At 40.9% G+C, this 72,089-nt stretch overlaps 1 protein-coding gene across 1 annotated transcript; it reads right to left on the bottom strand.

Annotated features, from left to right (window-relative positions):
- Positions 1-32,550: 32,550 nt before the first annotated feature.
- On the bottom strand, positions 32,551-54,853 carry Osi12 (DUF1676 domain-containing protein Osi12). The gene is made up of 2 exons (XM_067152006.2): positions 54,382-54,853; positions 32,551-32,855 (listed from the first exon to the last, which is right to left on the bottom strand). Exons 1-2 carry the CDS (start codon positions 54,851-54,853, stop codon positions 32,551-32,553), a joined length of 777 nt encoding a protein of 258 aa, XP_067008107.2.
- Positions 54,854-72,089: the final 17,236 nt, after the last annotated feature.

The following is a 72,089-nucleotide window of genomic DNA, read 5'->3' as shown; positions in this document are numbered from 1 at the left end:
GTATTTCAAATTGTATGAAAATACATCTTTAATTACATAACGCCATAGTACAGCACGATGAATACAATAACGCTGATTCTTCTCTGTTCAGTTTTTTCTGAGCTTCTTAATATTACATCTACCGAGCTCGATAGCTTAAGTGCGGCCAATATCCAGTAATCGGGAGATAGTGGGTTCGAGCCTCACTGTCGGCAGCCCTGAATATGGTTTCCCGTGGTTTCCCATTTTCACACCAGGCAAATGCCGGGGCTGTGCCTTAATTAATGCCACGGCCGCTTCCTTCCAATTCCTAGGAAGGAAAAAATTATTACATCTCCCACGTAACCATCCCTCTACACACCACAAAGTATATCACTCACTAGCATACGAACGACACAAATCTGAAACATTCAGTATTCAAGTAATGTAGGAGACCAATCTTTCATGCACCGCAACAAGTTAATCGCAAGAGGAATTCCATTTTAACAAAATTATAATGACGTATTTAAAATGGAATGTAAGAATCTTACGATATATGTCAGCAAAAACTACAGTAAATTACATATTTACAAACATGTTTGGAATAATAGAAATCAACTTTCAAACTATTAGGTCTTATTCCATACATGTAGTACGTGTTGAAGATATGTTAAATTCAGAACAAAACAAAACAAAACAACCGGACACCAGTGGGATCTGGTACACGACCTAATAAGTTGAAAGTTGATTTCGATTACAATTCCGTCTTGAAATTTCAATATTCAATGCTTGGAACAACATTCTAGTCAACCTAAGAATCGTTTTAAAATTACGCCCACAGTTAGAGGACTGCCGCAAAATCAAAATAAATTTGAACTTCAGAACAATAGTAGACTACTAATAAAAATTCTAACAATATTTTTTAAACCATACATATTATTATTATTATTATTATTATTATTATTATTATTATTATTATTATGGTGCTTTAGATGTCTGTCATATGGGCATCAAGCACGAAACTGTCAAGGATTGGACAGAAGTAAACTCTGCTTTAAGTGCGGAGAAGCTGGTCACAAGGCAGTAGGATGCAAAACGAATCCACGATGCATAATTTGCACAGATATGGGCGTTGAAGAGCCAGAACGACATCATGCTCTTGGCTCAGGCAAGTGTATTGTGTTTCGTGAAGCACTAGAAAAGGCCAAAAAGCAGTGGTGAATGGTACAGATCCTTCAAGCCAATATACACAGGAGTCTAACTGCCAATGATCTATTGACGCAGATAATCTATGAGATAGGAGCAGACATCTTGATTCTCAGCGAACAATATCAAGACAGAGAACAACCAGGCTGGTTCTCAGACAATCTAGGGACAGCTGCGATATGGGTACCAGACCTTGGAAAATACTCAGTTACAAATCAAGGATGCGGAGATGGGTTCGTCTGGGTCCAAGTTGAGAAGGTAATTTTTGTCAGCTGTTATTTTACCCCGAACGAGGCTATTTCTGACTTCCAGACAAAACTAGATGGGCTTGAAGATACTCTGCAAGGGATGAACACTAACCTAGTTGTTGCTGGTGATTTTAATGCTCAAGCAGTTGAATGGAACATGCCTCAAAGAGATTCTAGAGGGCGGCGTACAATGGAGATGGTCGCGAGATTGGGATTAATGGTTATCAACGTTGGTAATGTGACAACCTTTCGGCGACCAGGGTGTCAGGGAACCATACCAGATGTAACCTTTGCTTCTGAAGACATTGCGTCTAGGATAACTGAATGGCGAGTAATTGAAGAATATACTGGAAGCGATCATCAGTATATCACTTTTCGTGTACTTCAAGAGACTCCGAATCTAAGGATTACCACGCCCAAGTCAGAAAGATGGAACATAGCCACTATGGACAGAGAAAAATTTCATGAAGTAATACAGAATGGAATGGATTGTATGACGGATACATGTCACGGAGGCAAAAGAAGCATTATTGCTAATAAATGCGTGGAACACACCATGAGACTCCTTCAGCAAGCATGCGACGCATCAATGACCAGAATCAAACAACGGAGAGGCAAGCGTCCAGCATATTGGTGGAATGAAGAAATAGCTGAGTTGAGGAAACAATGCCTGCGACTCAGACGAAGGACACAAAGAGCACGACATAACGACGCAGCTCTCTCAGTAGAGTATAAGACTATGAAGAAAAGACTGCGAAATACAATTAAAAAGAGTAAAGCCGACAAGTGGTGGGAAATGTCCAAGGAAGTGGATGAAAATCCATGGGGATTAGGGTGTAAAATTGTCATGAAGAAATTCGGTATGCTACCAAGCCCTATCATGGATCCACGCACCATGGAAGAAATAGTACACACACTATTCCCTGATCATGCAGAGAGGATTGATGATGAGGCCGAGAAAGAACTAGACAACGTACCACCTTTTACAATTGAAGAATTGATAACAGCAATTAATTCCCTTAGAAACAAGAAAGCCCCTGGTCCAGATGGTATTCCAGCAGAAGTACTAAAGGTGGCAGCCAAATTATGTCCTCAACTGCTGTTGAGAATGTATAATCATTGTTTGAAAGCGGGAATTTTTAGCTTTCGTTGGAAGATAGATTGGTTCTGATCAGTAAAGGGAAAACTGGGGGTTACAGACCTCTATGTATGCTGGACACTGCCGGGAAAGGTTTAGAGAAGCTCCTACAACCGAGAATACTAGCAGCAGTCCGATTAGCTGGTGACCTATCCGACCAACAACATGGATTTCGCAGAGGTCACTCAACGCTAGATGCTGTGAAGGAAGTGGTGAAGACAGCAGAACGAGCTCAAACGGGTAATCATTATTCTAGTAAACTGACGCTTCTTGTGACTCTAGATGTTAAAAATGCCTTCAACTCGGCAAGATGGAGTGATATTTTGGAAGCTACCAGAATATCTCATGTGTATACTGCGAGACTATTTGAAAGACCGTACATTGTTATACGACACGGAAGACGGTCAGAGAAGAAAACGGCTCACAGCTGGTGCAGCGCAAGGCTCAATTCTCGGACCACACCTTTGGAACATCATGTATGATGATTTATTACGGCTGGAGATGCCAGAAGATGTAAAACTTGTGGGTTATGCTGATGATGTGGCTGCTGTGATAGTAACCCGTAACCTAGAGCTGGCTCAATTTAAATTGAATCAGGTGATGCGACGTGTCAAAGAATGGATGATAAATCACAAGTTAGAACTCGCAGATCACAAAACGGAAATTGTCCTCCTGACGAGGAAAAGGATTAATACTGTTGTACCGATGCAGATCGGACAGATAGCCATCGAAACAACTAGGAGCACAAAATATCTTGGTGTAACGCTTGATACTAAGCTTACATATTGGGACCACATCCAACGGGTAACAGATAAGGCAGCGAAAACCATGACTGCACTGAGCAGACTCATGGGAAATATCACGGGACCGATATCTAGTAAAAGGCGGCTTCTCATGTCGATTGTTCAATCGATACTGCTATACGGTTCGGAAATTTGGGCTGAATCGTTAAAAATTGTGAAATATCGGAGAAGAATTGCGGCTGTACAACGGAGAGCAGCTTTACGAATTGCTTGCGCATATCGCACAGTATCAGAACCCGCGATTCTAGTAGTAGCAGCAGTAGCTCCCATTGACTTGTTGGCCTTCGAAAGACAAGAAATTTGGCTCACACAAGAAGAGCTAGGAAGGAAAAGGGCAAAGGCTTTGGCTCATAGTCGCAGAATGCAACGATGGCAGACAAGATGGGAAGATGATTCTAGAGGGAAATGGACGAAAAGACTGATACCTTCTCTGGGCGTATGGGTTGCCCGAAATCATGGTGAAGTGAACTACTATCTCACACAGTTCTTGACAGGTCATGGATACTTCCGAAAATTTCTTCATAGGCTAGGGCTAGCAACTAGTCCGGTGTGCATATACTGCGGCGATATCGATGACGTATCACATACTTTCTTTGTGTGTGTTCATTGGCTGCCACAAAGAAGATGCTTAGAAGTTATGCACGGAGAATTGACACCAGAAGGGATCGTGTCAGTAATGCTACGAAGTCGAGAATCTTGGGACCAGGTGGCAGTCTACGTAAAAAATATTCTGCGTCAGAAGAAGAAGGACCTGGACGATTACGACAGATAGTAAAGCAGAAGAAGGAAGATGAAGCACAAGATGCATTAAGCACGACATCCGCCCTGAAGTAATGCGAGAGCGGGTTCCGGGGCGGAGATAAACGTCGTGGGAAAAGGGAGTGTGGTTTTTAGTGGGTAAGAATCTCCACACACTTGTTGAGTGCGGACCCTCACAAGGGTCTTATGAAAGATTTTCCACACTCCCTCGCAAAAAAAAAAAAAATTATTATTATTATTATTATTTGTTAAACTCAATTTGGATGTGACTAGATAAATGAAAATAATTGCCATGTTATGTTGCAGAACATTGTTTTCGTATTAATTACTGTAAAATTATAATTGTATCTGTGAGTTTTCAAAGTAAGATTAAATCCTCAGCGTAATGACTGGCAAGATTCCACTATATTCTTAAGTTTATTTAGCATAATAATAATAATAATAATAATAATAATAATAATAATAATAATAATAATAATAATAATATATGTCTAACCCTTGTTCTGTTTCCTCTAACGAGCCCAGAAATGACTGGGATAATCTGAGGAAAGTTTTTATTTAATTAGCTAAGTTACATTAACTTTGCTTGAACCAACTTTAAAAGTATATTTAAATTGGGAATTTTAAAGTAAAGCATATGTTCGTATTTAAAACAATAATATGTAAGTAGGCTACAGAACCTCCGTGGCTCAGGCGACAGCGCGCCGGACTCTCACTACTGGCTTGCTTGGTTCAAATCCCTGTCACTCCATGTGAGATTTATGCTGGACAACGCGGAGGTGGGGTCGGGTTATTTTCCGGATATTCCGATTTCTCCTGTCATCCGGCATTCCAGCAATACCGATGACCTAGATGTTACAGGCCCCTTTAAACAACAAACATCACCTCGAATATTATATTTCACCTCTCAGTCATTTATCATTGTCTCAGATGTTTGCTTATTATCCATTTTGCTGCTTCATACATAAATATTCTGAACCACGGAACAGTAGATAAGTTTCCTTGTTTTGTTTAAAACGTTTCTGCTCCATAATGCTGAATTGTTCCCGTTGTTTCTGCCCTCACTTACAATCTCACATTTCCTCCTTTCTTATCTGCAACATTCTGTCAGCTTTTGTCCCCAAAGAGAAATACTCTGCTTTATTGTGAATCACATTCATTCCCTACATTTTGTATTCCTCAATTAATTTCCTCATCACTGACTACACCGCCGGCCAACAACAATGGCATCGAGTGCTAAAATCTTTGATCTCCCTTCAAGTCTCGATTACCTCATTGACATTGAACTCATAAATCTGAAATAGTGAATCGGACGCACCACCAACTGTTCCACCGAGGCAGCCACACAATCGACAATTGAAGGGTCAGGGGAAAAAACTAGGAGAGTCAATATTTGTACAACTTGAAGAAAAGCAAGTTTTGTGCTTGACTTCCCTAGTTTTTTCTCCTAATAGCGAAACTTTGAGTGCTAATTTCTCCTGACTCGCCTGCTTTTTTTCAATTTCCGACCTCTCAATAGATGCGCATGATCACTCTGAAGCGGACTGTAACAATATCTCAATTTCGATGAAAAAGTAACTTATCTGCTTTTTCCCCCCGACCCTTCAATTAACGTGGATTCTACCTTCATCTATCTATCGCGAATAATTCTATAGACAATAACATACGTATAGACACGATCCTTATGGATTTTTTTAAAAGCAATTAACAGTGTGTCACCGGGCGAGTTGGCCATGCGCGTAGAGGCGCGCCGCTGTGAGCTTGCATCCGGGAGATCGTGGGTTCGAGCCCCACTGTCGGCAGCCCTGAAAATGGTTTTTCGTGGTTTCCCATTTTCACACCAGGCAAATGCTGGGGCTGTACCTTAATTAAGGCCACGGCCGCTTCCTTCCAACTCCTAGGCCTTTGCCATCCCATCGTCGCCATAAGACCTATCTGTGTCGGTGCGACGTAAAGCAAATAGCAAAAAAAAAAAAAAAAAAAAAAACCAGTGTGTCACGGAATGTTTTTTTTAAACGTCTATTTTTGAGTTTTCGTCACAGTGGATATAAATTCTGCTCCCATTTTTCTTCTAGTGGAGAGTAATATGTAATGATAATAAGTTTTATATGTCATTTTGACCTCAAAGTTCACTGATTCGTGGACTTTAGTTTCGAAGTCATCCTCAGTTCTTCAATTTGGCCTCAATAGTCTTGTTAATCCTTAAACAAATTTCAACCACGCACAGCATTTAAATCTGAGTCCTCACACCACTAAGTCTGTCGCACAATGGTTCTATATTGCAACGTCTAGCTTCATTCCCTTCATCCCATGCAAACATATCACTGTAGTATCGTAGGCCGTAGATGTTGAGCAAGTCTACTACATTGAGCACCTTGTGGTGGAGGGAAAGCGTTAATGGTAAGAAACTCCGAGCAAGAAACACAGTCAGATCTGGTAGGAAAATACTTCCACGAGGCTTCTCGTATAGTGACAGAGAACTGGACTTGGAGAAAGCAAATCAGAACAGGAAAAACTTGGATGCCACCATGTCCTGTCAAGGGTAAAGGACTAAGGAGGAGCCGAAGTGTACACTCGCGAGCGGCCGTGTATGACGATATACCGTAATTTACCGTGAACACCGAAAAGTAGCCTTGTTAGTGCACTCAATCGACTGTGCGATCAAGACTTCCACGTGGCGGAAGGATTCTAGATTAATTGAAGTTCCCACAGTCGAAGTAACCTCATTGCTAAGATCCACTGAATTTACATAAACTATTTTATTCAATCTTGACAGTCCAGCCACTCTCCTGCTAAAATCCTCCTGCCGTGAGAAGTTCTGATGTCAACCCTAGCTACTGGCGTCCAAGCTTAAATAAATAAATAAATAAATAAATAAATAAATAAATAAATAAATAAATAAATGAAACTTTTATATTTCTCTAAATTTCCATTTTCTAGTTAGATTTGATCCATAATTACTACGGTATCTTTGTGCAAAATTCTAAGTTATTACTTGCGTTATTACTTCCTTCACTTTTAATCATCGTTTTGAAGTTCCTTTTGACGTTACGCCTTTTGTCCCGCGGTTCACTCTTTACAGCCTCGCCTTTCTGCTTGGCAAACACGTCTTCCTCACGTCATAATTATTTAATTTTCCTATTGATTGTCTCTTACCACGTCACACTGTTTCGTCAACGGAAACTTCATTTGCTATTGGTTCCGGATGACGTCGTGTATCCTTACGCGATGCCACTTCCTCACCTCCCGTCTTGATTGACTATATTTTCAATATTATTTATATTCATTTCTATGATTATTTATCTAAATTCTTATACACATATTCTCTTAAGGCCTACGATTGATTTTTATGAATTGTGTATGTTTTTCTTTCTACTTCTGTTAAGCAATTCTAGTCTCTAGTTGAAATGAAATGTCGTATGGCTTTTACTGCCGGGATATCCCAGGATGGGTTCGGTTCGCCAGGTGCAGGTCTTTCCTATTTAACTCCTGTAGGCGACCTGCGCGTCGTGATGAGGATAAATGATGATGAAGACAACACATACACCCTGCCCCCGTGCCATTGGAATTAACCAATTAAGGTTAAAATCCGCGAACCCGGGACCCTCTGAACCGAAGGCCAGTGCGCTGACCGTTCAGCCAACGAGTCGGACTAGTCTTTAGTTTCTTCCAGCTCTCTTTTCTTGTATGTTCTTCCACTCACCTTTTCGACGAAAGATCTTCTCAGTGGAGAATGTACATATACAACGAATAAACGACTTACCACAATTACGGGTTTTCACAATAGGCAAGGTATGGCCTATCAGGATAGAGAAATGTTTATCTTCATATAAATATAGCGGTAGTATGGTTTTTAAATTATGGTGGTCAGAACAAGTCAGGAAGTTTACAGATCCCTGTATGGTGGTGGCAACTGTGCATTCAAAGTTTTTCGTGGCCAGCTACAACTTTTTCGAGTATTTCATGAACAAGGCAGGTATAGTGCCACGGGGCTCGCTGTATCGATAATCTCCATTTCATTCTGCCGGTACATGATTTTGTTGAACGGTATGGTGGGGGCGCAAACTGATCTTAATCTGCTACAGCCATTAAATAATACGTAATTCTTGTTTCACGACATGAGAGCCACTACCAGAACGAGTAAGGACTAATGCCACTACTCTTCGAGTTTATGCCAGCCATCACTGCACGGTCCGGCTCCATGGCTAAATGGTTAGCGTTCTGGCCTTTGGTCACAGGGGTCCCGGGTTCGATTCCCGCCAGGGTCGGGAATTTTAGCCTTAATTGGTTAATTTCGCTGGCACGGGGGCTGGGTGTATGTGCCGTCTTCATCATCATTTCATCCTCATCACGACGCGCAGGTCGCCTATGGGAGTCAAATCAAAAAGACCTGCATCTGGCAAGCCGAACTTGTTCTCGGACACTCCCGGCACTAAACGCCATACTCCATTTCATTTCACTGCACGGTGCTACTGTAGACTTCAGCGACTAATCATACCACATCCCACCGTCAGCTGTTCTTGTATTTAACCAAACTAAATACTCTACTGTGTTTTACATGCTCAGATACCGAATTTACGAACTTCCCTATCAAGAAGGCATAATCAACATTTCCCATCACCCCTAATTTTCACTGAAAGCTTCCTAAAAATATTCTAGGAAATAGAAATTATGAACAGTGACTGGTTCAGAACAGAACAAGATATTCCGCTTCAAAATACGTTTACATTCCTGAGAACTTAATATTATGAGAATATGTTCTGTTTTGACAATATTGGTTTGCAGAGTAACAGAAAATCGAACGTGGTACTGTTTAATCAGCGGAATTTGTTGTCGCAACAGTTTGACCTACTGTACAAATTTTATTAAAGTCTGGAGAATAAATTCATCCTTGAGATTCTGAGGTAGGCCTATAGTTGGAACGGGCAAACGATCCTCACCCGACAGCAAACGAAACGTTACACCTTTGATCTCTTTGTCCCTCGCTTGCCCAGCAGCCGGTGATTTATGACCGTAGTGGGATTTAAAACGGAAGTTATCATTTCCCAACAGAAATCGCCAGAGCTCTGTTGCCAATGGACTTCTTAGAGAGAAGGGAAGTACTGTACATGAAACACGACGCGGATACCAACCAAGATAGATTTGTGATTCAGCTAACAGACAATGACGAGGAGTACGAATAGAGGTAAAGTAAATACTGCATTTTACTTTTTAAAATAGCTAAGTTTTTGACCATTTTATACCGAAACTGCACATCGCAACATTTATTCTTTTCTTTCTTAATCTGCTTACCCTCCAGGGTTGGATTTTCGCTCGGGCTCAGCGAGGGATCAAACCTATACCGCCTCAAGGGCAGTGTCCTGGAACTTCACACTCTGGGTCGGGGGATACAACTGGGGAGGATGACCAGCACCTCGCCCAGGCTGCCTCATCTGCTATGCTGAACAGGGGCCTTTCGGGGGGATGGGAAGATTGGAAGGGATAGACAAGGAAGAGGTAAGGAAGCGGCCGTGGCCTTAAGTTAGGTACCATCCCGGCATTTGCCTGGAGGAGAAGTGGGAAACTACGGAAAACCACTTCCAGGATGGCTGAGGTGGGAATCGAACCCATCTCTACTCACTTGACCTCCCGAGGCTGAGTGGACCCCGTTCCAGCCCTCGTACCACTTTTCAAATTTCGTGGCAGAGCCGGGAATCGAACCCGGTCCTCCGGGGGTGGCAGCTAATCACACTAACCACTACACCACAGAGGTGGACCCAACATTTATTATTATTATTATTATTATTATTATTATTATTATTATTATTATTATTATTACAGTATTATTATTATTATTCCAGTCCCTATTTCGTGATTTTACTTTTACATGCTTTACTGAAAGCAAGACATTGACATTAACAGCATAAATGTAATATTTTAATAGGGCTACTTTGATAAGAATTTAGGTATTGTGGGAGACCAGCTAGTTGTATGTATAAATATATCATGGCGATCATTTACGACTATTTGAAAGTTCTTTGTTGAATTTATTTTCCAGTTGCTTCTTTCTGCGATTTCGATTGGTCCTGTGGTTCATGATCAGATTTTTATATTTTGTCTTAAGAATAAATTAAATGTTAACATGTTTCAGTAATCGACGCTGAACATGGCAGCCACACTCTCTACAGCACTCAAGTGACTTGTAAACGACATGCGCCCCTTGTGTCCAGAGGAAAGAAACCGATTGACAACCTTCATTATCACCAGCGTGGGTCACGTTTTGGGATCAGTAGCTGCCACCTGGGGATATGTACACCGTCCCAACTTTAGCAAGGTGAAGAGTGGGCCACTTCCTTAAATATATATGCTGGTATGCCGGGGTGAGTGGCTCAGACGTTTGAGGCGCTGGCCTTCTGAACCCAACTTGGCAGGCTCGATCCTGGCTCAGTCCGGTGGTATTTGAAGATGCTCACGTACATCAGCCTCGTGTCTACAGATTTACTGGCACGTAAAAGAACTCCCGCGGAACTAAATTCCGGCACCTCGGCGTTTCCAAAAACCGTAAAAGTAGTTATTGGGACATAAAAACAAATAACATTTATTAAAAATACCGGTGTGATATTGCTTGCCCAGAAGCAAATGGTTGTACAACATTAATCAGTTTGTGTTAATGAGTTCTCCCTTCCATTCCTTCCACTTCCCCACACGCCACCATGTGATAATGCCCTAGAAGCTGCGAATGAACTTCACACGCTGATACAGTAGATAGTTTTGTTCTTTATTTTACAGCATTATTAGTTGTTGTTAAACTGGAAAACCCATTTAAGGGAGCTTGTTTGTATGAAATCAAAATGCATGTAATAAATTACCCACAGAACTGAATTAACAGTTTTTCGAGTCTTTCGGGATTTCTTTTGCCCTGAAGGGGAATCGACACTTCAGCTAATGAGATAATTTTCTTTTCATTGGTTGAAAAATGCCTGTATGTGTTTATGTTCAGTCCTGAGCTCGACGGCTGGTTGGATCCTCAACAGCTCCACAACTTACGTCGGATATTGTAATGTTTCACGATCCAAAACCCAGAACGACAATATTATTTAACAAACACTTATAATACTTCAACTGCTTGATATCACACACAAGGAGCAAAACCCAGACAGTATATTCATCTTTCGACATCGGGCGAGTTGGCCGTACCGTTAAAGGCGCGGAGCTGTGAACTTGCAACCAGGTGATAGTGGGTTCGAATCCCATTGTCGGGAGCTCTGAAGATGGTTTTCGCTGGTTTCCCATTTTCACACCAGGCAAATGCTGGGGCGCTACCTTAATTAAGGTCACGGCCGCTTCCATTTCGGTCGTAGGCCTTTCCTATCCCATCATCGCCATAAGACCTATCTGTGTCGGTGTGACGTAAAGCAAAATTGCATCTTTCGACACGGATAGAAACACGATTGAACGGACTTCACGTCTGCATCTCGTTACTATCCTACCTGCCGGGGGGAACAAAAGTGTGTTGGCTCGCAGCGCTAAGTCGTGGCCGATCCGCCACCACCACGGTTAAGGGAGGGAGTTTTAATTATTATCACTATTATTATTATTATTATTATTATTATTATTATTATTATTATTATTATTATTATTATTGCTAGTGGCTTTACGTCGCACCGACACAGATAGGTCTTATGGCGACGATGGGATAGGAAAGGCCTAGGAGTTGGAAGGAAGCGGCCGTGGCCTTAATTAAGGTACAGCCCCAGCATTTGCCTGGTGTGAAAATGGGAATTATTATTATTATTATTATTATTATTATTATTATTATTATTATTATTATTATTATTATTATTATTATTATTATTATTTCTGGCTCCATGGATTGATTATTTTACGACAATGTGTTACAGATTTCTCAGCTAGAAATGATGTACAAAGTTAACGAATCCGTACCAATAATTCGCAATAACTTCAAAAATGTACAAAACTGCAGACATAAATATCATTGATATAATAGGTCATGTAGATATAAACCTAAGACTTGAATAGAATTTATTATTGTCAAGTGTGTTATGTGTGTGTAGAATTTATTTGCGTTGAGATTTTTTTGTAGTTGTTTACAAAATGTCTTCCATGTTGGAATAAATGTGTTTGACTATTGAGGAATTGTACCCGTGTGAAACGCATTCCGAACATTTAGCAACCAGACAGGACACTTAGACAGCTATATAAATACTTTTGTAAGTAGTATCTGAAATATGGAAGTTAATATAGCAGTGACGAAGAAATCAAGAATTGTATTACGACGATCTATAACCAAGATTTACAATGAGCTCGACGCGTTGCTACAGATGCACGAGAAAGACATGGAAGATATTAGCGCACATATGGATCTTTAGAAATGGTTTATCACTATATAGGGTGTATGAATACTGTTATCTTCAATAATATGATTGCGAACGTGGAGGTCAGAGATGATGAGTTAGACATGAAAACAATTCAGCTGACGAATATAGGTTTAAGTTTTATAAGGTTAAGACTGTTGTAACTAAATTGTTAAATGAAGACGATCGGAATTAACAAGTAACTACAGCATCAGTTAACTCTAGCTCCAAGTTAAACGTTCATACAATCTGCCTCTCTTGGAATTAAAGAAGTTCCGAGGTGTACTAAAAGATTGGCTTCCTTTCTGGTGGCAGTTTAAGAACATTTACGAGGACCGTCTTTTAGACCTTAGTGATAAATTCCAGTGCTTCTGGATCCAGAACAAGAGATTTATTTGAGAGCTTACTTACTTAATCTGTTTACACTCCGGGGTTGGTTTTTTCCATCGGACTCAGAGAGGGATCCTACCTCTACCACCTCAAGTGTAGTGTGCAGGAGCGTGAGACAATGGGTCAGGGGATACAACTGAGGAGAATGACCAGTACCTCGCCCAGGTGGCCTCACCAGCTATGCTGAACAGGGGCCTTGTGGTAGGATGGGAAGATTGGAAGGGATAGACAAAGAAGAGGGAAGGAAGCGGCAGCGGCCTTAAGTGGGAAACCACGGAAAACCACTTCCAGGATGGCTGAGGTGAGAATCGAACCCACGTCTACTCATTTGACCTCCCGAGGCTGAGTTCGAGCCCTCGTGCCACTTTTCAAATTTCGTGGCAGAGGCGCGAATCGAAACCGGGCCTCCGGGGGGGGGGGCCAGGGGCTCTGAACTTCGGAGCGTGGGTTGGCGACCACGGGGCCCTTAGCTGAGTCCTGGCATTGCTTCCACTTACTTGTGCCAGGCTCCTCACTTTCATCTATCCTATCCGACCTCCCTTGGTCAACTCTTGTTCTTTTCAGACCCCGACGGTATTAGGTTTGCGAGGGCTAGGGAGTCTTTCATCTTCACGCCCTTCGTGGCCCTTGTCTTCCTTTGGCCGATATCTTCATTTTTCGAAGTGTCGGACCACTTCCATTTTTCCCTCTGATTAGTGTTATATAGAGGATGGTTGCCTAGTTGTACTTCCTCTTAAAACAATAATCACCACACCAATCACCACCAGCAGCTAATCACGATAACCACTACACCACACAGGCGGACAATCTGAGAGCTACAAAAAAAAAAAATCTAATAAAGTAATATCGAGTCTTAAAGCACGCTATTGAAGGAAGATTTGTTTGTAGAAGCGTACATTAGAGTGTTGTTAAGTTTAATTTTACACAATGCTGTGAACTGTAATCAGGTAATTTTATCACATGAAAAATGTTGTGACTCCTACATTTTGCAAACCTTAAGAAACATATTATTATTATTATTATTATTATTATTATTATTATTATTATTATTATTATTATTATTATTTAATAATATGTCTGGTTCCATGGATAACTGACTGGTATGCGGACCTTTGGTCCAAGGAATCTAGGGTTCGATTCATCGTCGTGTCGGAGGTATCAACCTTCATGAATTATTTCCCTTGGCTCGGGGAGCGGACCTTTGTGCTGTCTTTAACGTTAGATTTCATCTTAAGTAGAGCCCTATCCTCACAGACACCCAGTTTGCCGATGGGCGTCAACACGAATGCCCTGCATCAGGCCTCTCCGGAAACCCGTTCACTATTCTTCTTCTTCTTCTTCTTCTATTTCTTCTTCTTCTTCTTATTATTATTATTACAGAGCGAGTTGGCCGTGATGTTAGGGTCAAGCTGCTGTGATCCCGTATTGGGGAGATTGTGGGTTAGAACCCCTCTATCGTCAGCCCTGAAGGTAGTTTTCCATGGTTTCCCATTTTCACACCTTGCAAATGCTGGGATTGTATCTTAATTAAAGGTAAGTTGACATTCTCGACACTCCCAGCTCTTTCCTATTCCATCGTCGCCATAAAACCTATCTGACGTTGCGACGTAAAGCAAATTTTAAAATCGTAAAAGAAATATTATTATTTCCTCATACCGAATTTATCGGAGACGCTAAATACCGTAAGGAAATTCATTATTGGTTTTTCTCCTTAAGAAATGTCTTTGGTCTCTTAGTACTCAAGAATTTGAACGGACCCAACAAAACATTAAATTATGATATAATATAATTTAGAGCAAGAGAAATGAATCATCACTCACCGTAAGAGGAATTATCCGCATCATCTTCGTCATCGCACTCTGAAGAACTCAGCAAGCAGTCCAACGGTAGGTCAATGTAGTCGCCTGAAGATTCACTCCTCTCTGTCGTCACATTCCTAGTATCGTTGGATCTCTTGTCGCCAAGCATTCGAACTTCCATGTTGTCTGATAGCTGTTCCATATCACCTCCGTAAAATCCATCTATGTCTGTATCCATCCTCTCAACTACATGTCTTTCGTCTCTCACCTTGCCGTCCTGCTCAGACCTCTCGTACGGTGGGTAAGGGAATGCATATCCTTCTCTATCATACACGTATATTCTCTTGTTGGCCCGAAGATGAGTATTAGTATCACTGTTAAAATGCTTGTTTCTCGTACCGTTGTCAAAATAGTCGTCAATTAAACGTTCACCTTCCATTAGAACGCCTCTAAATCCTGACTTAAGATATTCTATCCCTATTTCTATTCCTTTCAAGATATTATTCTTTAACGTTGTATTCGTGTCTTCGGTGTTTAAGGAAATGTCACCATCATATTGTGAAGTTATCTCTTTCAGAGAACTGATAACATATTTCAGACTCTCTACAGGATTTTGGTTTTCAATTAAATGTTTTTCGTCCACTACAGAGCTATCATGAAAGGGTCTCCATGAGTTACGAAAATTAGCACCATAATCTGTTGAATCTCTCAAATTATTCAGTTCATTATCTGGAGAGCGCAATTGGTTCTCTCTGCCATCTATGGACATGTTAGTTTCAAAGTTATTCCTGTTCATTGTTTGAAGACCATTCCCGTGACGTAATTCTGTTGCTTGTTTTCTTTTGTTTGTCCCTTCCTCTCTGGCCCGGTACATGCTCGCATTGACACTTTCTTCTCCGATTCCTCTCACTTTCATTCCTTCACGGTTAATTGTAGTGTGGACTTCTTTCCCTTCAGTCTCTTCAATGACCTTTCCAATGTGATCATCAGTTTTTATTTTTCTCTCTACGTTGGCTCCCACGTGCTGCATTGTTGCAGAGTTCCTGAAGAAATCTTGTAAGGTCAATAAATTTGATGGTCGATTTCGGACTCGTCCCTCCTGTTTGTACCACGGATACCTCGGTATAGTTCCATAATTAGAAAATGTGTTTGTTTGTGTTACTATTCCCGAAGCGATCACATTCACTATAAGACTGGCAAACGTTATTATAGAACTCATTATCTGCACTCAAAGAATCAACAGAAAAATGTATTCCACAGGCTTCCTACTGACGTTCCTTAACCGTCGAAATAGCTGAGCTGTACCATGAAGAGATTTCTATTGCGATTTCACGTTTAATACGAAATAAATGCGTTATGAAAAACGTGCAGTGTCAACATCGCTCGTACTCGCTGTCTGCCGAACTGAAGACTCTACAGGTGCATGTCTTCGTGTCACGATCCAGACTGACATCAATGAAGCCGTCTGGGTACTTCTACTTTTTGTGAGCTGCAGTTCTGTAACAAAAAAAATATTTTCTGCTTCACTTCTTCCTTTATTTGTGTCAGTAATTTCCCTGCTTACTACGGTTACATGGATTCTTCATGGTCTTATGAATCTGAAGCAGTACCCTCCCTAAACAACAACCTGTTCTGAATAAAAGTTCACCTACTTCAATAATGCTGTTTAATGCCAAAGAAATTATAGGCAATTAACCTGCTGTTGTATGCAATTATAGGACAATAAATATCACTTAAAAACAGTGTATTCATAACTACGTAGGCCTACCATTATTTTCACAGTGGAATAACCTCCTTGTGACCTATGAGTAGGGAAAGTATATAGTCAAAAATGATACGCTAGGGATCTCCATATTAAGTTCCAGAGGCCACATCTGGCCTTCATATTTATCGGGATGACAGCTACAGAATATTGTGGATGATTTCCATGTCCCAACGTATTGGAATGTTGAAAGAGGAATTTCAGCTATTAATACGTAGACAATTCAATGATTGATTGATTGATTGATTGATTGATTGATTGATTGATTGATTGATTGATTGATTGATTGATTGATTGATTGATTGATTGATTGATTGATTGAGAAACGGTAAAAGTTACACTCTTCCTAAATACAAAAAAAAACTTAATGTAACCCCACATTGTTTTATTCGGATTGCTTGGTGGCAGAAAGGCGCATCACATTAATTATTAACAGAATTCATGACGTTGTTTATATCACTTACGTCATTTTCACACTCAAAGCCCACCTGGTGGACATGATCGTTAAGGCGTTGAATTCTAAACGGTCTGACACCGTGGTTAGCCGGGTCGAGTCGCGTTGGTCGAAAACATTTTCACCATCAGAATATTAACCGGCAGGGTAGGGGAGATGGTGGTATACAATTTGTAATTACTAGATTGCGTGCCAAAAGCCTCGATTACTCGTAAATTCCAAACATCTCCGCAGTGCTCATATGGAGTGAGGGCATATGGTTGATGGTGTTTCGTCCGTCAGATTTAGACGTTAAGCATTGAGCAGACCCCTAGGTGCTATTCGACAGGTGTAGGCTATGTGCCGGCACTGACTTTAAAGTTAAACTTACCGAGCTCGATAGCTGCAGTCGCTTAAGTGCGGCCAGTATCCAGTAATCGGGAGATAGTGGGTTCGAACCCCACTGTCGGCGGCCCTGAAGATGATTTTCCGTGGTTTCCCATTTTCACACCAGGCAAATGCTGGGGCTGTACCTTAATAAAGGCCACGGCCGATTCCTTCCCATTCCTAGGCCTTTCCTATCCCATCGTCGCCATAAGACATATCTGTGTCGGTGCGACGTAAAGCAAAAAAAAAAAAAAAACTATTTATCATCTTCATTGTTCATTTTTATATTAGTTTAAAGTTACATCAGAAAACTAAGGAAAGAGGGAACAGGGAAAGCCCGTGTATTAACAATAAAGATATTCCTGGTCTGGTCTTTGCAGACGACTTCTTTCTTATCTAAAATCAGTTTGTATGTAAAGCAGCAATACGAAACTGCTGAATATTGTAGAAAATTGAATTTTATTTGTTGAATAAGTTCCTGATAGTTGAAACCCATTTTACAGGAGTATATTTGTATTATAGTTAATAATCAGTTAATTAAGTATAGTTTATTCACACTAAAGTTAAGAAACTAAATTTCTAAAGATGTGGTGAATAAATTTTTAGGAACTGTTTGTAGCATCAGACTTTGCTTTCAGAGTTCCACATTACAGTTCTTAAGATGACACTCGAGATCAAATACTGCCTTCCAAACATGGCACACTCAGCCAGTAAATGTTCCAGTCTTTGAGAAGATCCACAAAAGTTAACATCGTCATCTACAGTATTACGTAAGTTTAAAGCGTTCAAAGTAGCACTTACATTTTCCATGGCCGGAGAGAAACTGAGTGAGATCGAAATCGGGTTCTAATGTTTTAGAAGCAAATGGAATGTCTACGTCACTCTCTGTATGAACATCACCCGCCTGAACGCTGTCCGAAGTGTAGGAAGAGCTTCTTCACTAGATCCCAGGTACAAATGACCACACATGCTCCACATGACATGGGGTTTTATGGACACCAAAATAAAGTACACAAAATGACCAACAGATGGCGCTGGACAGCAACACGTCAATGATGAAAACCCGTGTATGGTGTAAAAGGAGCTCTCATGAGAGAGGGCGTCAGATCCGCCTGCAGTCGCGGCATGTTGACGTTACCAGGAAAGGCATTGTTAGTGAAGCTTTATTTACTTTATGTTGGTGGCAATGAAACCCCATGTCATGCCAATCATGTGTGTCAATTATAACCTCTCTACCTCCAATATTCTGGGAGGTATTGCCTCGTCAAATGTTAACGGAATTTTGGGTCACTCAGTACATTACATTAATATAACATTAAATTGAAGTTTAAAATGTAAACTATGTCGACCATTGCGGAAGTTACCTTGTTCTCACCTGAACTTTAGCCACCTCAAGAGCATCAGGTGTAGCTAACAAGAGGTACCAGAAGTAACATCAGGTTGCCTGCAATTCACCACGATCACTCACAGCTGTGCGACTTACGTAAGCAATCTTTTCAGTAACTTCCAGGTTACTCACTTCTCTATGTGACCAGAAGGTAGGCATTCCTTTGATTCCATCCAGCTTACAAGTTCTTTCTTTCCTCCTGGTGATTAAGACTCTCTCTGCTGATCCTTCCAGAGATTGTGAAGTGGTTAACAATTTATTTCTATATTTGAGTCTACTTTCAGCAGCTTGATATCCTAAGAAAGGGTGTGAGATCATTACGGGCGAGTGACGCCTTTGGCTGCTATTTTTTAAAAAGCTGCGACCTCTTCTGATATAGTATGGAGAAAATTTAGCAATGGAAGTAGGCCTTAAAGAGCATTTAATTACCCTGCAGTTCTCACTTAAGAGTGCATCTATCTGCTTTCTATGCGCCGACTTTTACCACACAGCGCTGGAATAATCTTCGAGTGAATATGGACAGCGGTTAGACAGGCTGGATGTGACTCGATAATATGGTGGTAGATTATCTCATGTACAATCCTGGACAAGAACACACTTATTAACCTCTCCACAATATAAGGATTTCTGGTCTTTTAAGATGGATATTTAAATTCCTACGCACCCTCCCTCGGCGAGCGTACGTCCGGATTGTGGAATGTAATGACGGATAGCCCGGAAAATATTTACAATTGGACTGACGCAGGATTGACCCTTAGCAGATGTTCAATCTTCTTAGAAGATGTTGGAAATGGCCTCATCTGAAGAAATGAAAAACTGAGAATCCAAAAGTCCTAACTCCATTTCACTCAGAAACCACAGGCAAAACCCAATACGCAAAGGTTCATCTGGACGCAATAACGCATGCGCAACAATAAGTGCGTAAGGATACAGATCCAGGTCCTTTTTGATAATGTTTCGACATGCCGATCTCTTAATACTCACTTGCACAGATAAACGACGTTGAGAATTCGTCTGACTTCGATCCAGACTTTATTTCACTCCAGCAATGTTTTCTGGTTTTCGAACTCTTTTCGGTTAGTTACGGACTTCATTCGCTACAGAGCCCGTTTCACACCATTTCGCCACTAAATTTTGCATTGCAGACTTTGCTGGAGGTTTTTGCCTAAACGTTGTCAATCTTCAACACTTGCGCAAACAGTTCCGCACAGGTTTTCCACGAGTCGTGCTTCGCGTAACACTCAGCAAGTAACACGCGCTTTTTTTTTTTCGTAAGCACCATTTTGTGTTGCATTCAAAACGTCTGCTCCACTCACTCACACACACGTAATAACACCGCGACGTACTCGGGAGATGCCCACGCGCAGACATGTGACATCAACCGATTGGTCCATTGAAATCACTGTTTCTAGCATTTCTTGTGATGGACAGTTCTCCTGTTCATTAATAACAAGGGTGAATTCCGAATGAGTCTTATAAATATTTTATGGGCCAGTTTCATTTTGTCGATCCTGCATTAACTTCGATTGAGGCTAGTTGCCTACCAGTTACATCTCTTAACTTTATCTATGAAGAGCATCGGCCTGTCGTTGTTTAGGTCTTTCCTTAGGGCATTGCTGGTCCCGTGGTGTCGCGGTAACGTGCCTGCTTTGTACCCGGAGGCCCCAGGTTCGATTCCCATCCACACCAGGGAATTTAACCTGCATCTCATACATAGTTCGTGGTCCATTCAGTGTACGCAATTACAATTGAAGATCTGACGGTGAGATAGAGACCCTGGTCTACAGAGACAAGAATAACGGCCTAGAGGATTCGTCATGCTGGCTACACGACATCTCGTAATCTGCAGACCTTCGGGGGCAGAAGAGTGGCCTCTTGGTAGGACATGGCCCTTCGGAGCTGTTGGGTCATGGGTTTGAATTGGTCTTTTGCCTCCTCCGGAAAGTCATGCCTAGTCCACCATACCGGATCAGCTATTTTGTCTTTCAAGTTTTAACCTCAACTTTGTAACTTTCGACTCACAAAACCTGAAATTGATATTCATATTTTGACCAAGTATTCGGCAACTAGTCCGAATGTGGTGCGTGACCAAGGTGGTCCTACCGATACTCAAACTGGCCAGAGACTAAGGAGACTGAGTGCTCTTCCAGCCACTGCGGAAGTTTCTGTCTGAGTGCGATGTTGCCTTGTCTCTGTGGAATATCGTATCCTCCTCGGGGGAGATTGGTGTATGGACGGTATGAACCAGCTCCTCATCTCTCCTAACGGGGCTGAGTCTAAGCTCTCAGTTTCCTCAACACTTTTGTGCGATTTGATGGTAAAAATTAATTTAAACTTGCTGAAAACTTTTAAGCCAACGAAAGCTTTAAGTCATAGCTTTGTGAAAAAGTGTTCCGATTGGGTACTTATGCTGTTTTGCTTCTGAGACATAATTTAATATCCTCCACTAGGCTGCCCCGTGAAGTGTTACGCATTTTCCATTTTCCTAGGGAATGTGGGGACATAAATTCTCCTGATACCATGTTTTTAAATGTTTATAACCGATTAACTTGAATGCTTAGTATGGACCGAATAGCTGTGGACCTGCATACGGGAGGCGGTGGGTTCGAACTCCACCGTCGGCATCTCTGAAGGTGGTCTTCCGTGGTTTCCCATTTTCACACCAGGCAAATGTTAGGGCTGTACCTTAATTAACGCTACTGCCGCTTCCTTACCACTCCTAGTCTTCCTATACTATCGTTACCGTAAGACCTTTGTTGGTGCAACAAAAAACCAAATCGTAAAAGCAACAAGTTGATTTACGCCGCGCTGACACAGATGTTCAGGGCTGCCGACAGTGGGGTTCGAATCACTATCTCCCGAATGAAAGCCCACAGCTGCGCGACCTAACCGCAGGCCATCTCGTTCGGTATATATGTAATCATAAACACCTACAAATAAATTGACTCTGCAATCCCCCTGTGGGTGGAAGAAGTAGAATAACACCCACGGTATGCCCTGCCTGTCGCAAAAGGTGACTAAAAGGGGTCCCGGGCTTTGAACTTGGGAGCGTGGGTTGGTGACCACGGGACTCTTAGTGAGTCCTGGAATTGTTTCCACTCTCTTGTTCCAGGCTCCTCAATTTTATCTATCCTATCCGACCTCCCTTGGTCAACTCCTGTTCTTTTCCGACTCGACTATATTAGAGCACTCGAGGCCTAGGGAGTCTTCCATTTTACGCCCTTCATGGCCCTTTTCTTTCTTTAGCCGATACCTTCATTTTCGAAATGTCGGATCCCTTCCATTTTTTCTCTCTGATTAGTGTTATATAGATGATGGTTGCCTAGTTGTACTACCTCTTAAAACAATAATCACCACCACTACTGACTCTGCAACCTTTATGTCAGTCACATTGACCAATGTTAAACACTGACTCACAAGGATATTGGCCATATTTCCACTACAGGTGTCCGAGGAGCATGAAGAAGACATTTTGTTTGGAGTATTTACAGGGAATGGGTACCGGCTGCTTGGTTGTGTTTTCTGACAATAAGAGACGATGGAGCGATCTTCGCGATTATATTTCAGTATCATCAAACATATCGCAAGGGTTTCATTTCTACTGAACTTCTCAAATAGAACCAAAGTTGTTTGCTTTTAGACAAAATACTTTACAGGTGCTCGGAACCAGCTCTCTAGAACTCAGGCCTTCCGTTCGAGAACATCTGCTGATAAAAAATGTTCACCCTGTGGATGGTTCTGTGAAGTGCGACAGGTCGCGTGTTGTCCGTTATTACCAGTAACATGCGTGACAGAGCACAAGACTATAACGGTGCCGTACGTGACTTAACTGACACACATCAAGGTAAAATTCTATCAGAAAATTGCGTTTCTCTACTGTCACAAAGAGAACTAGGCGTTTTCTGAACAGTTTGCATTTCATGTGTATGTCTCATCTGTGCACCATGAAATAAACTAACTTTACCGCACAGATCACAGCGTACTGGTCATCCCCTGTGTGTGAGTGCGGTAGAATATAATCCACGGTATCCCCTGTCTGTCGTAATAGGCGACTAGAGTCGCAGGGACTCTTAGCTTGGGAAAGTGGGTTGTGACCAAGGGGCCCTTACCTGATTCCTGATCGTTGCTTCCACTTACTTGTGCCAGACTCCTCGCTGTCATCTATCTTATCCGACCTCCCTCGGTCAATTCTTGTTCTTTTCCGACCACGACCGTATTAGAGTACTTGAGGACTAGGGAGTCTTTGATTTTCACCCCGTTGTATTTCTTTTACAGATACCTTCATTTTTCGAAGTGTCGGACTCCAACCTTTTTCCCCCCATCCTATTAGTGTTCATAGAGGATGGTTGCCCAGTAGCACTTCCTCTTAAAGAAATAACAATGACCACCAGCGCCACTACAATCTCTGTGTGTGTTTAAAATGAACTGTAGCGAATATGATATGAGCATTACAATTTGTAAGTGTAAAGTGATGACAATAAGCAAGAAATGTAATATGATTCAAGGTCAGGTCGGGAATAAATACCTGGAACTGGTGAATCATTTCAGTACTTACAATGGTAGTATAGTAAGTGAGGTTTAATCAAGGTGAAGTAAAGCTAACGCACTGAGCTCGCAATTGCGATCAACAGTATTCTGTAAGAAAAAAAAGTGAATTCTCGGATAAAATTATTTTATTATAGGTACGACATGCCTTTGTTGGCGGGACCTAGTGTTTACAGTCCACTATGTCTTCTGGTATAGTCCCCCCCACACTGGCACTACAAGCCATGAAGGGCATTGGCCTACCAAGCGATCACGAGGTGTCGTGTGGTCAGCACGACGAATCTTTCGGCCGTTATTCTTGTCTTTCTAGACCGAAGGTGGTCTTCCACCGTCAGATAACTCCTCAATTCTAATCACGTAGGCTGAGTATACCTCGAACCAGCCCTGAGGTCCAGGTAAAATCCCTGACCTGGCCGGGAATCGAACCCGGTGCCTCCGGGTAAGAGGCAGGCACGCTACCCCTACACCACAGAGCCGGCCTTCTGGTGTAGGCTAGAACAATATTGTTACTTTCATTGACCTGTCTCAGTCTTTTCCTTGGCTTTGACAATATGAAAGTGACTGAGGTATGGGATCCTAGTAACGCCATTCCTTATGCAGCCAGTCCCTGAAATAAATGGTGTGAAAATGTTGCTCATAGGGTTGGTTGATGCATGCATTTCAGTGGGATTGGCAGACTGATATGTAATAGCAACTTCTGGTTCGGTGAGGAAAGCAACGGTAAACTACCTCACTTCTCAATTCCCTAGTACGCCTCTTCAGTGATGCCTAGGCCTTCTATGACAGCTGATGGCGGAGCTGTTGAGGATCCAACCAGCCTTAGGGCTGAGGACTCAACATACATAGGTACGTCTTCACACCGACTTTGGACTCAGGACGTCTTATCAGCAAGTTAGAAGGAACAGTCCTGAAAGTACTAAGAATGATTTGCTGGTATAAAGTGGTGGGAACAATAGCAGAAGATCACTCGGAATAAGGCATTAGGTTAGAAATGAACTCAGCGGATGAAGTTGTGTGTACAATTTGGCTTTGGTGCTGCGATCATGTGAGACGAATGGAGGAGGACAAATTACCTAGGAGAATAATAGTCTCCAACGTGGAGGGTAAGAGAAACAGAGGGAAACCTAGGTGGATAAGGTTGCATTGTTCTCTTAATGGTTTATTGATAAGAAGTGTGAAACGAAACTCAGAATTGTAGAGATACTTAGTTAATGCACACAGCCCTAAAGACTGAACGCTGAAAGGTACAACATTTTAGAGAATGACGCAATTAAAACGGGCCCTTGTACAGACTGATGATGCCTCATTGTTATTGTCAATGTCGCTCACATATTGCCACCTATTGTTGCGGAACTGTTCTGACTACGACATTGTCAGTACGAAAGCCGTGAAAACTTGATCCAGACTTGTCAAGTGCTCAGTGAGACGTATTCTCTTGAACAAAGAATCGCAATGTGGAGGTGCTTGTGTATAATGGTTTATTTAAGGAAACTAGAGACAGTTCTGTAAACAAGTTTCGTGGCATTTCCATTCCTGCAAAGACAGTGTACAGGATTTTGTGAAGAAGTGGCTTACTAGAGAGCCGGTGGAAGACGCAAAAGGGAATAGAGTCCCATGCGTTCCTACACTCGTGATCGCGGATATTAATTGAACACGAATGATCCGAAGTCTTACGAAGTCGACACGCAAATTGTGACAACAAGGGAGCATTTTGCATAGGTTTTTCCAACGTCTTATCTATATATATAAAATAACTTGTCCTGACTGACTGACTGACTGACTGACTGACTGACTGACTGACTGACTGACTGACTGACTGACTGACTGACTGACTGACTGACTGATTCATCAACGCCGAGCCAAAACTACTGGACATAAAGAAATGAAATTTTGGGGATATATTCATATTAAGATGTAAGTGCTCGCTAAGAGAGGATTTTTGGATATTCCCTCGGTAAGGGGGTGAAAAGGGGGGTGAAATTTTAAAATGAGTGCATCTGTATCTCAAAACTTTAAAAGTTTACAGATGTAAAAATTGGTATTTAGAATCTTCTTTAAAAATAAGGAAATACGTATTTTTTTGTTTTCAGAAAATCCCAATAGGAGGGGTGAAAAAGGGTGAAAATGTGGGAAAATGGGTTGAATGCCTTTAATCAGGATACCGGTACTTATATCTCAGAAACTGAAGATATTACAGACCTCAAAATTGGTACTTTTGATCTCTTTTAAAAATAAAGAAACACGTATTTTTTTGTTTTTGGAAAATCCAATTAATGGGAGGGTGAAAAGGGGGTGAATTTTTTAAAATTAGTGAATCTATATCTCCAAACTTTTAAAGTTTGCAGATGTAAAAATTGGTATTTAGAATCTTCATTAAAAATAAAGAAACACGTATTTTTTTTTGTTTTCGGAAAATCGCAATAGGAGGAGTGAAAAGGGGCTAAAAATTGGTTGAATGCCTTTTATGAGGCTACTTATATATCAGAAACTGAAGATATTACAGACCAGAAAATTGGTGTTTGGGATCTCCGTTAAAGATAAAGAAACACGTATTTTTTGTTTCTGGAAAATCCAATCAAGGGGGGTGAAAAGGGGGTAATATTTTAAAATGAGTGTATCTATCTCAAAATTTTTGAAGGTTATAGATGTGAAAATTGGTATTTAGAATCTCCTTTAAAAATAAATAAACACAGGTATTTATTCGTTTATGGAAAATACAAATATTGGGGGGTAAAAAGGGGGGAAGGTAATTTTTTAAAATGAGTGTGTCTACGTCTTAAAACTTTAAAATTTACAGATGTAAAAATTGGTAGTTAGAATCTCCTCTAAAAATAAAGGAACAGGTATTTTTTGTTTCCTGTAAATCCCAATAGGAGGGGTGTAAAAGGGTGAAAAATGGGTTGAATGCCTTTAATGAGGATACATATATCTCAGAAACGAAAGATATTACAGAACTGAAAATTTGTATATGGTATCTCCTTAAAAAATAAAGAAACACGTATTGTTTTAGTTTTTGGAAAATCCAATTAATGGCGGTTAAACAGGAGTGACAAATTGGGGTGAATTTTTGAAAGACTATATCTACAGAATATCTTGGAAACTTAAAATGTTACAGACGTAAAAAGTGGGTGTTTGGAATCTCCTGTAAATGTAAAGAAACATAGGTGATTTGTTTTTGGAAACTCCACTTAAGGGGAACTCCAAAGGGGTGAAATTTTAAAATGAGAATTTTTACAGTTTATCTCAAAAAACTTAACATGTTACGGAAGTGAAAAATGGTATTTTTATCACTATTAAGCATAAAGAAACGTGTATTTTTAGTTTTCGGAAATACCACTTGTGTGGAGGGGGGGGGGTAAAAGTGACTAAAAATGGTGTTGAATTCTTTTAATTAGGCTACTGATATCTCAAAAATGAAGATGTTACAGACGTGATATTTTATATTTGCAATCTGCTTTAAAAGTAAAGAAACACGTATTCTCGGAAAATCCAATGAAGGGGGGAGGGGGTGAAAGAATTGAAAAAATAATTGACTTATTTGTATGAGAATACATATATCTAATAAAAACTAAAGTTGTTACAGACATGGATCTCCTTAAAAAAAACGCGTCTTGGGGGGAAACCATCTTGGAGGGCGGGAGTGGAAAGGAGTTGAATTCCTTTCATGAGGACACATAAATAAAAAACTGAAGAAGTTTGAGTCGTGATAATTGGTATTTAGAAGATCCTTTACTATTAAAGAAACAAGTATTTTTTGCGGGAAAATTCACTTAGGGGGGGGGGGGAGTAGTGTGAAATGAAGTGAGAAAAGTAAATAGTTTTTATGGGGATACTTATATCTCAAAACTGAAGGTAATAGACGTGAACATTGGTGTTTGGAATCTCCTTTAAACATAAAGAAACACGCCTTATTTTAATTTTTTAGGGGGGGGGGTATGTAAATAAACTTAACGGCGGTAGGATGTAAAAGGAGGTGAGACCAATTGATTTTACTGTTCATAATATACTTATAAGGAGCCTCCGTTGCTCAGGGGGCAGCGCGCCAGCCTCTCACAGCTGGGTTCCGTGGTTCAAATCCCAGTCACTCAATTTGACATTCGTGCTGGACAAAATGGAGGCGGGAGAGGTTTTTCTCCGGATACTCCGGTTTTCCCTGTCATCATTCATTCCAGCAACACTGTCCAACGTTTCATTTCATTTGTCATTCATCGATCATTGCCCCAGAAGAGTGCTTCAGCAGCCGGCACAATTCCTATTTTCGCCGCTGGATGGGGCTTTATTCATTCCATTCCTGACCCTGTCGAATGACTGGAAACAGGCTATAGATTTTCGATGTACTTATTCTGATCATAAACCGATCATTTTTAATCTTTCCTGGGTTCGTTTTCAACAACGTTCTTAGATTACATTAGATTCTCCTGGCATATAAATGAAAAATTAAACACATTTGAAATAAACGATAGGAGTGAGATTGGCCGTCAAATTGTTCACCTCTATAAAAAGGTCAATAAAGCACGGAAGTATGTCATTTTTATAGTCACAAATCCCGCACACTTGCCTACGCGCGACAATGGTGCTGTCACATTGTCAACAATGACAATGGCAGCAGATGTAATTTAGAGCCAAGTAACGGTCTTGCAACTTCCTGTGGGGTCCAGAACATTTATAATAATAATAATAATAATAATAATAATAATAATAATAATAATAATAATAATAATAATAATAATAATAGTAATAATAATAATAATAATAATAATAATAATAATAATAATAATAATAATAATAATAATAATAATAATAATGTTCTGGACCGTCGTCAACTGTGCGGACTGCGCCTGAAACGGGTCCTGGACGGGTAATGACTAAGAATGCAGTCCGGCTGCGGGTTCAGTACCGCCAAGGCTCCCAAGACGACTCCACGCCGGATCTCCTGAAGGATTAAAACTGCTTACAGGAAAAGATGGCAAAGATTTAGGGACTCAACTGACCGGGTGGAATACCTGGACCTAGCCCGGGAAGTAAGAAATCGATTGCTGGAAAGAAAGATTGAAAAATGGGGGGAAACTTGCCGTAATTTATTAGAAAACGAGTCAGATCGCGAATTTTGGCGGATTCTCGCCGAAAACGAGTCAGATCGCGAATTTCGGAGGATTATATATCTAAAACAATAAGCATTCAATTATAAATTTCAATATAATACCGTAGCGAAGCACGGGTATCTTGCTAGTACAAGATATATTGTTCAAGGCCTACAAAATGACACTTGTCTAAGAACTGAAGAAGGAAGACAATGAAAAACGTGTGAATTAATGCACATTACTTCATACAATTGTGGCTACATTGTTGCATCCGCTGCTATATTTCATCGGTGATGAAGCCTAGTTCCAGCTGAGAGGACATGAAAAGTGTACGCGAATAATCCAAGTATGATAGAAGAAGACTGCTTTTTATTGCTAGTGGTTTAACGTCGCAATAAGACATGGAAGTTTTCAGCGACGTAAGGATGGGAAACGACTGGGATTAGAAAGGTAGTGGCCAGGGCCTTAATTAATTCACACCCCCAGCATTTGCCTAGTATGAAAATTGTACACTACAGAAAACCATCTTCAGGGCTGTCGACGGTGGGATTCGAACCCACAATCTCCCGAATGCAAGCTCACAGCTGCGCCACCCCTACCGAACTGCCAACGATAATATTCATATTGAAATTTTGAGAATTGATGCTGTGGAGTTGCGCTAACTGTGTGATAATATTTTAGGGTACGCGCATTATAATTATTATTAGCGCACGGCAAGGAAATTATATTTATAATATACAATATATACACAATAACAACAAAACATTGATTCACTTCAGGCATTAGTATTATCTGTTATATCTCCATGCCCAACTTTTCAATCCACTGTAGTGCTTCCGCTGTTGGAAGTCGTCCAATCTACCTGGATAAGCCCGTAGTTGACACTCGCTTACAATGTGGGGAATAGTCTGGCGAGGGGCTCCACAGTCACATTCTGAAGATGGTAAAAAGTTCCACTTGTAGAGAGGATCCCTGCACCTTCCATGACCTGTCCTGATCTTTTTCAGTGTGGACAAAGTTGCACGTGGCAGTTGGGATCCATTTGCAATTTTTTCTCCTCTGAAGATGTTATGCAGGGGCAAGTCAGGAGAGTTATTCCATTGGCCCTTCCACTTCTCCAAAGCATTTAAGTTGGTGGATGTCTTCAGAGCAGCATCACAAAGGGGTGGATGTCGTGATTTCAGTCTATGGAGACTAAGAGCTGGTATGTAATTTAGAACAGGTAGCAGAGGATTCTTGCAGATCTTGTTGTACTCTCGAACAAGAGCACTGGATATTCGTAAGTCAGTAGCATTATTCCAGACAACAGTGGGAGCCAGTGAGCTGGATTTGATCTGATGGTGCCAGATATAAGACGCATGCTGGTATTCAATTGTGGGTCAATATACTTTGTATATGGGCTATTAATCCACTTTGGAGTACCACAGTCAGCAGCAGAGAAAACCAGTGCTAAGGCTGAAGAGCGTACGATTTTTGTAGTAGATCCCCAAGTAGTGCCAGTTAGCTTCTGAGTAATATTGTTTCAGGTTCTCAGTTTCTTCGACAAGTTCAAAAGATGTTGCTTGAATGGGAAAGTCCGAGATATTTTGCATACCTATTGTGATTAAGTACTCGACTAAAGAAGGTAATATTTAGTTTTAAGTTAGCAAGCTGGTTGCTCAAATGGAAGCTAGAATCACCCGTCTTGGCTGTACTGGGTCTGAATCTCCATTTTCTGAAATATTCTGCCAATGTGGATAAGTCCTGAGTCAAAATGTCTTCAGTTTTCTCAAAGATTTTGTGTTATGTGGCCAGGGCCAAGTCATCAGCATAGCAGAACTTTCTGGATACTGGTTCTGGAAGATCAGAGATTTACATATTAAACAGTAGTGGCGATAAAACTGATTCTTGGGGCAAACCATTATGCAGTTTTCTCACTGAGCTTTTCTTAACAGACCTGAAATTTCCTGTCGCTGTTCATGTTGTTGATAAGCTGTGCAAGGTACGCACAACAGTGCGCTTAAGCACAAGGTTTTTATTTTCAACATCTACTGTGAAAGACAAGGTTATATCAGTAAGTGTAGTCTTTGCATTAACTTGCTTTTTATTTGTTGTTTTGATATGCTTGCGGTGGTCCGATTTTTCGTGCGCCGTCCCGTACAATGAAGATGTATGTGTGTATGCTGTGCATAAGTATGTTTAATTATCACAATGTACTTTAAAATATATATTTTTTGTTGTGAAGTACCCTTTCTTACAGTCCGTATGTAATACTTGGGTATTGAACGATGATGAAGGGATCTTCAAGAAAGCTTTATCATTCTTTGTACAAGGCAGTTTGATTTGTGAATTATTATTTATTTCATACATCAATTATAAAACAATTGTATACATCTTTTACTTAAGTTATACATAGAAGTTTCACAGAATTATATATTTCAGAAGGTAACATTTCAATGTATACAAATGCAAATTCAGAACTTGAAGGGTAATTTTTTAGACTGGATGTTGAAGAACACCTGTGTCTCTCCTGAGATTCTTTATGTCCTGAATATTAGTTAGGGTTATGTATAAAATACATTACATTCACGGAGAAGTAAATAAATATTTCGTCTATATACAAGAAGGCATCACAGCCAATAAATTAAATAATTTAGTTGAGTGTACCCTTCAGATGGTCGAAACTCGGATATGTGCTGTTTGAGCGAGTAAGCACGACAGAACAACCTTTGTTCTGAAGATATATTCCATCATCTGCAATGGAAATAACTTTTCTCTTTTCAAATTCTTCTCATTTGTCAAATATAGAGTGTAAGACAACGCTTTTATTTAAAAGCAGAATTATTAGAAGTACTTTGAATTGTATTGATTTACTAAGCTTCCGCACAACCATTTATTGTATTTAGATTATTCTGAATAATAAAATGAAATAAACTGGCTGTTGAAATAGTGAAATATATATAGCGTTCTAGATTACGAAGCGTGAACATATTAAAAAAGGATTAATTAAATGCATTCATGCGGTTATCAGTATTTATAGAAGTAGTTTTATGTTACTTCCTTTAAGCCCAATAAGTTGAAGTTGCAGTTAATTATTGAAATAAATTTTAGGTAACAGATTTATGACATAGCGTGTGAACATATTGAAACCAACGAAACATATAGAATTATGTGGTATGAGGTCATTTGTTTAGAAAAGAAGAAGGAAGAGTGTTGCAAATTAAGATTGTAATGTACATTAAGCAATAGACTAGCAGAATATATCAAGGTTTCATGTGTTCTCAAGTTCGCTGTGTCTCACACTGGATAATTCCTTAAAGAATTTTAGAGGGGAGTAAATCTTCAGAAACTTCAGAGCAAGATTAATCCTTCACGAGCTAGGAACCATACTCGAGGTGTTTAATTAAGTAGAAGAGATGGTTACCTCACACCACGGAGCTGGGAACAATAATAATTATAATCCTTCATTACCGAAGGTTTGTTATTATTAATAAATACCTCAAGCTATTTGTAGATACCAAATTATATTCATACTGTGCAGAAATAAATATATGTGAGTGCGATGATAATGCTTGTTAGTTATTGGAAAATATTTCGAGACTGAGAAAGCGAAGATTGTTCTCTCCGTTTTCTAAAGAGAACAGTAAATAGTAGAGTGCTTAAAGAAGTGACCGTGAGTCCATGCAGCTGTGTTCATTGTGCAGTGAGAAGTATGAAAAGGAAGAAGCAATAACATTAGTTAAACGTAAGCTATTTACAGCAAACAATTTAAGCAATTAATTTCGATTTATAGATAACCTAACGGACTGCGATAACAAAGAATTGCAAGCAAGCTTAAATCTTATGTAATGTTATTTCTGTATTGGGTCGGTTGATGGAGGCATTTCAATGGGCTTGACAGACTGAGATGTAACAACATCTTCTGGCTCAGTGAAGAAAGCAACGGGAAACTACCTTACACCTCATTTCCCTCGCCTCTTCAGTGTTTTCTGGGCCACCTAATGACTGATGGCTGAGCTGTCGAGGTCTAAACCAGCCTCCCAGATGAGCACTCAACTCTGTATTCATGAGCATTTCGTGCTTATGTTTATAATCCATCAATCGTTCTTGTTGTAACTTTGAAGGAATATAATAACGTAAGTTATGTAGGCGTGTGCAGTTGAGAAGATGAAGATTGTTATAAAACATGCAATATGTTAAGTTACAGGTACAGCGTGTATCTAAGTCGGTTGCGTGAGAATGTGCGACGCGGACATAGAGTTTCAGACATTGATGATCACATCAAGAATCAGACCATGTGAAAGGTACATCGAAGGCACGTTTAGATGGTGTTTGAAGGCTTCTGAGCACGGTATGCTAGATCGTGCGCCAGCTCAAGTGATCGCCTATCCCAGCCACCACCATGTCCTCCTGACTGGTGGTGCGCGTCGTGGCCACTGTTTTGTTTCTGTGCGAGAATCTTCTTGAGGGCAATGACGAGGACCAAGACCAGCGCGATCTTGCTGACGATGAGCGCCTTGCCCGCCAGCAGGAAGAGACCAGCTATCGCAATGGGGATAAGACCAGCCATCTTCATCGCCATTCCCATCATCATCATTCCCATCATCTTCTTCATCTTGCCACGACCTAATAACACAAAGTGGAAATCATCAAAGTAGGTTCAGTTGACACTTTTAAGAGCTATCCTAAAACAATTTAAATAGTTTTCACAAAAATGTCATGCTTAGAATATCCTTCTTTAAAACGATGAACGGCCACAAATTATTTTAATTCTTTTTTGGATAATATTTTACCATTCGACTTCATTCACGCTTTCTTAGGGAAATTTCCACTCATCTCGAGTGTCTAGTACAAGGGATTATGTTCGGACGTTATTGCTTTAAATTCCCATAATTATTTGCAATGTTCTTATAATTATTCTACTACTACTACTACTATTTTATTGTAATAAATATTGATTATTTGTCCAACAGTGCTTAAAATATACCAGTAATAAGCGATTTGTGCAGGCAATTCCAGGCTTATTCTCTTGTACTTGCATTTTCATTAACGAATAATGTTAGGTTCCTATTATTTCAAATTTAACTGTTCGTGTTCGTTAGATAAGGCAACCTTAATGGTAAACATTTTTGCAATGAATGGGACTCCAACCGGCTAACGACGGTCTCAGAGCATATAGACATGACGTCTCAACGATGATGGCTACCTGGTGGGCAACATATCCAAAATTAACTGTGGTGTTCTAATTTACTGTTGAGAAACAGCCGGGTGACTTGGAGCAGATAGCTGATGCGTGTGGCTGTAGATCTATTTTAAAAATTACATAAAAATTTTTATACTCCAAATGATGTAAATAACGATTCTGTGGACTAAGAGGCATCGAGTCAGTGTTCTGTTCTCTGAGGACAATGTTGTCAACAGTACCACACGCTTACATGCCAAGCTAGGATGAACTCTTTGCTGTTCTACGCATACGACAAAAATTTGGTGCAATCTATGTATTTGGACAACACCAACAAAATCTTACGCTCTACAAATCTGCTGTACATTATGTGAATATATTATCAAAATAGTAGAGTTTTAATACATTTCTTCATCATTTATAATGAAAGCTAAAGGATTCTGTGGTATTAAATCTTGGTCATCAAAATATACATGTGCATGATTTAAATATAATCTTTTACTAGCACAAATGGCAAACGGCAACCATATATTTCATTACATAAAGAACGTAATATGTGCGGTAAACAGATGTTCTAAAATACGTTGCTCGTACTTACAATTCTGCTGACATCAATGGCTATAAAATTTAGATAAATGATAATTGGAAAAGAAATGGACTAGACGAACATTCTTTCTGAAAATGAACTTGATATAATGGAAATTGAAAATATATTAGAGAGAGTCTATGTTAGGTTGTCGTAATATACCCGGAAATATGTACACATATGGAAAATATCCAGACAACCCAAATATCATAATTCATAAACGTATGAAAAATTTTAATTTTTGGTAATGAGAAAACAAACATGTACGTATTTACATACGTGTCGCAACCCTAAAATAAAAGCGGATGATTGTCCAGTTGTAATTAAACTTCTCTGTGTGCATAAACGGCAGGTACCCAGATTAGGGGTAGCGTGGCTGCTTCTTACCCGGAGGCCCCGTGTTCAATTCCCAGCCAAGTCAGGGTATTTTAACCTCTATCTGAGGGCTGGTTCGAGATCCACTCAGCCTACATGATTACAATTGAGTAGCTTGTTTTCAAAATGACTCTTGTCCACTTTCCTAAATTTGTGGTAAATGACGAAAAACGTTTTCAGACCTAAAATCTCTACCAGACCCCTTGGAAATACTTTCTTGATATTCTTTGTATCATCAGTTATATTTTTTCTCAAGATTGTCTGTACAGACTCATCAGTTCTGCTGTAATGTGAGAAATTAATTTGGACAAAGGTCATTTTGAAACTAAAGTATGGACAAGAGACAATTTGAAAACAAATACATTGGACAAGAGACTCTTTGATTCTAAAATGAGGATAGAAACGCAATTGCACAATATTAAGCATGGTTAGTAAGAAATATGATTGCAATAAAAGTAATAATTGAGTTGAAAATTAAATTGAAGGATATAGTACTGAAAACAGGTTTTTTTAATGGATAAGCATACAAAAGTCAGATATTTATATTTGTGCGGTACTCTCAGAATAAAGTTCAGGCTAAATTAAATAATATTTGTTTAACACTTAGAAAGCGAGTTTTCAATCCTTACAACTCATCAGCATCCTCCATCATACCCCCCTCCAACTCATCCTCTGACACTTCATCACTTGTGTCTCGATTAATTACCGCACTGTAGAACTGCAAATCAGGGTTTTCCTCCCACCGATCACCAAAATGAAGTTCCAGCAGCCTTTTTACATCAGCAATTTTTGATCCCTTTATTGGGACACCAACGGGAATCAATGGTAAAGGTAAACGTGAAACGTCCACACTTGGTTTAAAAATCATCTTTGACATTCCTATGTCAGTATTATACCAGGGTTCACCTCTAACTAGAATAGGAGCAGATGGAGTCACCCCTCGAGTAATGATGAATCTCTTTGCTGTTGCAAATTTGAAATGCCATTGCCCAGCTTTCTTCATGTTTTGTTGTGACACAAGCTTCCAGTCATATACAGGCCAATCATTTCCCATTCTGAAAACTGTTCCATGGTTACCAAAGACCTCCCAATATCTTTCAGGCTTGATAATTGTGTCAATATCACGGAGTTCAAGTTCTATCCGTCCGAAAACCCTATCTGTCGGTAGGTAGGAGTGTCCTGGCACAGGAAAAAGTACATGCACTTCCCTCACGTGGCGTGGAGCACAGTTTGCAAGCCAGTACATGATCATACATATCATTGAGGAATTTTTGTTCTGCCCCCCACATCCATCTGCAAACATACGGAGGATGGAGGAGCCTTCGAAATTCATGTTATTTAACCTGTGATACACAGCAGATGAACTCTGTCCTGAACCCTTGGCTCCATCTGCCTCAGTCCATGTGTAAATGAAGACCTTGTCTTTGGGCTGCTTATCAGTGGACGTACCTTCACATATTGTAAAATTATAGATGTACATCTGTCTACTGTAGTAGGCAGCCTGATCAGGTACCCTGGGGAGAACTTGTTTTTTCTGACAGTCAAACGAAATTGTTATCTCTTCATCATTCTTGGCTCGTAGTTTTGAGAAAAATGCATCACTTCGTTTCTTGTGTACTTCAAACTCTGCAATGCAAGATTTATCTCCAGGGTATTCATACTGAATACATTTTGAGCATTTATCAACAGCTGGTGAGCCAAAACTTAAGTTGTATTCATTTACGAATATGTCATAGAAATAAGAATATGGGACTTTCAGTTCTACGGTAGTATTATCATTGTACATCGTACAGAGTTTCTGAATTGAAAGATAACTGGGCAAATATTGTCTCATTTTATTTGATGCACGACAATAGTATTTCTCCAGTGGAACAAGTCTTTCGATGAAATACTTCACGGCAGTCCTTTTGTTGACAAAGAAGTGAGATTTGTGGTCTTCACCCCTATTCTCTCTTGGCAACTGTCCACTTCTAAAATGCTTACTGCAGACCCGCTGGGCCCGCTTCTCACTAATACCTAGAATAGAGCAGAAGCTCTTCTTGCATACCTGAACAAGCTCTGTTTTTCCGTTTGTAGTCTTAGGGATCAGGAAACGATTAACTGTTACACGAACCTGCTTTCGTTCCTCTCGAGGTCTTGCACGTTTGGGGGATTCAGTTTGTGGGTACTTGAGGACAAAGCTTTCTTGTGCTAATTTGTCTCTTTCGGAGTAGAAGGCTTGGTGAAACTTACGAATGTCTTGCATTGAGAGTTGACAACACTTAAGTGAGTCTCCAATATGTTTACAGTCGGGAAGTCGCGGTAAAAATTTGGGGGAATAACGGTTCATTTTCTCCACCGTTCTTTTCCAAGTACTCTTCTTTCTGTGCCTTTTTCGACCTTCACCCCTAGAACAAGAACTTCTGACACTGTCTTCATTAGATTGTTCACTTTCCATTCTGTAGGCCACCTGTTCTTGATCACTAACCTGGCAAATGAAAAAGAAAAACAGAAATTGAATAACTTTCACACTACAATCATTCATGGAGTAGACTGATGAACTATCTGATTCTTGAATAGTCTACATGCAAAATAAACGTAGAATTTTAACTGTATTGCCTTATATCATACCTTCTCACGATTAAGATCTTCAAATAGAAACCTTTTGAATCCAAGCACTGTTGAAATCTTCGATGTTATTCACTTGATCCGTTAGAAAAGTGCTACTGTTGATCACCAACTTTCAGAGTAGTGTACAAACATAACCTATCGTTAGAAAGTAAGATATTGTTGTTCCAGATGATCGTCAGGCCTTCCACTCTGAAAATTTTATATTGTACAAGGAGAAGTCAATGAAATTTATATCAAAATGTGCTCTTTCTCCTTGGTCTGTAGGATACCTACCAGACGGACAAGAGACATTTTGAATCCAAACAGGCTGGATGCTTTTAATGTCATATGGGAAGATGAGCCATTTTGATCTCAAAATGAATGTATTATAAGACAGACATTTTGCTATGGACAAGAGCCGTTTTGATTCCAATAGCTGTATTTAAACAGCTTTTTTGTTAGTTTCTAGGACGTTTTGGTGCAAAGTGATGGTAGTATTATGTATAGGGAAGCTTAAGGAATGCACTGAGACAAGAAACTAAATTTCGACCCAAGGTGGACATAGGCCGTTTTGAAACTGACCACCTCAATTGAGGAGCTATCTGATGTTGAGAAGGCGGCCTCGGTCTAGAAATCCAAGAAAAACGGCCGTAATCTGCAGGCCTTCGAGACGAGCAGGGATCGCTTGGTAGGCCAAGGATCTTCCGGGATGTTGTGCAATGTGGTTTGGTTTTATTTTGTTAATGTGCATAAACTACTATCATTGTACAGACTGTCAGTTTTTCATTGTTTAGGAATGTAAAATATTTTCGAAAAATGTCCATTATATCGTTCCTGACATTCCGTGACTTCCTCCTTGACTCCACATTCCTGTTGTTCTAAAGCTCTACTGAGCGTAATATTTCAGCGTTTGAAATTCGTACCAATTTTCGTCTCGTTCTGACCCCTATACAATGAACTGGAGGCCACTGAACTGGGAGATGACATGACCTGTTGAAGTGCGGGAGGTGAAACACGGCATGCCGCTTCTCCTGATCGCAGATACGTTCTCTGTAGTCACGATACAGCTTCACTTCCGGCTCTCGTGTGTACTCCTCCGACGTACGTTACTCATCTCCAGCTCAACTCGTGCGCGGAGCACGAGAAGTTACATACAACACTCATTTGAGATGAACAAGGATAATGGGTGTAAAGCATTTTGTAACAAGTTATTCTATCACCAGAGATGGACTTCACAGCTTGAAAGGAATAGTCTGGACATACAATTGGATATTTCAATAATTTTTCTCAAAATATACACGTTCTGGAAACATTTAGGTAACGATTCAGCAGAAAGAACTACATCTAATAACGTGTTGCTTTTTTCCCAATTTTCCTGTCAGACATATAGAAGGACATTTTTCCTTCTACAATATTAATTTTTTTGCATTTATTTTTATTTCTTATTTCGGATTTTTGTTTTTGGTTTTATTTTTATCTTATTTTTTGTTTCTTTTTATTTGTTTTTTGTTTTGTTTTTTATTTTTTGTATTTTTTGTTTTTATTTTGTCTATCTTTTTGTTTTCATTTTGTTTTTTATTTTTTATTTTACCTTTTTGTGTTTTTTTATTTTTTTTATCTTTTTGTTTCATTGAACTTCACAAAAAGACGTATTATATGTATGGTAGCTATATTAGAAAACCTGTATATGGACTTTTTGACGACAGGATTCTTTCAGGTTGTAGGGATTGTTATATCTTACATTTTGGTTCACAAATGTGATTCTTTTAGATAAAATACATATTTGAATACAAATTATATACAGAAATATCAATATGAAATGCACCGAGTTTTCTAAACTTGTTAAATGGGAATGGAACTTAACGAAATATGTGGATTTATAATTTTCTAAAATTTTATTTTCATGTAATCTCCAATAGGTTTTTCAATTTCTAGAAAATCCCTATATTAAGTAGAATCTTCTGTTTTTCTCCAGACTATCCTCTCAAGAGGCACTGAATTTCGTTCGTAAGGGTTTGCCGTATTTCCAGTCCAGCTTCTGTATTGCACACCATCTCCATCGCCTTCGCTAGCTGTAGTTCTCTGACTTCCAGAGATAATATGATGGATTGCAGCGTTCAAAAATCTCTCCCCTCTGCACAAAACAGGACAACCTTCCAACAACAAAGAAGCAGAAAAGAAAACTCACGGCTTCTCTATTCATGCTAGGAAGTTGCCATGTGTTCGATGATGTGACCGCGGATCTGCACTGTGATTGGATGTAGCAGAAGACAAAGAGCGCCACGGCATCGGCTGTCTGTTTCAAAGATTATAAAATGTATCCAAGCTAATGAACGAGCAAAGAGTAAAATTAATTTTAAAAAATTGAAAAATTAAAAAAACGCGTTTGAGGTGCTTAATTTGAAAATTTTCATAAAATAAGCCGTAACGTTCAAGAATAAAATATCCCTTTTTAGACACTTTATTTGTCAAAATTCGATCAGAAACGTATTTTAAAATTTAGTCCGCATTTTTCGGACTTACAGAAACAAGTAGGAATTTTAAGAAATTTCCTCAGCTTAGTAAAGAAAGCTCTTGTGACGTTACACCGATAGCAAAGTAGGTAGGCTAAGCGATGAGGATATCCCTCCATGGAGAAGAAGACGGAACCGGACAATGACGGGATAACGGACAAAGAGAAAAGAAATCGACAAATTAAGGGATGTTGTGTTATCAGATAACTAAAACGATTTTACTAATAATAGTAAATAAAGTAAACTTTGTGTTGTCATAAACCTCGGTATACGAAATGACCGCTCCTCAGCTCGAAACCTCTAAATTAGGATGTGACGCGTGGTCAATGTGAGGAATTTTTCGACCGGTATTCTTGGCTTTCTAGACACGGGCCGCTACGCCAACTTAGATAGCTCCTTAGTTTTCTCACGTAGGCTGAATGGACCTCGAATCTGTCCTCACATCCATTTACAACTCGATGACCTCCCAGGAAATCGAACCGAAGGCCTCTCGTCAGGAGGTAGGTGTTCCCAGATGGTCATCCATCCGAGTATTGACTGCACCAGTATTGCTTAGAAACACTGAACTGACGAGAACCACTGTATTCACTACAGTGTGAATAATAATAATAATAATAATAATAATAATAATAATAATAATAATAATAATAATAATAATAATAATAATAATAATAATAATAATAATAATAATAATAATAATATGTATACCACTTGCAATTGTAAGAGGCCTTCGAATATTTTTCAATAAAATTTGTCTCTTAATGTTTTTTGCGTTTAATTAAATGTCCTAATGACTGAGTGAGAATTCGGTCCCGTGGCTAAACTACTGAGCTATTCAGCCAAGATCTTTCAAGTAAAATACAGTCGACTGTTTTTCGCTCGTGTGTCCATTTAATTTGACAGTCGGGCTGCGGCTTTCTGGGTTATTTTGATTTTCAACCGTCTTTCCGCTGGATTCGTTAAATTATTCGTTTGTTTGTTGTTGCTTTATTTAGGAACATTTTTACCGTCTGTCCCTTCCTAATATTCCTGTACTATTCTGAAATTGTCACTGCTCCAATTTACAAATAACAATCCCAGCACTGTATTTGAGAGGACAACGTTTTCTCGAGAATAAAGGAATCAAAAGACAGCTGCTGGATGTGACCATTGTCTAGAATCCAACCATTCCTGTGTGACTCCCTTTCTGCACACAACTGTTCTATACGGGCAGTTGATTAACCTCTAAGCCGGTTGATGGATGGGGAGGAACAGGCTTCTGGTATTCGAAGAGCTACAACGCACCTGTTAAGAGGATGTATCTCCAGCCGCTCTTTGTACAAGATTCTTTTGAGACCGTGCTTCGTCAGAGAACAGGACCCGGCAGAAAAATATCATCGCATAATGAAGTGCAAATATTTCACCGCTGATGAATGTTTTGCATATACTTGTTACATGCATTTGAATAACAGTTATTTATGCTTGAGCGCCATGCACTGTTATCAGTAGTACTGGTGTATCCTAACGTCACGACTATTTCCACGTTCATGGGATGGTTCTGTTGTTCCAGAGTTGTTTGTTTTGTCATCTAATAATGATATGACGGTTATTTGATGATCTGGGGCGACTCTTTGGACATATTCTAGGATTCGTGCTTTATTTTGACATAAGTATGTCTTATGGCTGGGGGTCATCTGAAAATTTGTGTATCGTCGTCGTAAGACCTATCTGTGTCGGTGCGACGTAAAACAACTAGCAAAAAAAAAATGTGTAACGTGACGCGACAAAATGTGTGACGGAAGTGTAACCATAGCAACGGCGATCTGTTTTCTTCTCAGCTGTCGCTAACCCAAACAATCTTCGCCACATTCTGTTATTGTTTTTCAAAAATGAAAATATAATTACTTTCATCTTTAAAGGTGTGCAGTCACTGTAGGAACAGTTGATCTAAAAATAATAAGCCCATGTTATAGTATAAGTTCCTCTCAGATACACTTTTCTCAGAAGCAATGGAACCTGTAGGTAGATAGACTACAGTATAATGTTTGTTGTGGCTGTCGATAGTAATTGTACCTACAAGGGAGGTCAAATAGGTTTTGAATTAATATATCTTCCTAAAACATTTATAGGCTGCCACAAGAACAAAGAGTATCATTAGCAACAGATATTTACATTTTTTTACAAGTACAAACAGGGTAGCTTCAAGGTGGTTATAGGTGTGATTTCTGAAGAGAGTTATCGACCCCTTTAATACAGCTGTTACAATTGAGTGCAGAATGTCAGTAGTACAGTCTTCGTCGGTATGACCTTAATTCTAAAGTACACTATTTAACCCATGACCTTTACCACCAAGGGTTCATTATGTTGCTGTCAATCAACGAAATCTCTCCTACGACTGAGTTTACTGACGGTGAGTGCGTCCTACAGATCTTGAACATGCGAAGAAGGTTTATGAACACCTCTTAAGAAGCGAATACCTTAGCTGGGATATAACCCAGTGATCCACCAGGGATCTAACATTGAATCCCTGATAAACGGGATTAAAAGTCAGGTTGTGAGTTTCACTAATAAGAAAAGTCTCAGGTTCAAATACTGTGTTGATGGGGTGAAATTTACTTATGGGGATCATTGTAAGTACCTAGGTGTTAATGTAAGGAAAGATCTTCATTGGAGTAATCACATAAATAGTATCGTAAATAAAGGGTACAGATCTCTGCGCATGATTATGAGGGTATTTAGGGGTTGTAGTAAGGTTGTAAGGGAGAGGGAATATAAGTCTCTGGTAATACCGCAACTAGAGTATGGTCCCAATGTATGGGACTCTCAACAGAATTACTTGATTCGAGAACTGGAAAAAATCCAAAGAAAATCAGCTCGATTTGTTCTGGGCGATTTCCGACAAAAGAGTAGCGTTAAAAAAATATTGCAAAAGTTGGACTGGGAAGACTTAGTAGAAAGGAGATGAGCTGCTCGACTGAGTGGTATGTTCCGAGCTGTCGGTGGAGAGAAGGCACGGAGTGACATTAGTAGACGAATAAGTCTGAGTGAAGATTTTGAAAGTAGGAAAGATCACATTTTGAGGATAAAGTTGGAATTCAAGAGGACAAATTAGGGCAAATATTCGTTTATAGGAAGAGGTATTAGGGATTGGAATAATTTACCAAGGAACATGTTCAATAAATTTCCCAATTTTTTTGCAGTTATTAAGAAAAGTATAGGTAAAAGACAGATAATGAATCTGCCACGTGAGTGACTGCCCTAAATGCAGATCAATGGTGATCAATGATTGACTGAACTGAATTTCACACATTGCCGTAAAGTGTAAATCTCTGGCTATTAGCAACAAAGCATTCAGTGTCACTTTACCAGTGTTCAAAGTGCTCTTCTTCTGGCGTAGTTGTGAGCTATGTGCTAGTTTTTGTTTCCCTGTCGAGCAGTACAGTTCTTTGACTCCACAGGACATTTACTGGGTCGCTCAGTCCAGACAACACTGGCACAACGGGCATTATATTTGAAGAGAGTAAGACTGATTAAATTTTGTGCCTCGAATTTGTAACTTGTGTTTGTACTGTGCTGGAGGTGCTCTTACTGCAAACCCGTACTTGGATAAGTGCACTTGGTTTAAACGTCTAGTTACTTGGACAGAAAATAACGTGGTGGATTTGGTATTGGAATGTATGCCAGTGGTCAAGGATATGCTTCTACGGGAGCTTGAAATTCTTCATCATCATCATCATCATCATCATCTGTTTACCCTCCAGGTTCGGTTTTTCCCTCGGACTTAGCGAGGGATTCCACCTCTACCGCCTCAAGGGCAGTGTCCTGGAGCTTCAGACTCTTGGTCGGGGGAAACAACTGAGGAGTATGACCAGTACCTCGCCCAGACGGCCTCACCTGCTATGCTGAACAGGGGCCTTGTGGAGGAATGGGAAGATTGGAAGGGATAGGAAAGGAAGAGGGAAAGAAGCGGCCGTGGCCTTAAGTTAGGTACCATCCCGGCATTCGCCTGGAGGAGAAGTGGGAAACCACGGAAAACCACTTCCAGGATGGCTGAGGTGGGAATCGAACCCACCTCTACTCAGTCGACCTCCCGAGGCTGAGTGAACCCCGTTCCAGCCCTCGTACCACTTTTCAAATTTCGTGGCAGAGCCGGGAATCGAACCCGGGCCTCCGGGGGTGGCAGCTAATCACGCTAACCACTACACCACAGAGGCGGACGCTTGAAATTCTTAAGTGTGAGAATTATCAGTCACCCATCCATAGGATGACCACATAGAATGTTGCTTAACTGTGATGTGGCTGGTACATGGTTCTGGGGGACGTGGGTCTCATTTGCCCCAGCGACAAAGTGGGTGGGAATTCTCCGTGTAGTGAAGCGGTCAACGTCCAAAAATGAACAATACGAATGTTGTTTATCTGTCGTAAGTCCGACTTGTACTCATTTTCTCGTTGTTGTTTTCAATTGGGAAAACTTACACCCCTCCCCCCCCCCCCCCCTCGGTTGCCGCTTAGGTCCAGGGAGACTGCCACCGTGTCTACTTATATAGCTTGTAATTCTAAGATCAAGTAAACTGGAGATGAGACCTGGGTGATTTCTGAGTTTCAGTTTTAACTGTTTGGTTTTCCCTCATTGGTCTCTGTTTCCATACCTCGCACATAGGGTGGTTGTGGTTTGCGCAGCATCTGTTGCATCTGCCGATATGTGTTCAGCTGGACGCCAAGTGTTGTCATCAACTAATTTTGCTATGTTCCTACAGACTACGTAAAGTGACCTAAGCCACCCTGAAAGTCCCTTCAATAATAAACAACGGAAGAGCATTCACTGTATATAGATATGCCTGGTTATATGAAGGATGCCCTCTAAACGGACATCATACTTGTGACGCCGTGTAATAAAGACATTTAACCCTTTACTGCATGAGTTATTTTTCGTTTTCGTTTGGTGAAGAAACTTTCAAGCTTCAATGTTCAACTTACGTTCAGTGTTTTAGATTTACCAGCAATTCTTAACTGGGGCTAATAGCTTAACACTCGTATGTGATGTGGATTGCCATAACGGGGTATATATACGATTTTTCACTATTTCACGCTAATCTTTTAACATTCAAAGACCGAACATTACTGCCTACTGGCCATGGGTACGTATTGCAGGGCGCAAGTATACTTGCACGACCGTAGGTCGGTAATGTCTTTGAGGTTGAGCCAGAGGTACTCCTGAAGCCTGTGGTAATGTGATGGGGAGGGCCCACGTAAAATAAACGGTGGTTGGTACGCGCGGATGCTGACGGGGTGGAAGGAGTACCTTTGGTTGTAGGGCTATTTTGTCTTATGTTATGTAAAAAAACCCAACAAGGCATCACTGGTATATGTCTTTAAATGACTGTACAGTTAACGGCGTGCCGGAAAACTACCTCTGTCCACAATCTGTATCCATTTATACAGGTGAAAAGTTGTATGTTGCCTGAGGACAACATGCAGTAAAAGGTTAAGATAACGAAACAATGTATAAGTAATCACAATAAAAAAGTATTATTTTGAGGTATCCCTTAATGATGTCAGTTCGTAAAAATTACTAGTCATATGGATCCAATGGCCTAGTTCTACCGTCCTTCTTTATATCTTGCAGAGGTGAATTAATCACTGTCAATCAGGAAGCACTGCCCACATTTTATTATATATCTTGGTTTTAGCAACACGCATCTTGAAAAGAAAATCGTTCTCTTTCGACATTTAAAACGATCGTGTCTAGTTGTTAACATTTTTTTAAGAACTTGCTTTTCGTCGCACCGACACAGATACGTATTCTGGCGACGCTGGGAGAGGAAAGGGCTAGAATTGGGAAGAAAGCGGCCGTGTCCTTAATTAAGGTACAGCCCCAACACTTGCCTGGTGTGAAAATGGGAAACCACGGAAAACCATATTCAGGACTGCCAACAGTGGAGTTCGAAACCACTATCTCCCGAATGCAAGTTCACAGCTGCGCGTCCCTAACCGCATGGCCTACTCGGCCGGTAAATGTTAACATAAAGTAGTTTTCCCTTAAATATGTTTAAAAATGATAATTCCCAAAAATTCTAAACGTTATTAAGGAGAAATCAAACTCTTTACACGCAGGGAACGTTGGCAGCACTGGAGTAGCCACTGACAGTTGTAGCACGGAATGTGACACATGTGTGGATGATGTAGACCAGAGTGGTGATTACGGCATCTGTTGTACTGACAGTCACATCGCACTACTGACCCAATTGCCCTTCTCTCATTGTGCTTTTGTTCTCAGCCACCTGCCAGTCATAAGGCTCATTCAGTGTGATACCCTTCCGGCGGCAAGGAAACAGGATGTCTCTGCTTTCTCACACACAGTTTGGGCGAGAGAAAAAATCTACAGGAGGTGTATGTTTAGTCACGCATCTCCTCGCCAGTGGAAGTATCTTGACCTACAAGTGTAGGTGTTAGCAGGGGAGTTCCTACAGATTGTTAGGTGAGGGTAAAGAAGGTAAACTAATTGTTGATATCGTGATCGTAGTCATGGGGCCTGGATTAATCTGCACAACTACAGTCCACACCAACGGAGCATAATATCACCAGGATTAATAATAATAATAATAATAACAATAATAATAATAATAATTAGGGTACTGTAATGCATATTACCACTGTTTGAAAATGTCAAATTTATTCCCTCAGAAACAGCCCATGATGTCATCATGTTGCATTCCTCACTGAGCCAGAAGTTGCTATTACATATCAACCTGCCAAGTCCACTGAAATTCCCGCACCCTATGAGTGACACTTTCACACTCTTCATAGCTGGGATTGCCTGCATAAGGAATGGCATTTTTGGTATCACTCAAACCTCAGTCACTTTCATGTAGTCACATACAAGGATGAGACTGAGACAGGTCATTGAAAGTAAGTAACAAATTTGTTCTAGCCTACACAAGAAGACATAGTGCAGTGTAAACAGTAGGTCTTGCCTGTAAAGGCATTTAGAGTTTATGCATGTATTTAAGAGTAGTTAAAATAAACGAGTTTAACTATGTATGAGGATATTTTTATTTGTCGTATATGGAAAATGTTGTCGGTGATCAATGTTGGCTTTATAAGCCGAAAAGAACTTCCAAAGACAAAGTAGGGGAGAAAATAATGAATTGAATTTTTGTCTTCAGATGAAGATTTTCAGACTTCACTGATACGAATCTACAGGAATTTTTTCGGCGTAGATTATGTCAATCTGCCGTGCTCTGATCGGCTGCAACGTTCTGTGTTTAGACATGCTTCTTGTGAATAGAAGCATGGTACGGAGATGGGAGCAGGTAGACCGTACTGGTTTATCAGTAAGAGTCATTGTGCCTTCACTATGTGAAAGCAGTTATAGATACTATCGACCTCGACCTACAGATATTGTCCCTCATCTCCACCTTAAGGTACAGCCCCAACACTTGCCTGGTGTGAAAATGGGAAACCACGGAAAACCATATTCAGGACTGCCAACAGTGGAGTTCGAAACCACTATCTCCCGAATGCAACTACAGATGTAAGATATTACTAGTCACGAATATTGTTACTGCTATTGGGAACAGCAATCCATCACAAGTTGACTATGAGGTGCTAATGGGCTTTGAGTCATTTTCACATGAATTATTTCTGTTGCAGTTGATCACACTCGTGTGACAGTTCTTCTGGGCGATGACTATAACGTTGTGAGCTTCATTGCAGTGAATGATGGATGACTGAAAGTCTATACACACAAGTGCTGAGTAGACCAGTAACTGCTGCCTTCCCTATACAAAGAGTTAAAAGGACCAAGAAGTACAATATGAACTATGAAACAGCTATTTATATCAGCATGTGTACGTCAGTGTGAGCTAGCAGTGTTGATCCTTGACCATTTTAGACCATGGATGTCAATAGAACGCAAAATTACTCTACAACCTCTCCAATATTTTCGTCATATAATGCCTGCTCGTGCTTTGCAAAAGTGAAAATTCCTGCACATAGAGCTGAGGCCATACGATTATTATGTTTTGTTTGATCATTGTCTTTGTTGCCTCTTTTGAAACTTATTTCTATATGTATGTATGTTTTAAAGAACGACGTTAGAGAACAGGTGGTCGATGTAATCTTGCAGGTTGTGATATGATGTATTGATGGATGTTCATGACTGAGACACATATTATCAAAGAGGGGCGTTAGAGCACAGATTTCCGATGTGATATTTCAGGCTATGATGCGAAGTATTGATGGATGTTCATGACTGTGACACATATTATCAAAGAGGGCGTTCGAGTACAGATTATCGATGTGATCTTGCAGGCTGTGATGTGAAGTATTGATGGTTGTCCATGACTGAGATACATACAGTATGTAGCCTATATATGACTCTTTTATATACAAAAGGCCTCATCTCATCATACTCTAGATAAATTATTTCACTCGTACTAGTTTCAGAGTCCCCGAGTCAGTTTCGCCTTTTCGATGCACTGATTCCTAAACGTATACATTAATCGTTATCAATTTGAGTTTGTCCGACTCGTTGGCTGAATGGTCAGCGTACTGGCCTTCGGTTCAGAGGGTCCCGGGCTCGATTCCCGGCCGGGTCGGGGATTTCAACCTTCATTGGTTAATTCCAATGACCCGGGAGGTGGGTGTTTGTGCTGTCCCCAACATCCCTGCAACTCACACACCACACATAATACTATCCTCCACCACGATAACACGCAGTTACCTACACGTGGCAGATGCCGCCCACCCTCATCGGAGGATCTGCCCTACAAGGGCTGCACTCGGCTAGAAATAGCCACACGATATTTGCTTTTAATTTGAGTTTCATTTACTGAAATGGGAAACCATTTCGAGGATGACCGACGGGACAGCCGAGCCCACCTGCTTCCCAAGTACAGAGTTCGCCATGCCGCAACGCACTAGCCTCGCGGCACGTCCATTTTAGTACCTCAAGATGTCAGCACGATTGAGACATCTGAAGACATCTTGCCAAGGTCAGATGTTGATTGGTCTTTTCTCGTTAAAATTGAACACTGTGTAGCAGCATGTTTTATCTAGAAATGGCCGACTCGTTGGCTGAATGGTCAGCGTACTGGCCTTCGGTTCAGAGGGTGCCGGGTTCGATTCCCGGCCGGGTCGGAAATTTTAACCTTCATTGGTTAATTCCATTGGCCCGGGGGCTGGGTGTTTGTGTTGTCCCCAACATCCCTGCAACTCACACACAACACATAACACTATCCTCCACCACAATAACACGCAGTTACCTACACATGGCAGATGCCGCCCATCCTCATCGGAGGGTCTGCCTTACAAAGGCTTCACTCGGCTAGAAATAGCCATACGAAATTATTATTATTATTTTATTACATCCAGAAATTATTTCTATTTTTAAACCAGTCTTGCTTTAATAACGCTCACATGGTTCGAAAACTATAGACGTATCCAAAGGAGCTGATAACAGTCAGCCATGATGGAGGAATCACTATATGCAAGGCCCCCTAATAAGTGTGGAAACAAGCATCACAGAGCTCTCCTCAATTATAATCATTATCGCCTGGCAGCGGTGTGTTATTACCTCCATCATCGTGAAACGCGCTCGTATGGAACCAAACATGACACGGCTCGTTGCTCATTAGTAGAGTTCGATTCGTTAGAACTGTCTGTGTCATTTTCATCAGTATAGTCTGGAACGAGCAAAGAAGAATGGTTGGTTCTCCCGGATAATAATATCTACTCCTCGTGAAAACTTCAGATTTAGCTATGCTGTTCCTTGTTCACCACTTGATTATGCGGATGTGAATCATGTTACTAAATAATACTAATGTCCCACTAACTACTTTCACGGTTTTCGGAGGCGCCGAGGAGCCGGAATGTAGTCCCGCTGGAGCTATTTTACTTGCCAGTAAATCTACCGACACGAAGTTGACGTACTGTATTTCAGCACGTTCAAATACCACCGGACTGATCCAGGATCGAACCTGCCAAGTTGGGTTGGGTTCAGAAGGCCAGCGCCTTAACCGTCTGAGCCAGTCAGCCCGGTAATCATGTTACTGGGATGGTGGAAAGAAATGAACAGATCAAAGCCATGTAGTTCTATTTGGTGAGATTGCAGATCAGTGAGCATTATGTACTGCTATTGACAGACTTCAGATGTCACTGCTAGTCAGCAGGTTGGTTGCAGGATATATTTCGTGTTGCTATAAACTTGCATTTAGGAGATCGAATCCCACGGACATCAACACTGAAGAATGAGTAGAATTCAATTCACGTAGGATTTCAGACTGAACGCCTAAATGCATTCTTCTTCTTCTTATTATTATTCCTCGAATTTACCTTTATGAGTGCAGTAAAACGTCCGTTGAGAAGACCGGGAAACTACATTTGAGTGCTTCAGTCTTGTCTTTCTGCAATTTGGAGCTTATCCTCACAGATGTTCCACGTCGAATTTTCTTTTCTTACTTTCGTGGTCAATGTCGTATTATAGTTATTACGTAAACCAATAAATTAGTACTTCTATTCAACACCTTAAATGTTCGATCTTATTTCAGATCTCACTTACATTTCCTCAGAGTTTGATAAATACATATATTACCGAGCGAGTTGACCGTGCGGTTAGGGGCGCGCAGCTGTAATCTTCCATTCGGGAGATAGTACGTACGAACCCCACTGTCGACAGCCCTGAAAATGATTTTCACATCAGGCAAATGCTGGGGCTGTTTAAGGCCACGATCTCTTCCTTTGCACTCGCAGCCCTTTCCTATCCCATCGTCACTATGAGACCTATCTGCATCGGTGAAGCATAAAGCAATTTGTAACAAATAAAAAAATAAAAATATATTATATCACATAAACGATCATTACGACACCAAAATACGAAATAATTGTATTGGGACAGATATAAAGCTGTAGTTAAGGGACGTTCAGATGACCTGTATACCCATTTCAACGTTTCAGTTGTTCTGCCATCTGCCGGCCAAGCGGAATTACAGGGTTTTTTCGGGGGGGGGGGGGGATTGGAACAGAAAGCTCTTCAACATGGAAATGTTTTACCCGCCCGGTAATTAATACTTGAATTAGGATGATGAGTTCAACTCTATACTTATCTACCTTCCTAGCTACAATGAAATATAACTTTGAGATCTAAGTGAAATTTAGTTTGTTGTCCATAACTAAGATATGATTTGACGCAAACTTCAGGAGACCCACTTCTTCAAGGCTGAGGATGAGGATGAGAAGTTCATTAAGAAGTCCTCAATTTATTTCCAATTGATTCCTGCTCGACGCGTCTGGTGGCCCATCAAGATTCTCTAGCTGAAAGTTGTTCGGGGCACATTATAACGAGGGTCTTGGATTTAATTCCAGAAAATAAACTTACTGCTGCACGCTAAAGTCACATTGGAAGTATTTCCTTCTGCTGGTGCATTAAGTTCGCATTAACATTTGCAATGTTTGGGAAGAAGCGACTGTGGCCTTAATTAAAATATAGCTTGACGTTAAAATGGACAACCATGTAAAACCACCTTGGGGTTTTGCTGAGAGTGAGGTTCGAACCGCCATTTCTCGAATGCAATCTCACACCTACATGACCCGAACTGCGAACTCACTCAGTAGTACTCTAATTCGCACTCATGTTCACACGATATTCTTCTTAATATGTGCGGAATAAATTTCCGAATGATTGCACTGTGTTACTGTTACACCCTATATAACGTTTCAAAAATTCTGTTAACTTAACCTTTTATGTAAGATTCATTTGTTATTCTTTGATATGCTTGAATTTTAGGAACAGTAAAGAAAACTGAAATGCATTTGTCTCTGACAGGGCATCCCCTTGTGCGTGGTAGCGGTATAATAACACCCACGGTATGCCGTGCCTGTCGTAAGGTACGATTAAAAGGGATATCAGAGGCTATTAACTTGGGAGCATGAATTGCAACCACGAGGCTCTTAGCTGAGTCCGGGAATTGCTTCCACTTACTTGTGGCAGGCTCCTCACTTTCTTCTGTCCTATCGAACCTTCCTTGGTCCACTCTTGTTCTCTTCTGACCCTGAGGCTACTAGGTTCCGAGGGATAGAATGTGTTTCATTTCTCGCCCCTCGTGGCCCTTATCTTTATTTTTCAAAGTGTCGGATCCCTTCCATTTTTTCTCTGTCTGATTAGTGTTAATAGAGGATGGTTGCCTAGTTGTAATTCCTCTTAAAACATTAATCACCACAACCGCAACTGAGGGTAAGCCTCCATGGCTCGGGCGGCAGCGCGCCGGCCTCTCACCGCTGGGTTCCGGGGTTCAAATCCCGGTCACTTCATGTGAGATTTGTGCTGGACAAAGCAGAGGCGGGACAGGTTATTCTCTGGGTACTCCAGTTTTCCCTGACATATTTCATTCCAGCAAAACTCTCCAATAACATTTCATTTCATCTGTCAGTCATTAATCATTGCCCCAGAGGAGTGCGACAGGCTTCGGCAGCCGGCACAATTCCCACCCTCGCCGCTAGATGGGGGCTTCATTCATTCCTTCCTGACCCGGTCGAATGACTGGAAACAGGCTGTAGATTTTCATTTTTTCACTGCAACTGAGGAAGGGCATGTGGCTTTAAACTTTCGACCAAAATGAAAATAAGCCTTGGTGACTCTAGCGACCCCAGAAATGGCTGAGATGGGCAGAACAATGTATCATAGCCTTAGGTATTAAGACAAGTCCTGAACGATATCTCCCGCTACTTTCGCCTTATTTCCTACACAGTCTGTAGGCATCCTTCCAAATGTGTTCAACACCTCTTTTCGTTATCGTGTGTTCGTATCAGAATTTAGACGTTTAAGAATTCATAAGCTACTTACAATACGCTGTTAAGCGAAAGAATTTGAAGACAATAGAATATCCTTTCTTATAATTATCATGTTTAGAGGTACAGTAGGATTGGAGGTTATCCTCATACTCCCTTATTACCTCATAATGGCCCATTCCCTAGTGTAACGGTTAGCGCTATTAGCTGGCGTCCTCTGAGGCCCCGGTATGATTCCCGACAATACCAGAAATGGAAGATTACTAGGAGGGATGCTCAAGAGGGCACATGCAACTAACTCACCTACATTGGAGGTGCCCCTGAAAGAAGGAACATAAGGACACGAGTTTACTTTACCACATAGTTGCCCACGTTCTTCTCAGATAAGCAGTAAATGCATGATTGGTTAGCCTGAAAAGACACAGGTTCGATTTCTCGTTAAGAAACCCAGAATTGGGAACGACACTTCTACTTACGTAGAGCCATGTGGGATTGTGATCGGATATCAAAAACAAAATGAGTCCAAGAACTGACCACTCCATCCCGAGGTAACTTCCGTTTCTCTGAGGCCTATAACCCAGGAGACCTTTGTGGGCGTTTCCTTTATAAAAGTTAAGTAAAGCAGATGGCTGCTTGGAAATGTCGAGTATGGATAGTATTTTGCTGTGTGATGATGCTAGGTTATTTCGAGTTTCAGTTCTTGTGAAGTTCGTTAATTTGGACTCCATTATGATCAAAATTATCATCATCATCATCATCAGTTTACACTCCAGGTTCGGTTTTTCCCTCGGACTTAGCGAGGGATCCCACCTCTACCGCCTCAAGGGCAGTGTCCTGGAGCTTCAGACTCTTGGTCGGGGGATACAACTGGGGAGTATGACAGTACCTCGCTCAGGCGACCTCACCTGCTATGCTGAACAGGTTCCTTGTGGAGGGATGGGAAGATTGGAAGGGATAGGCAAGGAAGAGGGAAGGAAGCGGCCGTGGCCTTAAGTTAGGTACCATCCCGGCATTCGCCTGGAGAAGAAGTGGGAACCACGGAAAACCACTTCCAGGATGGCTGAGGCGGGAATCGAACCCACCTCTACTCAGTTGACCTCCCGAGGCTGAGTGGACCCCGTTCCAGCCCTCGTACCACTTTTCAAATTTCGTGGCAGAGCCGGGAATCGAACCCGGGCCTCCAGGGGTGGCAGCTAATCACGCTAACCACTACACCACAGAGGCGGACGATCAAAATTATACTCTCTAAAAATTAAGATGTGCTATACAGAAATCGAGTATGGTCCCAAATGTCGAAATCAATAATACCCTCCAAAAACGTTTCATCATCATTCTGCACCAAATACAGTATAATAATAGAATAGCGGCATATCCTTTCTCTGACATTTCTTCAAAAATATCTAGGTTAGTAAAACCTTATAGTCTCTGGCAATAACTTGGACAACTCTAGCTCTTGAAACACATTATATGTGTAAGCAGTATTTCATTATGAAATTCTCGAATATTTCTAGCCTTCTTTTCCTTGTGTCGTAAGTCTCTTTTATTTTATTCCTATTATTGTACTGTTTTTTTTTTTTTTTTTTTTTTTTGCTAGTTGCTTTACGTCGCACTGACACAGATAGGTCTTATGGCGACGATGTGTTAGGAAAGGCCTAGGAGTTGGAAGGAAGCGGCCGTGGCCTTAATTATGGTACGGCCCAGGCATTTGCCTGGTGTGAAAGTGGAAAACCACGGAAAACCATCTTCAAGGCTGCCGACAGTGGGACTCGAACCCACTATCTCCCGATTACTGGATACTGGCCGCACTTAAGTGACTGCAGCTATCGAGCTCGGTGTACTGATTAATAAAAATTACTAGTAAATAATTAATCCATTAAATAAAATATTATTTTTCATTGTTATTTTCATGAAATTCTCCCTGTTATATTTTATAACATTAAAAGCAGTTACATTTTCAGACAACCTCTATTCCGTAATTTTAAAGAAAAATAACAAAATATTGCGGAGAATTGAATGAATTTCCTTAGCCAAAACTCTACGGTGAAGAAATCCCTGTTCAGAGACTTAATGCTGGTCCCTTACTGTTCTGGTACCCTCCCTGACAATGACATGCTCGTATGTTTTAAGGCTCCCCCAACTCACCTTCCTCCATTCCTGTTTGGAGCTGTCGGCCATCAACCTTGGGGAAATTGATCTGCACAGTGTGGGAGTTGAAGAAGTTGGCAATCGTGTCCATGAGAATATTGTCCAGTTTAAGGTCCCTAGATTCAGAGCTGTCCACGGACAAAGCTGCCTCGATTTCAGATTCCGTGAGGGCTCTACCCTTGGGGACGCTAGATTCCAGGTTGGCACCCTTCTTCACTATCACAAGGTCCTCGGTGAGGGGGATGTCGTCCACTCGAGACACTCTGTCGAAGAACGTAATAGCCTTCATCTTGAGACATCCGGTAAAGCCCACTTGCTTGCGCGAACAGTCGTGGTACAAACGGAAGAAAACTTTCATTCCCGAACTAAGAGCGTCATCACTGGGCACATGCACTTTGTTTACGTCGTTGTCCTGAGACGCCGCTACCGCCACCAGCACAAGAAACACAGCTGCACGTGCTACCACCATTGTTGATTACAGCAAGTCACAAGTCACTCTGTACAAGCACTGGTCTTTACCGGAGACGGACCCCTCAATTTATACACTGTGATGGGTCTTATTCTCGCAAGGGTCCGCCTCCCCCCTTCCCTTCCTCCTCCGAGCAGAGCCGCTTCTTCTTCTTGCAATTGCGAGTGTCTGTTCCCATGAGTGCCCCGCTTTTTCTCAGTTATGACCTCTTCCTCTCCTTCCTCACGTTCCTCTAAGCTCTTGACCTTTCTCTTTAAACAGTAAAGTCCATAGGGCTGACCGTAATGACTGCAGGAGAAACTCATTGTTATTGCTCACAAAATACAGTGCACGTATCTCACATATTTGAGAGGAAAGTAAGCCACCACTCTTCTTAATTCAAGTATTGCATGTTTATTCTTTGTCACCGTGACAGCTGGTCAACAGCTTCAGGGTATCACGTTATTTTGCTACTCACTTGCTCCCAACCAACTTGTCGAGTGTATGGAAATAAGGAACGAACAGTCCCGTTCGCCAGCTGCTAAAGGTAGTTCCCCAGTGCTTCAAGGAATTGGGCGGTATGGGAGCCTTTCTACCAAGTCTCAGTCTGATTAAGCAGAGTGAACTAAATTTATAATATACATTTCGGTTTCTTTTATAAAAATCGCTGCGATTGAAAAAAAATTCGTGTGGCTATTTCTAGCCGGGTGCAGCCCTTGTAAGGCAGACCCCTCCGACGAGGGTGGGCGGCATCTGCTGTGTAGGTAACTGCGTGTTATTGTGGTGGAAGATAGTGTTACTTGTGGTGTGTGAGTTGCAGGGAATTTGGTGACAGCACAAACACCAAGTCACCGAGCCAAGGGAACTAATCAATTAAGATTAAATCTCCGACCCGGCCGGGAATCGAACCAGGGACCCCTGTACCAAAGGCCAGCACGCTAACCATTTAGCCATGGAGCCGGACATAATAATAATGATGATAATGATAATTTCATACATCTTCATTATAGACTGTTGTGCCTTTTGGCGTTCAGTCTGGAAGCTTCTTTGAGTGAACTAAGCTTCTCCGTCATCCTCTATTTGTAACTACTCTAGCTCCTTGACATCGTTCAGTTCCACATGTCTTATCATTAAATCGTTGAAAATTGAGTATAACATTGTCGTCTAGGACTATATCTGCTGCCGGGCTGAGTGGCTCAGGCGGTTAAGGCGCTGGCCTTCTGACACAAACTTGGCAGATTCGATCCTGGCTCAGTCCGGTGGTACTGGAAGGTGCTCAAATACGTCAGCTTTATGTCGGTAGATTTACTGGGACGTAAAAGAAGTCCTGCGGGACTAAATTCCAGCACCTCGGCATCTCCGAAAACAGTAAAAATAGTTGGTGGGGCGTAAAATCGATAACATTATTATTATTATTATTATTATTATTATTATTATTATTATTATTATTATTATTATTATTATTATTATTATTATTATTATAACCTCTGCTTCTTTTACTCTCCAAGGTCTAGACCATCATTCTCTACTTATCGCTAGTACTGTTGTCTTTCTTCTGTGAGTTTTAAATCGTACCGACACAGACAGGTGTTAGGGCGACGACGAGACATTACAAGACAAGCACTAGTAAGGCATAAATCACCTCGGAAAATCAAGTTTAAGGCTTCCTATGGGTTGATTCAAACCCTTTGTGTCCCGAATACATACTAACAATTACACGATCTGGTGTTATAAATTTAACTCACGTGCATCATCGGCGACTATAACATAGGATTGAGCTAGGACAGTGTAGGAAGCGTCTATGGTTCTAATTTATAACCTTATTATTTTCATGGCATGAAAGTAGAAGCGATACGGAATTAATATAATCTTGGGGACTGCTGGTGATAAGGTTCGAACCCACCATTTCTTGGATGCAAGCTTACAGTGGTTCTGTCTGTACCAAGTAGGTGGCAAAATCTCCCTCCATTCACATGATATACTCTGCAATCCATCTGTTTCACTCTTAAAAATTGGTTCCCCACTTTAACTCCAAGTAAATATCGGAGTGAAATAGACTTTCCTTCCAAAACGTCCATTAATAAATAATCCAACACTTGAGCAACACAGACTAACATCAGACATTAAACGCAGTGCGACTTCTACATCTTAATCTGTTATTTATTTATTTATTTATTTATTTATTTATTTATTTATTTATTTATTTATTTATTTATTTATTTATTTATTTATTTATTTACTGTCTCAATAATTGTTCTGTATATTTAAGAGGCGCCGATGTACCAGAATATTTACCTGAGATAAGGTTCCATAGCAAGACAGTAAATCTACTGACACGGGTATGTTGCACTGTTGAATGCTAAGTGACCGATCTCTGATCAGATCCAGCAATCCAAAGCATAGTGGATGAGCTACACAGCTGTATGTGCTTTTTTACCCCGAGAAAACGTGCCACTGTCGTGGAGGTCCAGCATTGTAGCTACTCTCTACCCAACCCAATTGTCCTGAGTTCGACACTGAATAGAATATTTATTTAAGTCTGGCTCATAATATCACAAAGAACATCGAGCTCTCAAATGCCCAGCCAAACACCATACTGAGCCTAATTTTTCGGTTATCCCTTATACATAACAAAAACTGTCCATTTGAAACCTTAATTAAGGTACAGCCCCATCATTTGCCTGGTGTGAAAATGGGAAACCACCGAAAACCATGTTCCTGACTCATAAATAAGCGTTTTTGAATGAAATACAGGCATATCTATATATTTGAGTTGATGCAGGACTGTAGGATCTAGTTAGTTATTTATTTACAAAATGAGATAATTCCAACAAGGTTTTCTGCTGTTGACCTTGGTGCTTCGCTCCAGCTCGAAAGTCTAAGATGTAAGATAAAAGATTTCGTCCAGTGGAACATTATCCTGAAACGTACTCATAAAGCTGGTAGCATTTTCTCGTTGGATAACAATTTCTATCCGCTGCCTCAGGAATTCTGTTGAAGAGGAGTCTCCAGTGATTGCTGATAATTGTTTGCCAATATCTCAAAACCAGAGTTTTAGCCTTTGATACCACGTCCCCATCGTTTCGACTGCGAATACCACGGAGATGTAGCGGGATTGATTTAAAGAGCCCAAACTGAAATAAAATATTTCCTAAATTTCTGCACATTTACGTCTGTATAAGAATGTAAAATGTCCAGATAATAATTAGCGACCGAATATTTTGTTTTTGTTCTTACAAGTTGCTTTACGTCCCACCGACTCAGACAGGTCTTATGGCGACGATGGGAAAGAAGGAGATAGGAGTGGGAAGGAAGTGGCCGTGTCCTTAATTAAGGTACAGCCCAAGCATTTGCCTGGTTTGAAAATGGGAAACCACGTAAAACCATCTTCAGCGCTGCCGACAGTGGGGTTTGAACCCACTATCTCCCGAATACTGGATACTGGCCGCACTTACGCGACTGCAACTATAGAGCTCAGTACCGAATTTTTAGGCAAAAATATATTAAAATGCTAGATTACTGAAGCGAGTAACTAGACGTGATATATGCGCACAGAAAGGGTTAAGCTATGAGTTTTGCAAAAACATTAGGGGTACGGCCCATCGGAACTCCCTGAATTTATGTTGCACTCGCTGCATTACTGCCTAAAAATCCGCGGTCCAATAATAATAAATAAGGGGAGAAGTCCACAAGTACCTGCCTCTGGCAAATTCAATGAGAGATACTGGACATCAGGGATAGAGTTGTCATTGTTTTAATAGCTGTGAGAGCACCCGCCAGCTGCACGATCCACTTCACCAGCTAAAGTTTGACAAGAACATAACAACATTGAGCTATAGAATACAGTGCAGCGTTATGAGGAAAGTCCCCTGGCTGAATGTTCACAGACTGGCCTCCGGCTTACAGGTCCCCGGGTTCGATTCCCGGCCAGGCCGAAGATTTTAACTGCATGTAGTGAATTTCTCTAGCTCGGTGACGGGATATTTTTGATCATCATCTTCATTTTCGTACGACGCATCGCGCTACAAATTGCCACATGAACGCACATCAGCTAGGGTTGGGCTAAATATGTACGAAGTGCTGAACCCAGTTAATTCAGGAAAGGTTAGGAATAATAATTAATAATAGGCTAATAATAATAATAATGTTTATATGACATACTAAGTAGTTTTTCACCACCATAGCCACAGTCAGAATAGCACGAAATGCCCGTGGGTTTCTGAAATGTAAACACTGTGATGGGAATTTATTTTAAAACTATAGGTTTGATATATAAAAGTACGAGTTTGCTTTCTGAAACACCGAGTTATAATTCTAATCCTAATTTGGGTCACGGAGCTGTGAGCTTGAATGCGTAAAACAGTGGATTCGAATCTCACTGTCGACACCACTGAAGGTGGATTTCCGTGATTTTAGACTTACACAGCAGGCAAATACTGGGGCTGTACCTTAATTAAGGACACGTTCACTCTCTTCCTACTCCTAGCCTACCCCATCGCAAGACCTGCGGGTGCCAGTGCGACGTAAAGCAAATAGCTGAAATAACCATAATTTACAATGATTGCTATAGCGCCATCGTTCATAGATTGACTCCAGAAATAACTATCATAGTAGCGAGTCAGAGGCCTAAATTGTGATATTATCAATTCCATATGCTTCGCGATTGGAGGATCTGATAAAATCTTCATTGCAATGAGATTGACGAAATATTATATAGTTCTTTTAGAGCAAGACGATTCCTACAAACAAACAGCGAAGATTGACGGAGGACATATAACTGTACCTGAATCCAAGGGTTCTTGATTGTTCAATATATACAACCTAAAGATTGTCTGTGATGTAAACTAGTGTTTGAAAATCGAAATTAAACGTGAATACTACGGTAGCAATACCTTGTTTAGCGTATTTGTTCGTATTATTGTTGTTGACCATGTGTTTTATTTCTGTCCGATTGGTTGTTAAACTGTCCACAGAAGATAGTCCTGTACTTTGCTTTACAGTGTAGCCACAATATGCTTTTTAGCCCTTTTTCTCTTTTGCCTTCGGCCGTCCTTTCTATAATCAACTGCAGAAGGTAATATTTGAATTCTGCAAGATATCTCCATCTCTGTTCTGGTCTTCGTCATAAGTTCCCTTTCTGTCCACGGTGTTTTCAATCCACACTATCTTCTTCGTTGCATTTATTTAAGCCTCCATCCCTCAACACCATACAGAAGTATAGACATCCAAGTTAGTTCATGTAGGTCTTCTTTTTATTTCATGAAAGCGCTTTGAACCAAACCAAATCAAAACCAATAGCGCAACAGCCCAGATAGACCTATCAAACGACCGTTGCTCAGTTAGAAGGTGTCGTGTGGTCGGCACGACGAATCCTCTCGGCCGTTATCCTTGGCTTTTTACAGTATAAATGGGCAGCCATCTCACCGTCGGATAGATCCTCACTTGTAATCACACAGGCTGAGTGGACCTCGAACCAGTCCTCAGATCCAGGTAAAAGTCTCTGACCAGGCCGGGAATCGAACCTGGGGCCTCCGGGTAAGAGGCAGGTAAGCTACCTCTACATCGCGCAGCGGCCCAAAATGGAATTGAGCCAACGGCACGTGGTGTTCCCAAGCGATTGCCCATCTAATGAGGCCTATTAACCACGACCGATCTTGCTTAACTGCGGTGATCGGACGAGAGCTGGTGTATTCAACATGGCATGGCCGTTAGCTCGGGCATTTTCTATACGGAATTATCTCCATATCTGTCCGACTCGTTGGCTGAATGGTCAGCGTACTGGCCTTCAGTTCAGAGGGTCCTGGGTTCGATTTCCGGCCGGGTCGGGGATTTTAACGTTAATTGCTTAATTCCATTGGCTCGGGGACTGGGTGTGTGTGTGGCGTATTCAACATTAGAAATCATCCTAGGTAGGTCCCTCATCTTCACAGACATGCAGGTCGCCTAATAGGCCGTCTACTAGAAAAAGACCTGCACCAGGCCTCTCCGGAGGCCATACGCCATTATTATTATTATTATTATTATTATTATTATTATTATTATTATTATTATTATTATTATTATTTATTCTCTTTCGTTATGCCCGTTTACAGGGCGCGTTGGAACTTGTTAGCTTGATGATGGTTTTCCTTTCTTCTTCTCCTCTCAAAATCTCTTCATGAACTCGCTGTGTTGTTTCTTGCGTTCTTCCGTCCATTGTCTCCCTGTGGTTCTTTTAGCCTTCATCTCCATATCTGAGTTCATTCATAACAAAGCGATATTCCACTACTGTTCACTCTTTCTATTGGTGAGAATTGTTCATCACCTGAAAATATTTTCAACATTTGATGAAACACTCCAGGCGATTGTTTCTAATACTATTGGAACTATGTATTATGCAAACTTGTCAGTGATATAGATATTGATTCTAATAGGGATGGCCAGGCAGACATCAACTTTTGTAAATGGGACAAAGTCCCTCCTAGTGCACTGACTCTGCCGGTGCCTCCTAGTAGCCTACTGTATGCAGTGGCCTCCACGGTATGCACTAGCCATGCGTCTTGGTAGGTGCGCTTTTACCAACTGATGAGCCCAACTTAGCACACTGGGGCGAAACGCTGGCAATCTAAGAATGAATTAGGTGGAAAATTTATAAAATCCAATAACGGACCATTATACTTTTCAATATCTACGATTTGTCCGTAAAATATATGGAAGCGTTTACAACCTTAAGCATAAACTAAAATATTTTATAGATTTCAATCGAAATCTTCGTTTTGAAATGTCTTCGTTATATACGGGTTGTCGAAGGATTGTGATGGAATCTCGAAGGGAAACATATTTCCTTCCATATTCGGATTATTTGAGGGAGCGATTGTTCGTGGTTCATTTATTTGTGGTATCGCGCGATCTTTGCGCAACGTAAATTTATCCTTGTGTCTATGCAGAGTGATTCACAGAAATACCGACCACGCTTAGGATGTTGTGCAGGACGTCAGACTGACCACTTTTCAAGAGGGGACCCATGGCCGGAAATGCATGATTTGGGATCTGTTGAACGTCAAAGTTTGACAACACTTCCGATAAGGTGGTTAGCTGCTTGAACCTCCACCAACGATGCAAGAGCATCTTCTTCTTTTCCTTCTTTTCCTTCTTTTACTACCGCTTTTCCCACACCTGTGGGGTGGCGGGTGCGATCTGTGTCGCACATGTGGATTTGGCCCTGTTTTACGGCCGGATGCCCTTCCTGACGCCAACCCTATATGGAAGGATGTAATCACTATTGCGTGTTTCTGTGGTGGTTGGTAGTGTAGTGTGTTGTGTGAATATGAGGAGGAGAGTGTTGGGACGGACACAAACACCCAGTCCCCAAGCCAGAAGAATTAATCAGAAGCGATTAAAATCCCCGACCCGGCCGGGAATCGAACCCGGGACCCTCTGAACCGAAGGTCAGTACGCTAACCATTCAGCCAACGAGTCGGACGATGCAAGAGCATCACATCATAAATTAAATTAAAAAGGAGCTCGAATTATCGACCTAAAACCTGGTTACAGAGCCAACATTACTTGTGCACGTGTGGCTGATACTCTGTTCTTCAGTCACTACGTGAATTCGAGAGATAAGGTCCCTCTTTGATGATAGAGGTGTCTCCTAGAAAACACCCTAGAGCCTAGACAGTACACCAAACAGAAAGGTCTTTATTTGCCTCGCCGAGTTACGCTCTGTAATCAAATTTTAGGTCGACATTTGGTGTAATTAAATGCTCTTGTTGGATTCGCGGAGGTTTCTTGAAAAAATGTGGAACGTGCACCTATCACCTTATTCGAAGCGTTCACGAACTTCAATGCCCTACACCGTCCAAGCCATGCATTTCAGCGCGTTTATACTCACTTGAAATATGATCACTTTGTCGTCCTTTACAAGCGTAGCCGGTGTTATTTTTAAACAGCCTGTGTATTGCCTGTGTATTGCCTGGGTGTTTTCTTTTGTGCCGGGTCCTTACCTAGTCTTTACTTTCAACATTGCTAGTTGAAATATGAAACAAGTATACTTATATCTACTGCAAGGGACCCTAACTTCTTTGTTCTTCTTTTAAATATGGATATATGACTTTGTTGGAGTCTACAGCTGTGATATTTGATGACCTGGTCTATTATTTAAGTAAGATATTAAGATACATTGTTATGGAAACTGCTAAATCAGTTTGGTTTTACTGTGCATTCGTCATGAAGAAAGAAATACGCTACTTGATGTTTTAAGGGGCCTAACATCGAAGGTCATCGGCCCCAAGAAAGAAAGAAAGAAAGAAAGAAAGAAAGAAAGAAAGAAAGACAGAAAGAATGAAAGAAAGAAAGGAAGTTTATAGCACAGATACATTCTAGTTATAACAGGAGAATTACATGGCATGTTATTAAAATAATATCCGGCTACATGGCTAAATATTTAGTGAGATGGCCTTTGGTCGGTGAGGTCCCCCGTTTGATTCTCGGCCGGTTCGGGGATTGTAACCTTCAATGGTTAAATCCGATGACTCGAGGCCGGGGTGTGTGTGCCGGCTGCATAATTAGAATTTATAATGGGTCGGCCTCGTTGAAACTGACGCTCATGTCGCCCATAAGGTGTCAGCTCAAAATACCTGTGACAGGCCTCTCCGAAGTCCACATAGCATTGTTATTTATTATAGAAATAAAACAGTAGGTAAAACAAGAAAAACCTTGACAACAGATTTAAAGTAATATCATAGACAGAACAGGATTACATTCTACTTATACCGGGCGAGTTGGCCGTGCGCGTAGATGCGCGCGGCTGTGAGCTTGCATCTGGGAGATAGTAGGTTCGAATCCCACTATCGGCAGCCCTGAAAATGGTTTTCCGTGCCTTCCCATTTTCACACCAGGCAAATGCTGGGGCTGTACCTTACTTAAGGCCACGGCCGCTTCCTTCCAACTCCTAGGCCTTTCCTGTCCCATCGTCGCCATAAGACCTATCTGTGTCGGTGCGACGTAAAGCCCCTAGCAAAAAAAATTCTACTTACTGAAAACTAATTTTATAAGCGAAAAGTGTCTGAATATTTATGTGAATGACAGATAAGATGCATATTTCCGTTGCGCCTGCGAAAACTGCTATGTGATAATATTGTGGTAGAAATACTGGCCCGCAGCACATATATCATACGAACGTTAAATTCATTGAGATTACTCTCACAGCACTGAACCTTAGATGACAGAACCTAACCGGGCAAAGCTCTAAGCAAAAATATTTCGCATAGCGGTTTTTCGCAGAGGCAACGACGATATTCTAATTTCGACCTCACAGAAGAGTTATAGAGAGCACACAGAGTTTCAATGTTATTTAGTTCGGTTAACAAAACTGTCTGTATAGAAAATAGTAAACGTGACACAATAGTAACCGTGACTAAATGTACAAGTATGTATAAGTATGACTAACTGTCTGTGTTACAAATCTTCCTGGACAAAATGTCCTGTAATTTTCACATCTCCGGTCTTATGGTGGAATGCAAGGCTGGGATTGTGGGTGCGGAGTATTGCCGACATTCTTCAAAGTCAAGGAGATAATTAGCTCCTAGACAAGGCTTAAGATAGCGGGACATCTCACCTTTAGCCTTTAGCACGGTGACCCAACCTTTAGCCGCAAGTCCTCGTTACTGTGCATATTTGGCGATATTAACGGCCAGCCTAGATTACACTTACACTAAATACAAAAATTGTATCTTCAAGGGGATCAACCTCAGGACCTCCAGTTTTATATGATTGCCAGCATCGAGAAATGGCCCTGTAACACCGAGGCAGTGAGCCTGCCTCTTACCTGGAGGCTGCGGGTTCGAGACCTAGCAAGGTGAGGTTTTTCTATCTTGATCGGAAGAATAGTATGAGATGTACTCAGCTTATGTTAGAACACACAAGTACTTTAATAATAATAATGTTATTTGCTTTACGTCCCACTAACTACTTTTTAAGGTCTTCGGAGACGCCGAGGTGCCGGAATTTAGCCCCGCAGGAGTTTTCTTATGTGCCAGTAGATCTACCGACACGGGGCTGTCGTATTTGAGCACCTTCAAATACCACCGGACTGAGCCAGGATCGAACCTGCCAAGTTGGGGTTAGAAGGCCAGCGCCTTAACCGTCTGCGCCACTCAGCCCGGCCACAAGTATTTTTACATCGCATCGACGCCGATAGTCTTATGGCGAATATGAGATAGGAAAGGGATAGGAGTGGGAAGAAAGCGGCCACGGCCTTAATTGAGGTACAGCTCCAGCATTTGTGTGGTGTGAAAAAAGGGAAACCACGCAAAACCACGTTAGAATAAGTGACGAGCTAGCGAGATCTCGTTCTAAAATGTCAAGAATAACTACCGAGAGGGTTCGATAGGCTGCCGACGCACCATCTCGTAATCTGCAGGCTTTCAGGATGTGCAACGGTCGCTTGGTAACTCAAGGCTCATGAGGGCTGTGTGTCAATGGTCTTAGTTTGGTTTGTTTAGCCATCATCGTGAGGATAGTCAGTGGACCTTATTAACATTGTCGAACAAAATACCGACATGTCCTCAGAGATCTTTTATTCGCCAACATCGTACGACATAGACTGCCCTAGTAATCCGACTAGGTGTGAACCCGCGACCTTGGGACCTGGTATCCGATACTCTACCACATTGGGAATTGTGGTGGTGGTGATTATTGTTTTAAGAAGGAGTAAAAGTGAGCAACCATCCTGTATTAACACTAATGAGAAGGAAGAAGGAAAAGTTCCGACACTCTGAAGGATGAAGATATTGGTGAAAAGAAAGGGAAGGGCACGAAGGGCGTGAAAATGAATGGCTTCCGAACCTAATCCCGTCGGGAAGCAATGTCAGACTCAGCTATAGCACCCATAGTCACCAAAACAGGCCACACTTTTAGTCGCCTTTTACGACGTGGAGGAGATACTGTGGGTTTATATCACCAGCCGTACTCAGAGGGAGCTGTAGGAAATACGCAACTGAAGAGCAGGCCTAAGTAAGTGGAAACTGTGCCAGGCTCAGTAAGATCGCACGCTACCAATTTTTTATTTTTTTATTTTTAGAATTTGCTTTACATCGCACCGACACGGACAGCTCTTAGGGCGGTGATGGGATAGGAAAGGGCCAGGAGTGGGAAGGAAGCAGCCGTCGCCTCAATTTAGTTTCATTCCCGGAATTTACCTGGTGTAAAAATGGGAAAACACAGAAAACCGTCATCAGGGATGCCGGCAGTTGATTCGAACCCACTATCTCCCGGATGCAAGCTCACACAGCCGCGCTCCCCTAACCACACGGCCAACTCGCCCGGTACCAATTTGAGAGCCCGTTGTAGTCGCATTTTACGGATACCATTGATGTGCTCTGTCCCCTACCCACAATGAACAGCCCACGTAAGTACATCAGTTGCAGATTCGATTGATCTGGTTTGATTTGATTCGCTGCAGTAAAGGAGCTGATGTACGTTAGATGCACTAGTCCGTTCCTTTATGGAGAGTCAGCTCGTGCTCACATTCCAAGAGCCTGGTAAGAAAGTCTATATATTACAAACATTCCTTAACGGACCTCATAAGTTTTCGCGTCCAGGCTAACGGGTTAGATACACTAAGACGGTGTGAATATCTTGAACAATGACAAGCATCAAGTACAAGACCTTTCTGGAGCAAAATATCTCACGCATTTAATAGCTTACCACAGCAGACACTAATTGTAGATTATGCAGACAGTGAAATCTGACTTGTGGGCCTACCATAATATCACTGCTAGATCGTACGGCTCCATGGATAAATTGTTAGCATGCTGACCATTGGTCACAGAGGTCCCGGGTTCGATTCCCGGCAGGGTGGAAATTGTAACCATAATTGGTTAATTTCTCTGTCTGGGTGTATGTGTCGTCTTCATCATCATTTCATCCCCATCACTACGTGCAGGTCGCCTACGGGAGTCAAATCAAAAGACCTGCATCTGGCGAGCCGAACTTGTCCTCGGACACTCCCGGCACTAAAAGTCATACGCCATTTCATTTTACTACTGCATCTGGATATATTATAAGCCTAATTTTAGGTAATCAAAGCTTCTTCTTCTTCTTCTTCTTCTTCTTCTGTTTACCGTCCAGGATCGGTTTTTCCCTCGGACTCAGTGAGGGATCCCACCTCTACCGCCTCAAGGGCAGTGTTCTGGAGTTTCAGACTCTGGGTCGGGGATAAAACTGGGGAGGATGACCAGTACCTCGCCCAAGCGGCTTGACCTGCTATACTGAACAGGGGCCTTGCTGGGGGGATAGGAAGATTGGAAGGGATAGACAAGGAAGAGGGAAGGATGCTGCCGCGGCCTTAAGTTAGGTACCATCCCGGCATTTGCCTGGAAGAGAAGTGGGAACCCACGAAAAGCCACTTCCAGGATGGCTGAGGTGGGAATCGAACCCACCTCTACTCAGATGGCCTCCCGAGGCTGAGTGGACCCCGTTTCAGCCCTCGTACCAGTTTTCAAAATTCGTGGCAGAGCCGGAAATCGAACCCGGGCCTCAGCGGGTGGCAGTTAATCACACTAACCACTACACCACAGATGCGGACGGTAACCAAAGCTACTTGGAATTAGTACTGCAGGGAGATGAATGGAATTATTTTCTTTGTGTGGTGCAAAAAACATCAGCTGTTTCTGAAGTATAGAAGACATGAGCCACATTTCACATTGTAGACATGGAGATTTTTTCTTTTCCATTACCACTGATTTGCATTTACGACTTTCGCCCTGGTGGTAGGTTCCCTAAGGTATCAATTTTCTTACCTAACCCTTTGTTAAGTAATTTCAAAGAAGTTGAACATTTATCGAAAATCTCTCCTGGTAAATTATTTTAAGCCCTAATTTCTCTTTCTATGAATGGAGAGTCAGGTAATCAAAATGACCCGAACTGACTTTTAACATCAATATAATCAGAGAATGAAGGGCCAGTCACTGCACTGCTCACTTCGTCTGAATGAAGACACTTGGTTCCTCAGATTAAATTACTTGTAAATATCCTTGAGGAAACCCCTTAAAAATTAACAAATTTAATAAAATAAATGTATTTTTTCTCCGTGTAGTCATGATTGTTAAGGCCTCTAGACTAAATGATCTGACACAGCAGTGGTTAGAAGGTTCGGGTCCCGTTGGTAGTTGTCCTGCGCGTCTGCATGTGGTTTGATGATGATGATGATGATGATGATGATGATGAGGTAGAAAGAGGGTGAAACAGATGTAGCCGCATAGCCTACGTCTGTCGAGTAACACCAAGGTCTACTCAAGGCTTAACTTCACTAAACGAGGGACAAATAACTCTCACACCATATGGGCACTGAGTGCAGGTTTGGAATTGAATGCAGGCTTTCGGCTCGCAATCTAGTCATTATAAATTGTATACCACCAGCACTCCTGCCCAGCCGGCCAACATAGTGATGGGTTACCACAGGGAGAAGGGATGGGGCCCACCAAAACACTAACATTGATTCCTGCTAATCACTGCTCTGTCAGTCTATTTCACCAGGAGAAGAATACATTTATTTTACCAAATTCGTTAATTTTTCAGAGATCTCCTCATGTAGATTTAAATGTAAGGAAGCAAGTTTCTTGTTTTACATGACTGTTGATAATATATGAACGTCGTAACCGTGGAGCTTCCACAATTCTTAGGACATGAGTTTCATTACAAATATTTCACGCACATTGGCCGGGATTCAGCCGCCTTCGTGAAAACTAGTGTCTGTGTCACGGAGCTATTACACCCCAACTCAATTTTTGCCACTTCCTATGAACTGCAAGTATTTTGGTCAGCTCCTTAGCCCCACCCTGGAGATGGATCCTGGCTAACTTTGTATGCGCTCCAAGGCTAGGTGTCACCCGGTTGAAGAACACTCAGGAGTGACAGAGTGACAGTTGTTCTACTACTTGCACCATGCAGAGGACGACATTGTTACTATTCCAGCACAGAGGTGGCGCAGCCAAGATTGACGGAAGGATAAAACCCGATCAACTTTCGTGTGGTTCTTGACGTAGAATTCGTCTACAGCAGCCTGCTCCGTGGGTAGAGGTAGAGACTTTGCTAGCCCAGTTTCGATTCCCGGTCAGTTCAAGGATTTTTACCTGTATCTGAGGAGTGTTTGATCTCCCTTCACCCTAAGAGAAGATCGAAGAGCTATCTGACTATGAGGTAGCGGTCCAGGCTTAGAGAGCTAGGAATAACGACAGAGAGGAATCGTCGAGTTGACGACATATCACGTCGTAACTTACAGCTGAGAAGCAGTCGCTTGGTAGGCCAAAGCCCGTGAGCGTTACTGAAACAGGGAGGTTTTAAAATTAAAGCAATTTTTAGACAAGTACAACGAAAGTGTTTGATATATACTTTAAAAGAGGAATGAACAGTGTTCGTACCAACACGAAGCTGACTTCCGTATGAATTTAACAGTGCTGTAGCCCGATTCTGGGCGAAGGTTACACTGTTCTACAAAGATCCTATTTCTGGGATGAAAATGTCCAATTCTCAAGGCATTTACATTGCTAAATTCAAATCTGAAATCATAATTGCGCTATAAGGGATAGTTTTCCATAAATCTGAACATATATATCCTACTCGGTTTCATTGTTTGCGCCAAATGTGGTACTTTTAATAAAAAATGAAATAGTTGGCAACATTAGCTTCAATATTTCTGATCCTTTTTCAGATATTGATGTTACTGTTCAGACAGTGTGGCAGGTTAACCTCAAAATCACAGTGAGAATGCAATGATTTCTACCAATTTAAAATTGTTTATTTGGCTTCTTCAGATATATTAAGTGAGTAATTCTGTGAATATTCTCTTCCTTTGTATTTATATTCAATATTTCTGTACGACTGGCAAAGGAAATGGAGCCTGTGTATGTTTCAAGAAAGTAACCCAAAACTGCCTTGGAAGTAGAAGATTTTGTAGAATAAATGGTCAAAGCTTAGCCTACAAAGATCTAGGATGCAATATGTCCTTCAAAGTACGTTTCACGGACTCGCATCTCGACTTCTTTCCAGAGAGTTGTAGTGATGTATCAGATGAGCATGGAGAAAGTCTTCATAAATACATAGCTACCACGGAGAAACGGTGTGAAGGGAAATGGATGCCCACAATTTTACCCGATTATTGCTGGAGTATAATTCCGGACAAGAAAGATGCTCAATACAAAATGAAGAAATAAGACATGAAACCTTGTGGTGGCAAATTTCTGTCCATATTTTCCATTTTTATATGAACATTCCTATGAATGACTGTTAAAAAATGGGAACATCATGTGAGCTCTTCAACTATCCCCTTTTGTTACTATATTAATGTTTATAGACCACTTAATTGAATTTCTGTCAGTGTTTCTATGACTCTAACTTAAATCTATATATGTAATGATATGAAAATACCAAAAGAAATAAAAAATCGTATTATTCTTAAACTATCCCTGATGTATGAATACTAAAACCAGATTTTAATTCAGCGTTAAAAAGTTAATAAAATCAAACATTTTTCTTCCAGAAATAGAACTTTGTTTTGTGGAACAGTGTTTTATTTAATTTTCATCCCTTTATAATGGAATTACTCATTTTTTCTTTAGTAATACATATTCCATTATTTTACATGTTAAAATTTGTATAGCTTCTGACTCCAGTAAATAAATCAATCCAGTTACTAAAATCACCATATCACACAGCTATAAAATAGTGTCTCTCTGTACTCCCGCATGATAGCACTTCCTGTGAGTTGTTGTCTGATTAGTCTTTGTGGGATATACACGTATAAAGCAATATTATGTAGTACACATTTGTGAAAATTGAGGTACCGAGAAGTGCGACAAATTCTTTCCCAAAAATATCTCGGCATATCGAAAATCGTATCAAAATTACCGAAAACAAACTCCAGAGGCTACACTGGCTTGACACAATTCCAAACATACCATAATCACCAGTGCTGAACGTCAATAATCTCTCCAAGTACCCCTCTACTGAAAACATCTCCTGCACTTGAGAGTGTAAGAATAGCTAGGAACCACCACTGGTTACAGCCAAAATTACCTCTCGTCCATCTTGTAATTAACTCCAAATAAATAAATGAATTAATACATAAATAATAAATAAATACATTTCAATTTCAGATTGAATAAATAAGTGTTTAATTGGAACAAGGACAATTGTGTAGATAGGTATTAAGACTTAAAAGCACTAGGTCACCTGATGGTAGTATGCCCGGCCTGTCATCAATGATTCTAAAACTTCTGGATGCCAGGAACAAATGTGACTAGCAGTTCAGCTTTTCATTTTCAATTTGCCAAAATGTATGATACAACGTTCATGTCCATATTGTGAACTTCGGATACTTTATATTGCGTACCTACCAATGAAAACGAAACCTAAAAGAATCGGGATATAAGACCACCATCCCAACATTACAATAAGACGCTGGATAAGCGTTCAAAGAAATAGTAGTCTCACACACGTGAAATGATTTACTCTTCAATGACAGATACAACAGTTATTTACATAAAATAATAAAATTAATCATAATACCAAGAAGAAGAAGAAGTAGAAGAAGAAGGTACGATTGAGATCTAATAAAGAGGAGTACAGCAAGACGAACTAATCACATCATCAATTAAGAAGAAAATACCGCTGTCTACTCATATATCTTGAGGATGTCAGATGATCTGCCAACGAAAATAATATTGAATTTCATCAAATCATAGTCAACAGTCCGAGATAGTTCCAGGAATGTGAAAATGATCTGAGACAGATTGGCATCCTATAAGGTAAATTTAATTTAGGCAGATGTTAAAAACGTATCAAGGCTTTAAGGTGGAATCAAAACCTAAAAGACGGAGAGGGCCTCTACCGGAAGAGCACGGAAAGGCGCTGTCTGACTGGCCCTAGAAATACTGAGAGGATATCAAATCCGAGAGTGGGAAAAGATCTAGAAACCGAAATATAATTGAATGTTATCACGCAGTCCATAGAGGCTAACATAAGTGAAAAAGGTAAAAATAATTCAAACTTCCTCAATCTGTCCTTGTTATGAAATATCTTAGCTCCACATTTTGACCCCCAAAATAACTTAAATTTCTATCGATCTATCTATCTATCTATCTATCTATCTACCTACCTATCTACCCATCTACCTGAGCCCAACTTGGAGGTTCGATCCTGACTCAGTCTGGTGGTATTTGAAGGTGCTGAAATGCGTCAGCCCCGTGTCCGCAGATTTGACGGCACGTGAAAGAACTTG

The sequence above is a fragment of the Anabrus simplex genome, chromosome 7 (genome assembly GCF_040414725.1).
Source record: "Anabrus simplex isolate iqAnaSimp1 chromosome 7, ASM4041472v1, whole genome shotgun sequence".
Lineage (NCBI taxonomy): Eukaryota > Metazoa > Arthropoda > Insecta > Orthoptera > Tettigoniidae > Anabrus > Anabrus simplex.
This window is presented reverse-complemented; position numbering and strand designations above follow the sequence as displayed.

Bases quoted from the DNA above. Each gene is read 5' to 3' on its own strand.
- Osi12 (XM_067152006.2), bottom strand. From the start codon at position 54,853: ATGGTGGTAGCACGTGCAGCTGTGTTTCTTGTGCTGGTGGCGGTAGCG. The intron at 32,856-54,381 runs GTGAGTTGGGGG...TTGTGTTATTAG, and splicing joins CCAAACAGGAATGGAGGAAG to GTCGTGGCAAGATGAAGAAG.